The sequence below is a fragment of the Haliotis asinina genome, chromosome 11, assembly GCF_037392515.1.
Source record: "Haliotis asinina isolate JCU_RB_2024 chromosome 11, JCU_Hal_asi_v2, whole genome shotgun sequence".
NCBI classification, from domain to species: Eukaryota; Metazoa; Mollusca; class Gastropoda; order Lepetellida; family Haliotidae; genus Haliotis; species Haliotis asinina.
Genome location: NC_090290.1, coordinates 9081771 through 9153859, shown reverse-complemented (window position 1 = coordinate 9153859; position 72089 = coordinate 9081771). Strand labels below are relative to the sequence as shown.

At 41.0% G+C, this 72089-nt stretch overlaps 2 protein-coding genes across 2 annotated transcripts; both read right to left on the bottom strand.

Annotated features, from left to right (window-relative positions):
- Nucleotides 1–31883: 31883 nt before the first annotated feature.
- On the bottom strand, nt 31884–61403 carry LOC137255728 (breast cancer type 1 susceptibility protein homolog). Its single transcript, XM_067793227.1, has 17 exons — nt 61163–61403; nt 60554–60607; nt 59383–59457; nt 58382–58470; nt 57162–57253; nt 55500–55567; nt 51398–53595; nt 49745–49849; nt 46543–49271; nt 44938–45102; nt 43264–43411; nt 40741–41075; nt 39708–39795; nt 38190–38317; nt 37133–37268; nt 35750–35902; nt 31884–34640 (listed from the first exon to the last, which is right to left on the bottom strand). Exons 1-17 carry the CDS (start codon nt 61228–61230, stop codon nt 34510–34512), a joined length of 6762 nt encoding a protein of 2253 aa, XP_067649328.1. The 5' UTR covers nt 61231–61403; the 3' UTR covers nt 31884–34509.
- Nucleotides 61404–67760: 6357 nt separating this feature from the next.
- Nucleotides 67761–71849, bottom strand: LOC137256024 (E3 ubiquitin-protein ligase TRIM56-like). The gene is made up of 2 exons (XM_067793682.1): nt 71751–71849; nt 67761–70324 (listed from the first exon to the last, which is right to left on the bottom strand). The coding sequence occupies exon 2, from the start codon at nt 70299–70301 to the stop codon at nt 68130–68132; it is 2172 nt and encodes a 723-aa protein (XP_067649783.1). The 5' UTR covers nt 70302–70324; nt 71751–71849; the 3' UTR covers nt 67761–68129.
- Nucleotides 71850–72089: the final 240 nt, after the last annotated feature.

Here is a 72089-nt window from a genome sequence, read left to right as displayed (position 1 = left end):
GCCTCTGATCTTTAATTGACGGCTACATCGCCTTCTTCCTCTCTGTCTATAGCAAGTGTTAAGTAGCCAAAGCAGCGATAACATCAGTTGTCGGGACGCTGGGTGGTGGGAATAGTCCATGGTCGGGACTTCTTCAGTATGAGCTAGAATAGCGACTAAGTACGAAACATCAGCACAGATACCAGCCCGTGAAGCTTGTCATGAGATCCCCGCGAGACTTGACACATCAATGACTTGCTTATCAAGCCAGCGGATCGGACCAAAATATTTAATGGCTACTGCGATTATCCCTCTGTCGCCAGGGTGAGCGTTCTCTCCCTCGTCAAGTGGATGTGAAATGGAAGGGTATACGGGTGGTTCACACCCGGGATTTGCTCTATCGTCACTTCATCACATCCCTACCGCAGTCCAAAGTCATAAATTCACTGCCCTCCCGAAACTGGTCGCTGTCTCTATCCCCGATCAGACAGCTAATTAGCAGAACTGGTTGTAACTGTCCAAGGCGAATGATGTGACTATCATGACTTCACCTAATTCACAGACCCACGAGGATATAGTGAAAAAAATAATCGTAAAAGCACAGAATGAATTAGCGAGTACAACTCAACCAAACTAAGAAATTTTGTTCTTAAATCTGTTTTCGATATGTTATATACCATTGAAAAATAGTGTGGACATTCCATTTTGCAAGCATACCACTGGCGAGTGCCATGCATATGAGAAAAAGCAATGTGTATTCATACAGATGAAATATTACCAGAGGAATGGAATAAATTGTCATATGTTCTCTTATTTTCTCTTCATTATCTCTGTACTCCTTGGCTTCACCATTTGCATTTTATCAGTCTTGTAAATCCCATATCCCCTACAATGTTGATGGTATATAAACATAGTACATTATCCTTTTATATGTATGAATGTTACATTAATCTGGACAGTATACATTCTCGCGTGATTGTGGTGGAATTATACGAATATAATCCTTTCTTGATATCAAACAACAAAGCTTTGGGAAACAATAGTTGTGTTTTATGGTAACCTGGAAGACCTGTCCTTGATACACAGCTTTAGACTATATATATTCGGATTCACCACATTGGCCCAGTGTGTGGCGTACATTTCTGGTGTTTCCAAGCGTGATGTTGCTGAAATTATGCTAAAAGCGTCGTTAAACCATATTCACTTACTCACTATGTTGGATCTCTCGTCATCCATGAAATGAACTGCCGGAAAAATGAACTCAAATTGTGGACTCAAATTAGGATTTGGCGACAGTTGAAGTTCTCAGTGTACTACCACATTTAATAAGGTGGCTTTACCACTGCCAGCATATGGAACGGAGATATCGGAGATGTCCGGAACAGATAAATCCACGTATATTGATTTCTGGGTTGTTTCAGCCACGGTCTAACATAGATGAGTACTTTCTCCTGTACCCGTGAAGCCCATACTTGTCTTAAGAGGTGTCGCAAGAGAATCGAGTGGTCAGGCCAGGTGACCTGATCGACACATGTCATCGGTTCCTACTTTCGCAGATCGATACTCATGTTGTCAATCACTGGATTGTCTGGTCCAGGCTCGGTCATGTACAGACTGTATAGCTGGAATATTGCTGATTGCGGCGGAAAACCAAACTCTCTTTCTCACGTAATTCCTTTTGTCATATGGCCCAGAGGCCGGGGGCTTCGAAAAGGGTATTATTTTATAAATGGTTTATTTAATATTTTGTAAATACTTGTATATATTTAAATATTATAAGTCAATCAAACCCATATTATGTGATGCATGATGAAGGTATGGTGCAAACTGGTGCAAGACTGGTGCAAATTGATATCATCAACTTGGACATAGTTTTATGTTCCATAAAGGATTATACAACGAATGGTCGATTTAGTTAGAACAATTTTAGAATGTATTGCCTTACACTGTGCGTGGATTATGTATTTCTTGTATAAGTAGGATTTGGCTTAAAAGCAATCTTAAGTCTATATTATGTAACCAGTTTTCTCAAAACTGGCCGCAATGCAGTTCAAACTCTTCAACATATTGTAATATGTTTCTGCTATCTCTCTTGAAAGATGTTTATTACACTTCCCATTAAATATATGCATTTCGCTTACATTTGTTAGAAATGGTAACCATACACTCCCAACAGAAATAGGTAGATGGTATAATGTTATTAAAGAAGGGGAAATACTATGTGTAAAAATACAATACGAGATGACTTTAACTTCCTGGTATATTGCCCATATTTAAGGAATGTGAGATTGGATAAATGTATATCCCTAATATCTTGTAGACATAAAGCCCTACTGTTTAAAATAAACAAACATGGGAAACCAGTCTACGTATGCTCTAATAAACAAACCTGTTTATTGTATTTTCTTTCTCACTGTCACTATTATGATCTTGACGAGAATAAACCATTCATTCATTCATTCATTCATTCATTCATTCATTCATTCATTCATTCATTCATTCATTCATTCATTCATTATCAACACAACAGACCCCGAAACAAATACATCCCATTTAAATCCGGCAAGTTATTCGACAAGAATATTCGACAAGAAGAAATAATTTTTATCAGATAATTAAAGACCTGCTTTGACACGAAATTTGTTCATTTCGGCGAGTTCGATTCCGCACGTGGGTACAATGAGTGAAACCATTTCTGGTGTCCCCTGCCTGTAAGTTGCTGGAATATTGCTAAAAGCGACGTAAAACCAAACTCATTCATTTCAGAGACTAGACGTCTACGCTTTTCTCTGCCCGACAGTTTAACGTCCAAACCCTTTCTAATCCTACACAAACCAGAACCTGTCAAATCCTTCATCAAATAATACCCCACCCTAATCTCGACCCTACCCAACTCCGGCACTTACCCTAATCGTAATCCAAACTCTTAGCGGTTTCCTTGCACGATGTACAGATAAAACTATAAGAGTCACTTATTATGACTCTGATAAGTTAGACAGAAGGTATTTTTCTAAACATTAACATGTTCCAAGAAGGGTTCGAATCCTAGTTGATCCATATAAGGATCCTCGGTTTTTGAGCACCACACACGTCCACTGGGGCAACAAAACTGTGTCAAAACGGAATCGTCAAGACATCGAGAAAGTCGAATGACAAACACTTGACCTTAATACGCTACGGAGAATTACCCTTCTACACAAGTTATCAATTGTGTGTCAGTGAGCATGGTTTTATGCCGGCTTTAGCAATATTCCAGCAATATCACAAGTAATGTATTGCATTATGTGGGGAAGCGAACCCGGATTTCCAGCCTGACAAGCAAACGCTTTAACTTCTAAGCTATCAGACGGCCTAGCTCTTATCTGGTGTGAATGAGTGAAGTTTCTCCAGGTCAAATGATGAAGTCAATGACATCAACCAAGTCCTCGAGCCTGACGATTCTGACCCTGTCACATCTCTCACAACAAACGTTGTATCGGTGGTGGTCAGCAGGGGTATGGCCAGCAGTTCGGACATACATGGATTCAAGCAGTTTGGATTGTCCGGAACACTCGATAGACAACTTTAAGCCGACTCACCTCGATATTTCACTAAATTCCATCTCAAGCAACGATCATTGCATACATTCTTTGAACATAAGACTAAATACAACCACTGTGAATGCAGTCGATAATATTTGAAAGTAAACGACTTCTTGCGGTGCGTGCAACATCATCCCATACTCTCCTGGCGTGCGTATATTGATATGCTTTACAGGATTCACGGAGATAAACACATGGTCTTGCCTATTGCTTGCGTCTGATCTCTTAAAGATTGTTCCACCCTTAGTGTATCCATTTACACAATCCAAACGTCTACAACGATTTCATCATTCATAAATATATATATTTATACTGTGTAGTTTCCTGAACTATTCCCGCGATTCGAACGACTCAGTGTGTGACCAACGCTAGCGCTACGTCGCTGTGTGATCCCTCTCGATAGGCGCAGCCCCAGGGTCGTGAACCACGTCCCGATGTGATCACATCTATAGACACAGCCCCAGGGGCGTGAACCACGTCCCGATGTGATCACCTCTATAGACACAGCCCCAGGGTCGTGAACCACGTCCCGATGTGATCCCGTCTATAGACACAGCCCCAGGGTCGTGAACCACGTTCTGGTGTGATCCCCTCTATAGACGCAGCCCCAGGGTCGTGAACCACGTACTGGTGTGATCCCCTCTGTAGACGCAGTCCCAGGGTCGTGAACCACGTACTGGTGTGATTCCCTCTCGATAGACACAGCCCCAGTGTCGTGAACCACATCTTGTTGTGATCTCCTCGACAGACAGAGCCCAAGGGTCGTGAACCACGTCTTGGTGTGATCCCCTTGACAGACGCAGTTCCAGGGTCGTGAACCACATCCTAGTGTGATCCACACATCTTGAACCACATCCTGGTGTGATCCCCTCCATAGACAGGGCCCAGGATCGTGAAGCATATCCTGGTGTGATCCTCCTCGATAAACGCAGACTAGTGTCGTGAACCAAGGCCTCGTGTGATCCCCTCGACAGACACGTTCCCAGTGTCATGATCCCCTCGATAGACAGGGCCCAGGGGTCGTGAACGACATCTTGGTGTGATCCCCTCGATACACGCAGCCCCAGTGTCGTGAACCACGTCCCGCTGTGATCCCCTCTATAGACGCAGCCCCAGGGTCGTGAACCACGTCCTGGTGTGGTCACTTCGACAGACGCAGCCCCAGTGTCGTGAACCACGTCCCGGTGTGAACCCCTCTACAGACGCAGCCCCAGGGTCGTGAACCACGTCCTGATGCAATCCCCTCTATAGACGCAGCCCCAGTGTCGTGAACCACGTCCCGGTGTGAACCCCTCTACAGACGCAGCCCCAGGGTCGTGAACCACGTCCTGATGCAATCCCCTCGATAGACACAGCCCCAGTGTCGTGAACCACATCTTGGTGTGATCTCCTCGACAGACAGAGCCCAAGGGTCGTGAACCACGTCTTGGTGTGATCCCCTTGACAGACGCAGTTCCAGGGTCGTGAACCACATCCTAGTGTGATCCACACATCTTGAACCACATCCTGGTGTGATCCCCTCCATAGACAGGGCCCAGGATCGTGAAGCATATCCTGGTGTGATCCTCCTCGATAAACGCAGACTAGTGTCGTGAACCAAGGCCTCGTGTGATCCCCTCGACAGACACGTTCCCAGTGTCATGATCCCCTCGATAGACAGGGCCCAGGGGTCGTGAACGACATCTTGGTGTGATCCCCTCGATACACGCAGTCCCAGGATCGTGAATTATGTCCGGGTGTGGTCACTTCGACAGACGCAGCCCCAGGGTCGTGAACCACATCTTGGCGTGATTCCCTCTCGGTAGACGCAGCCCCAGTGTCGTGAACCACGTCCCGCTGTGATCCCCTCTATAGACGCAGCCCCAGGGTCGTGAACCACGTCCTGGTGTGGTCACTTCGACAGACGCAGCCCCAGGGTCGTGAACCACGTCCCGGTGTCATCCCCTCGATAGACGCAGCCCCAGTGTCGTGAACCACGTCCTGGTGTGGTCACCTCGATAGACGCAGCCCCAGGGTCGTGAACCTCATTTTGGTGTGATTCCCTGTCGGTAGACGCAGCCCCAGTGTCGTGAACCACGTCCCGGATTGTACCCCTCTACAGACGTAGCCCCAGGGTCGTGAACCACGTCCTGATGCAATCCCCTCTATTGACGCGGTCCCAGGTCGGGAACCACGAGCTCGTGTGATCCCCTCGATAGACGGGGTTCCAGGTCCCGTGAATCTCGTCCCGACATGTTTCCTGCGGTCTGAAGGATCCCTGAGGTAGGACACATCGCGCGGCCAGACAGACTACTGATCGTCAGTTTAGACCCCAGTTTTGCCTGAAGGGTAACGGCTCGCTCCGACAGACGCCGTAGCAAACAGGAACAATGACTCAAGTCCTGCCCCCGGGCGTAAGTGCTATCCTATGAACGGGATATGGCGAGATTTGAGCATTTACCTGGGAGGCAACGACGCCTTTCAATTACAGTGGTTGTGGAAGGAACATGGGAAAGGTTTGTCTCAACGTAGTTAGATGAACCGAAATACTGCACGTCCAGTAGCAGATTTCTGGGTTTGGGACTCAACATTGCAGATCCCCAGCATCCCAACTTTGCCCTGTTTATTGCATTATGTATCATATTATTTTGGTATTAATGGTATTTTTCTTGGCTGCAGTTTGAAGAAACCATGTAACAACCAAAAAACACACATCAGAAATTCAGTTTTGTTTTTGACCATACATATTTACTGTCACTTGGGAATTCTTCCTTAACTTCCGAGCTGCCCTGGGGTGAACTGCCCAACAGCCTTGGTCTGAACTGTCAAACTACCTTGGGGTCAACTATCTAGCTACCCTGGTTTGAACTGTCAAAGTACCTTGGGACAAACTATCGAGCTACCTTGGGGTGAAGTGTCAAACTGATCTGGTCTGAACTGTCAAAGAACCTTGGGACCAACTATCGAGCTACCCTGGGTTGAACTGTCAAACTGCTCTGGTCTGAACTGTCAAAGAACCTTGAGGCCAACTATCGAGCTACCCTGGGGTGAATTGTCAAACTGATCTGGTCTGAACTGTCAAAGAACCTTGGGGCCAACTATCGAGCTACCCTGGGATGAATTGTCCAGCGGCCCTGGTCTGAACTGTCAAAGTGCTTGGGGTCAACTATCGAGCTACCCTGGTTTGAACTGTCAAACTGCTCTGGTCTGAACTGTCACACTATGTTGGGGTCAACTATCGAGCTACCCCGGTGTGAACTGCCCAACAGCCCTGGTCTGAACTGTCAAACTACCTTGGGGTCAACTGTCGAGCTACCCTAGGGTGAACTGTCCAACGACCCCGGTGTGACCTGTGAAAGTACCTTGGGGCCAGCTATCGAGCTACCCTGGGTTGAAATGTGAAACTGCACTGGTCTGAACTGTCAAACTGCTCTGGTCTGAACTGTCAAACTGCCGAGGGGCCAACTATCGAGCTATCCCGGTGTGAACTTTCAAACTGCTCTGATCTGAACTGTCAAACTGCTCTTGTCTGAACTGTCAAACTGCTCTGGTCTGAACTGTCAAACTTCACTTCTCTAAACTGTCGAAATGCTGTGGTCTGAACTGTCAAGCTGCGCCAGCTTTAACTGTCCAATCCACTGGCCGTGGGTTTAACTGAAAATCTGTGCTGGCCAAAAGCTGTCGAGCAGCGTTCATATCAACAGTTGAACTGTGTTACTGGAAACTGTCGAGAACAGAAAACATGTGCTGGTATAAACGGAAAAACATTGTCGGTGTCAACTGTCGAGCTGCCCTAGTGGGAACTGTCGATGTGCACTGGTGGGAACAGTCGAGCTGCCCCGAAGGAACTGTCGAAATGCTCTGGTCGTAACTGAGCAACACTGTTGGTGTCAGCTATCGAACTGTAGGGTAGACACGAATATTGGAACTTACAGTTTCATCATAATGGCGTTATATATGTCACAGTCAGATTGTGAAATCAGTCAATTCGTGATATGACTAGAAATTCTAGTCATTTTATGAAATGACTAAGAGGGTCAGCCATTTCGGGTCATTTTGTGTAACAATTAATATACTTCAGTCATTTCATGAATTTCACTTAATCTACAAAAGTGGATCACAAGTTCAGCATCACTTAGATTCTATTTGAACAATTAAAACTATTCTGGTAGCGACTGTTGCACTTCCGCTTGGCGTTGATGCATTTACACCTGTTTGTTTGACACTGCTGAGCAGAGCTAGAGCAGCGACACCTCACAGACCCCTGTCCCCTACATATAGATGAAATGAAATTTCATGAAATGACTACAGTATATTGATTGTTGTAAGACAAAATGACGCTGACCCTCTTACATATTTCATGAAATGACTGATTTCACAATCTGACTGTAACATATATTTATCAGTTTAATATCAGACAGACAACAAAGTATAGCGTTCAGTTCATTCTCAACCAGTCTGTCTGTTTAAATCTCTTTATATTCCACTAAGTCGAGTCTAGTTCATGACCATCGAGTTGACTTGAACACGAGTATAGATGAGGCAATAATTCTATGTGCTGTAATATCTATTCCGACTTATATATTCAGTTTTTTCGAACACACTTTCCCGCGATTTATATCCCTCGTTTTTGTTAAGTGCAAAGCAAATATAAGCATTTATAAAATTAATACATCAGTTTAAGAGGCACTGCTATATCAGGAGTTTTAACAGTACGTTCAACCGCTTCCTATCCAGCGCAATGACAGGTGGTGCAGTGGCTAGTTACCCCCATACATCCTCTCAAACTTGCTCAGTCATGGTTACAACATGCAATTTAAATTAACTTTTCCATATACTATCTCCTACACTCAGAGGTAAAGATTTTCGGTGCAGCTTCTTTGATCCTGGGTTTTAACTATCTACAGCTTCTGATAAAACATTTTCCAGCCTATGATATTCGTATTCTAAGCAATTACGAATACTATATATGACACTGATTTTTCAAATCCCATTTATATAAGACAGTTTTCTAAATAGCTAACATCAAGCTCAATTTAAATTTTTAAGGCTGCCAATCCCAAAGACGAGACTTGCATACCTCTCAAGCTACGCCCTTGATGTATGACGACTGTAAATAAACTTGACCACACTCGCGGTACTCGAGTGGGCTTTGCTTAATGGCTTCTTAATGCCGAGTACCAATTCGGCTGAGTCGATGTGTTCAACTTTCAGAGCTAATGTAGGGAGCTGGGGGATTTTGTAATCGTCCCTGGCATCTTAGCGAGCTGTATCTCTGGAAACAATACACCAGGCCTCTTACAAGTTCAAGTCAACATGGAAGTGTAAGGGAGATACGTTTCGATTTCGTTTCCCTTTAACATTTGAATAACGCTGTGATTTTTATCTGGGGATAGTCAACACAACTAATTGCTGTTGAGAATTCAGAGTAAATGCACACTCGTAATAAAACATGATTTCCTAATCGATATGTACATACCGACTTTTTAAGAATGCTCCAACCGGAAGGTCTCGCGTCGCCATGTTTGTTTTGCTTTACTTGTTCAGTAAGTATCCTATTTCTGGCATGCCTAGCCGCGTGTAGTGCCATAATGCTATCGTCGTGCAGTACAATTATCCGTATGTGTTTTCAGACATATTGTCTGTCGAAAGGGCAGTGGTCATTGTAGGCGTGCAGGTGCACGTCTTGTCATCGACCTCTGAGGATGCGGCCCAGTTTGGACAGCTGCATCGTGGGAGTTGAAAACGGACTGAGAAAGTCCCATTTAGGAATGATCAATATCATGTTTTTTTATTAACATTGAGTAACTTACTATACCGTTGGCAAATCTGCAAACCTACTTTGTGTACACCTTGCATCTACAAAAGACCTTGCCGGTGTCATAATAGAGAAGTGGGACTGGTTCTGTGTATGACCTGCGCGAAAGTTACTCAACTTAAATACACATGTGTACAGTAGTTAAGTGGAGCCATTTGTTTCTAAATCACTATATGCACCGTGCGTGATGTTTTCCTGTGTCTCTGAGACAGGATGATGGACGATTTGAAGCAGACTACAAACACCGTTAAAGAGGTTATATACGACATTGTTACCTGGTACCATGTATCATTAAAATTATAGTGATCAATGTATTTGTTGCGGTTAAAAGAAGTATACAGTTTGACTTTGAAGGTTCAAAGATCAAACGCCTTGAAATCCCGTTAGCAAAAAGGTTTCAAACGAACCAGCCTGGTTTGGTAATGGAGAGATCGACTAATAAATCAACTCGTTCATTTGAAAAGACAGTACTCTAAAGTAGTCCTTGTACTTTAATCGTCAGGACACGGTTTTCCCTTATGGCCTTTGGTGAGAAAAAACCCCAACCTTTCATGAAGGAGATAGTCTATGGTTTGTGTAATGAAATGTGTTTATTTTAAGCTGATGAAAACATTTCGGATATTTGTTTCTCTAAAAAGGAGAAAGAGAATCACGCTACAAGACATTTTGTGTAAAATGCTTTATTTGCTAAATAACGTTTGATATAGCGGGAATTAAGTAGCACACGACTGAAGCCAGCGAGCCGTAAAAACAAGTGACTTTTAACCCTAGAGCCGCGATGGCGGCGGATCGCAAAAGAGTTTTAACCGAGTGTCACATTTTATGCGTTTTTATGAATTAAGGTGTTTAATACTAATATAAAAACAGGGCTGGCGTCTTGCTAGGTCTTATAATGAAGAATGGTAGTTTTGGACAGGTTAAAGGCACTGCTATTAACAGGCAGCTGTTCGTTTAATCAAAATAATAGCGCACGACTACGGGCGCTCAGCACAGGACGAGCATGTTGATAAATGGCCCCAGGGATAGGATATCGCTTTGGCGCCAAGAGCACAACCATTTTTGCAAATAGCTGTCATATATGAATTATAGCAACACAGAAAAACTGATTTGATTCGGAATATTAATAGTTGCATTTTAATCCCTTAACTGGCAGTGTTTTGTAAAGGGAGAGAATTAGAATTGTTCGGAGCCTTTCTGTGACTTAATTGTGCTCGTTAGCTATACGTTTTGAAAACTGATATTGTGTGATTAATGTTGCCAGCACTTAAAGCGAACAGTATCAGTTAATTATACAGGGGAGAGGATGTAAACGCACCTGATGACAACGTCACCATCGACAGTAGCGGGGGCAACGTGTACAAAAAGAACGATCAGGGCATTGAGGGTAGATCATATCGTTAACGAAGTCGTCATCTTTCATAGTCTCCACGCTCATCAGTTCGATCCATAACGATTCTTCATCAGTGACAGCACTGCGATCAACATACTTCAGTAATGTTAGTGCCTCGTCATCATCGTCGCCAACAGCGCCATCGGCAGAAGGGGAGTCGGAGAACGGACGACGTTCGTCGACGTCAGGACGCCATGAAAACAGTGATGATTAGTGAGTGAGTTTTGTTTTACGCCATATGGCGGCGGTCTGTAAATAATCGAGACAATCCAGTGATCAACAGCATCGATCTGCGCAAATGTGTGAACCAAATCAGCGAGCCTGACGACCCGATCCCGTTAGTCGCCTCTTACGACAAGTATAGTCGCTTTTAATGGCAAGCATGGGTTGCTGAAGGCTTATTCCATCCCGGATCTTCATGGGTCATCGATGATTATGATATGTCCCCAGCACCCCGTGCTTGTCGTGCCAAATGGCTACATAAATGACATGGTAGTGAGTCACTTGAGGACTCAATGCATGCCATCAAACGTTGCTCATGATGTCAGTCACTAGTTTTTCGGGTCCAAACTCGAATATTAATAGAGTTTTATGTTGCTGGAATATATAGCTAATTATGCCGTAGAACATAGAAAGAACTAAACAAACCATCTCATGACCATATAGGTTCTAGACTTTTGGAGCCTTGTTAAAGCGTCCAACGCCACGAGAGAGGCCGGGGTTTGATTCTCCATCAGCGGCGTGAAACAATACTCCTTTACTCGCTCACTCACTCCCCTAAAGTGGAACATGGACGTTATTTGGGCGGTCAGGGTTGCTGAGGATATCCAGACGTTCATCACTTACGATATTAGTATTGTAGGAAGGGCTGGCAGCAGTGTGTGAAATAAGGCCCCTTCGACAGCCCGAGACGGGCCATCTTTCTGACGGACGGTGTAAGTTTACACATGGTCAGCCCAATGGGTGGTAAAAAGTTTAGATGTCCCATATATCTGAGTACATTCACCATGTCTGGTTGATTCCATTTTGAGCTGGTAACATTTTGAAGTTACCAGCTGTATGGGTTTGGGGCTTATTTGATACTCTGCTGGCAGTTGGGACAATAATGTGGCCCACAGACTCCACCACAGGCGTGGGCGCTCATGTCTTCTAAGGCAAAGACAGGTGCTGTAGAGTTGCCTCCCTTGAAACCGATGAATTCGACCTGATTACCTATCTGTCCGTATTTGTGACCAGTCATATTGTGGGTTTCATCCAAGTAGTAAACGTTTATGACCTGCATGGCCTCGATGTTTGACGTGAAGTTGACACCAGAATATAGGTGAAAAATAACATTTGAATGGAGTAGAACCAAAGTCACTCACAGACTCGACTCGTGAACAGCTACCAGTTTAGACTGCAATTCAGCTGGCGTTCAAACTTAACTACTTGCATACTGGATTTGATACAAAACAGTTTGGCAATGAAAACGTTCCTGTTTGAAAAACTATTGTCTAAACACTGGTGAGGTAATATCCAACACGCGTCGGTAAAACGCGGATATATCATATCGAATAATCATTCAAAAGTTTAGCCACCAATGAAAATGGGTAGTTACTTTCTTTTCACGGCCGCTTAGATGCTGTGTCGTTTTATGAGAACCGTGCCGTTTTATGAGAAGACGTATTTTAATCAGTGACATTGTGTTAACGAAGTCAACACAATAGAGTGAGTGAGTGTGGTTCGAGGTCGCTTTTAGCAATATTCCAGTAATATCACGGCGCGGGACACCAGAAATGGGCTTCACCCACTGTCCCATGTGGGGAACCGAACCGGGTCTTCGGTGTGACAAGCGAACGCTTTAACCACTAGGTCAGTCCACCGCCGCTTCAACACATTAGAACACGAGATGAATGTTTTAGTCTTTTGTCTTTCATACGCCTAAGTTAGAGCTGAATTATAACAGGGTAGAGGGTTTTGATATACTATCACCAAATGATCAGTTTTATTTTGTACTTTACAAGCCCTTTGTAACTTGTGACAAGACCTGCAATAACATACTTCTATATGGTGTCATATTTCATGCAAATGATATACATGCATATATATTTGGCATTTTATAAAATTTTAACTTTTTGGCTTTGAAACTTTGAGAGAGACAAAATATAATTATCTGTCTGTCTTCCGACCTTGATCTGCTAACCGAGCCTCACAGACGTCCATGGTCATGCTGTAAGTCAGCAATGGTGATATGGTAAATGACATTTGCGATATTTCAGCTTACTGAACTGTTAACAAATGATATTCCAAATAAAAATCCACATGTGATAATAAAACTCGAAATGGGTGATTTTCGGAGACGACATTTTCCCGACATCTCCGCAAATATGTCATTATGGAATATTCTTTACAGGGCAATGACATTTCTGAAATAGATGAGCTCACAGCAAATAGATATTCCGGCGTGTGTTTGATTTTAACGGCGAAGCTATGAAGACAATGGCCAGATATCAGTTAAGACATTCACCGCTGAGTGGAGGACTTCATTACAATGTCAGAAATCATGTTAACAAACATTTCACCACTGAGTATGAATGTCAGGGGCTTTATTCCACCAAAGTACACTTGAGCCGCACAATAGCGCTGTCCATTTCACATATGACACACGAGCCAAGTAATACAGATATATCTAAATACATGCGACATAACTGTCATATCATCTTCATGGAAAACAAACATTATCCCCCTTGTGGGCGAATATCAGCTGGTTTGCAGTAGCTTCTAAACACAAACCCACTTTCGCGGATTCAAACTCCGCTGGTTGTTAATAGTTAAGTATGAAATCGACGCCAAGTGACAGCGAATCATGTAAATTTCACTCTTGAGATTGGACTCGGCTGACATGGCGAGCGGCGTTGATGCGCAAGGCAAACATTCATTGTCTGGACTCATTTCTCTTGTCACCAAAACCTAACAAACTTACTAAGCGAGCGTTTCCAACTCGGAGACCTAGTACACTGTCTTGTTTGTTTTCGCCGTCACGACAATCCCAGGCGTTCTAGTGAAATGAAAGATTTTGTAAACAATATGTTTGTTTTGTTAGAGTACGCTGAATTGCCCTAGCCTAACGTGGGCACATTCTTTAAACGAAGTGGCCGGACTTTTTTTAACCCGTGTAGATACAGAGGTTTCGATCGGATGCAATGTTTCATCGTGTTGTTAAATACGCTCTCTTACTCGAGACTGGGGTCTACAATATAAGGGAAGTAACTCTTGTGCTGCATTCGGCTTGTGTTGACAGACGGATACAGTTCCTCTCCCGCTAAAGAAGGGGAGGAGTTACGACACGTCAATCATGATTGATTGACAGCTGTTAGGATCAAACCGATAGCCCGTTGAGGCAGCCTACAAGTAGTTTTTCTCGTGTGTCAGTGACTCGACCGTAATTATTTATATAAGTTAGGATAGAGCTCGACAGCTCCGCCAAGTTCATCAAAAACACAGGGTAAACTCGGGCCACTGTGCCAAAACATTATCCTTAAGTCAAAATAAAATCCGGAATGCGAGATGAGTGATGAGAGGGATATAGACATCGGCCACCATTGTCATGAGATAATCTGCAACACGGACATGTTGCAGGGTGGCGGGGCGACCAGATAGATTTATTGCAACACACGGATGTGACGTGCTGTTGGGGAGTAAAACGCATTGTATGTTTTAAAAAAAAACAAATAACCGTCATTTGCATGACATCACAATCCTCACCTTGATTTATGTGGATACATGGATGCGTCCGTGATTAAATAGGGAAATATTTAGGAGACATAATACATTCATTTTGGTTGACATCACCATCAACAACGACAGCAGCAGCGACAGCAAAATGCCATACTTTTATGTATGAATACAAGCATGCTTGAAAGCCGTCTTCTGACATAAAGGCATAGTATGTTTTTCGTCGTTTATGTCATCATGTATGTCACCACCATCGCCATCATCAACGTCGTTGTCATCATCGTCGTCGTCGTCATCAACGATGTCGTCGTCAGCATCATCAGCTCAGTCAGTGACCTCGTGGTCATGTATTTATCATCATCATCATCATCATCATCATCATCATCATCACCACAACCACCACCACCACTACCACCAACACTCAGAATGGTTGCATGTTTTAAACAAAAAAATTAACGGTTTTACCTAAAGATACAATTGGAAAATGCTTTATTAACTTGAAGATAAATAAACATATTTTCTTATTTCATTGTAAATGTCGTCGGCTAAATTAGCCGTAATTTATACATGCATAGTCAATACTTACCACCGGAAGTACACTTTTTTTGTTTTGAGTGTATTTTTTTTTGTTTTGTTTTGTTTTTGTCATGAAACGTATTTTCCCATTTCAGAGAGCAATGCTCGATTTGTCCATAATGACCTGTGTCACCCATATTATCTATCATAAGAAAGCAAATATCAAATCTAATTTCAAAATGTGAAATTCAATTCATTCACAGTATTTCTATTTATGTATTTATAATATGATGTTAATACTGAGCCTACTAATGTACCGATAGGCGAGAGATATGTAGATATTATGTATACAATAATGCCTTTCTTCCTGCACACTAGTAAATCACAATCTACGAGGCTAAATTTTGTTACGGTTTTGCTGACCGGAGCCTCTTACAACAACATTTTATGTTTTATCCGTATTGTCTTCAGTATACCCACCGTTGTCTTCCGTATTGTCCTCAGTATACCCACTGTTGTCTTCCGTATTGTCTTCAGTATACCCACTGTTGTCTTCCGTATTGTCTTCAGTATACCCACTGTTGTCTTCCGTATTGTCCTCAGTATACCCACTGTTGTCTTCCGTATTGTCTTCAGTATACCCACCGTTGTCTTCCGTATTGTCTTCAGTATACCCACCGTTGTCTTCCGTATTGTCCTCAGTATACCCACTGTTGTCTTCCGTATTGTCTTCAGTATACCCACTGTTGTCTTCAGTATCCCAATTGTTGCCTTCAGTATTGTCCTCAGTATACCCATTGTTGTCTTCAGTATTTGCTTCAGTATACTCACTGTTGTCTTCAGTACTACACTGAAGCATATACAACATGATGTAACAATGTGACTGCATGCATTTTCTGTTATTAGCCTTGGCGTAAACGGCTTAACGCTTAACCCTTCCAAACGTTGTACGAATATTATCATACACATTTTGAATCGAGTATGTTTATAATATTCCACACATCTGGAATGCCAGTATCCATGGAATAAACTGAACTGAACTGAATGAAGGAGAATTTCAAGTTTCGTCATTTTAGTTTCGTTCCGTACAAACATGATGACACAAACAATTCCTCATATCACAGCCCAAACCTATTTTCCCGTCCAGTTTTAGAAATTATCAAGACCTTGGAAAAATGTTTTCTTTCTTTTCTTACAGTCCCTGGAGCACATTATTTCATTACTGCCCAGCTCTCACTACAATGCTAAAGCCCTAGATAAAGTAAGTCTAGATTCAATTTCAAATTTGGTCACTGGGGATCCTTTCAAACGTGAATAGGTGTACTTAGTGAATATCAAAATTATTAATTTATATTCAGAGACTGGGTGTTAGTTAGTGTATCTAAAGTTATGTAACTGATGTATACTTTTCCAAAATTTAAAAAGAAATCTGTGACAGTAATTCCAGAGAGGATGTTCTTATCTTCATTATCCCCATTGTTATCTCCAGTATTGTCTTCAGTATCCCTATTTTTGTCTTTAGTATTGTCTACAGTATACCCACTGTCATCACCAGTATCCCCATTGTTGTCTTCAGGATACCCACTGTTGTCTTCCGTATTGTCTTCAGTATCCACATTGTTGTCTTCAGTATTGTCTTCAGTATACCCACTGTTGTCTTCAGTATTGTCTTCAGTATACTCACTGTTGTCTTCAGTATCCCCACTGTTGTCTTCCGTATTGTCTTCAGTATACCAGCTGTTATCACCAGCATCCCCACTGTTGTCTTCAGTATACCCACTGTTGTCTTCAGTATACCCACTGTTATCATCAGCATCCCCACTGTTGTCTTCAGTATTGTCTTCAGTATACCCACTGTTATCATCAGTATCCCCACTGTTGTCTTTAGTATTGTCTTCAGTATACCCGTGACCCACTGTTATCACCAGTATCCCCATTGTTGCCTTATATTTCCGCCTAACGGTTCTTTAATGCTCATGGGGAAGATTTGTCATTGTCAGTTAGTGATTCTTTTATTGTCTCTGTATTCGTTATAAAACCGTTCTTTAGCACTGTGTCAAGAGATCTGACAATCTGGGACAATTCTGCATTATCAACGTTACATCTTCAGATAATGTTTGTGTTCCTGCATTGGTCGATATGAATCGTGTCGTATCAATATCATGTCCGTGTTCTGGCTCTAAGTACCCGGTATAACATTATCGCTAAAATGATCTTTTTATTTTCATGGGCATGGTCACTCTCTACTCACGTTTGCACAAACTTTTCAAGTCAACCATCGATGGGGAAACATTCCAGAGACCATGAATGTCTGTGTAATTTTCGTTGCTTTCAGACATCTGTAAGTGCAAAGCCACATGTGTCATCCTGTCATGATCCTTGAGAGAGGAGTCTACAATATGTAATTGTTACAAGTGAACAATGCAAATATTCATCCAACACGCCTATCATCTCATTAGAACTACAAATGATTAAGTACCTCTCTATATCGCCGTCATTTCCCGCTAGAAAAGAATGAAACGAAATTACCATGGCTCCTGAAAATAGGTCTGAGATCCGTTTGGATATGTTTACTGGAAACATACTTTTTAGAAATAATTTACTTATTTAAAAAAATATACTTTTAAATAAGACAAATTTAGTTTGGGGACTCAATGGCAGGCGACACCACCTGCCGTATTGTTGAGGGACTATCCGAGGAATATGATTTTAGGCCACTTTCATCAAAACCAGAAATGTAATGGGCTTCACCAAGAGGATATAAGTATGGAATCGAACCCGAGCCTTCGACATGACGAGCAAACACTTTAACCACTAACCTAAAGAGCTATCGAAAACGGAAGATGTAACACAGGGGGCGATCTCATCTTGCAGTAAATGTGAGGGGAGACTGAAAGATGTCTGTGGGAGTACGGAGGTAACAGTCTAAGAGGGATTTGGTGTCGACATTGTAGAATTACAATGTGATGTAGATGCACACACACAATCCTGGGCCATGTTTGTATCTTCATTGGGCAAAAGAAAACATCCGAATGACTCACATCGCGGCCATAACAGTCTCGCCTCCATCGCCATGGTTACAGTTTAACGTTTATAAAGACGCACATGAAATAACGAAACTGAGACCGTTTAAGTAGGAACGGATCAAGTATTTGGACTACATTAATCCCAGTAAGTTTAGTCATGGAATTCTTCAGTTGCAGTCAGGAGAGTTTAAACAAACTAGTGTAATAGCCATGATAAATTAATACACATGTTCCTGTGTGTATGGAAATGTGTTTCTTTCTGAGCAGAACACAGTCAAGAATCAAACTTTTCATAACACGGCGGGTATCAAAAACTACCATCAGTAAACGTTTTGAAACTGGGAGATAAGGCATGCCGGTCGCTCGTACGAGTGACGAGATGTTTACGGAAGGCACAAACCGCAAATTACATGCTATTTGCGTAAAGTCCTTGAGAACAATACGATTTAGAACGTTTATCGGCAGAATAAATTGCCCGGTTTCAGCCTGTACTCAATTGAAGCTATCGCACACCTAGCCATCAGATCGCATTCAAGATGGCCGCTGATAAGACGAAGTGTCGTCTGCCTCCACACAATGTGGCTCTGTTTCCCGCGTCATGGAGTCTATGGGTGTGGAGTAGACGGCAGATTTCTAACGCCAGATAATGCTATCTGTAGGCAACAGAATGGCGGGCTCTACACGTCAAAACTCAAAAGAGAGACATTTATGCCAGGGAAAGGCGAGGATGATAAATGTAGCCGGAGTGTGGTGACGTGTCCGTTTCACAGGTTTGAGAACTCAACACTGGGAGCTATGCTTTGTTTCAAACCCGTCGCCAAGTCATAAATCGCGCGTTATTGTAATAACCCGCGGCACATGACCCTTCCGAAACCGTACACCCCATCATTATGTTCACGTCCAAGCATACGATATGCGCTCGCTATTTGCGAGGAGGTAAACATCATGATTAAAATGGGAGACATTTTTATGCTGCAAAACTACACCATGCACACGAGATGGTATGCATGTTAACGCCATGACGTTAACCAAAACGTTATTCTGGGGCCTTTGGTTTGAGTCGCCAATTGTGCTGTTAGAGCGATGATAATGTGTCTAAGTTTAGAAAAGATAAATGTCGGTTTGACGCCTTGAAGACATAAACATGCCATGGTTGGCCTTAAATATACGTTCGGGTCTATCCACAAAGGCCTGTAACGCCAAAATCTGCCATCAAGGTGTATACTGTGGGTATAGCTAGCATTGGCACTGATCGTCTTACTCTGTAACGGTCTTTGGGATTATGGAGCAACTGCTGTAATGTGGACTGTTACGGGTTAGAAATTGCAGTGATAAAGGCTTTAAGTCCCTTTTAAACCTGCAAAATAAAACAGACGAGTCTATAATATTCAGCTGGATATTGAATAAAGAAGGTTACACTGAATGACAGAACAGATTTCTAATACAATACTATTGCATCACAAATCTAAGATATTGAGTCACAAATCTAAACTGAATATTAACTCCCCAAAGTAAAGATATTCCCAGTGAAAACAGATGCACTGATTGAAGATTGTTGACAGGTGTTGAAAACTAAGGAGAGTTAAATGTAGATGAGGCCTTTTGAAACGCCGATGTTGGTAGACAGATGAGCGTAAATTCAAAGTGGTCCCTCTGTCCCAGCAACAACCTCTTTCAGACCTATCATACAGTTCCAGAGAATTCCAGCAAAGGTCACGCCACACCACCAGCATTGAAAGTTGCATTACTCCCTTCGTCTTCCGGAAACAAAACAAAGGGGAGACAACTCCGCAGCCCTCTCAACAGGAGAAACTACAAAACGTAAGTTCAAGGTGTGAGTTCAAATCCACATTCAGTGCTTTAAACGTTTCTGACCCATAACAACTAAATGTTAATCAATGTGATATTTTAATTACCAAAACACGCATCCTCATAACACGACAATGTCAAGGGACAATGGTGTAGTCTAGGACAGCACATAAGTTAGGTGTTATGAAAGTATGAACACAGTAGCATTATTAACGTCAGCGTTATTATTTACCCTTTTCTTTCCTCCAGAATGCAAATAGGTTTAAATTTGTCAGAATGCTAAAAAAACCAAATAATGAAGTTACGTTTAATGTTGACAAATGTGTGTTATGAATGAAAGAAATGAGCATGGATACTTGTAAGCGTATACTATATATACCCTGGATCTTGGACAGTGCCTAATCTCTACAATAATAAAGACTTTTAGTAATAAAAATTTATAGTGAGTACACAATCCTGCCATGTGCTCAAAAGAACTATACTGTCAGTGACATGTATTTATTTTGGTTTTTGACCTAATAGTCTGATAATGAAGATCAAATTAACTTGTCGACATATTTCTGGTTTCATTTCGCCTGCATTCCTTACAGAAACAAATGAAACTAATTAGTATCTTAACACAATATGAAACGCCAGACTACAGATCTGTTTCATTGGGTATGCATATACTTTTCTGCCAGATTACAGATTCCAGCGGGAAGCCGCCAATGATATATATTCAGCAATGATACCGGGTGTCCTTGAAACGCCTTTTGGATGTAAATACTGGTTCATCGTGGGACGGTGGGGTAGCCTAGTGGTTAAAGCGTTCTCACTCGTCACTACGAAGACCCCGGTTCGGTTCCCCACAGGGGCAGAATGTGTAAAACCCATTTCTGGTGTCCCTCTCCGTGATATTGCTGGAATATTGCTAAAAGCGGCTTAAAACTATATTCACCCACTCTAATCTCAAGGAACGTCTGTTCTTATATATGATCGCCTGTATACTTATTCCTTTGCATTTGTATTCGTCGCGGGCAACCGTTTCACACAAACATGTTGCATAGACATTTTGAACTAAGTTGTCCTCGAAATGATTCAAAGTGATCAACTTTCAAATTCAAATTTATATAAAACTCATCAATGCGGTTGGGATTTTCGACGAATGGCGACACAGCTGTATCAGCTGTCCCAAGTTTCAACGACCAGTGAAACAGACCAACACTTCCCTCGCGTTGATTGTACTCCGATCCTAAAATGCATTATGGGTAGTCTGGTGATCACAGCGATATAACAACATTGGTAATTATATAAAAGGTTTTCTTCAATTATTAAACTTATCGCAGATTTCCAGAAAGCTGACCTTGGGTTTTCACACGAACTACAATTAAATGATAAGGGATAATACACAGTAAGTGTGATCAATGTTAAGCCATGCATGAAACCAACGTGTTGTTCTGGGGAGTCGAATGACATCCCGTCAGTCGATAGGCTTTAAGGAGCGTGATATTATCTACAGTGGCGCGGGTGTAATTGATTTAAAATGAACTTGGTCTGCTGCGGTACAGATACCAATGATCAAAGGCTCTCTATAGTTGATTGACTGTACTAAATAATTACCCACATACGGAAATTCACAGCTATTGTGTCTGTGAAACTCTGTTGGTTATTTGAGCCTGTATAAAATCTAATCAAACTCTAAGTGTTCATTACATTAGTAGACTTAATAGCTAGACATGTGCGTCACGATTTGACTATTGAGGGGTAACTAAATTGTCTTTTTGTCTAAATAAAGCAAGCTATGGGGTACAGGGGGAAGAGAATTTTATTTTTGACATAGCACAAAAACGTATTGGACCAAAACGTTATTTAAAACCTTAATCGGCTGAAAACACACGGCCAAGCAAAACGATGATATGCCATTAACACTACAGTCCAGTTACCATTTATTCTGTGTTTTTTATCCTTACAGAGACGTAGGTGTATACTTTCTTTTGTCCTGCACTGTAGAACAAGAACAAGATGGACAGAACATGACGGACATGAATTAGATGTTTAAACAATTCAACGTTTTCCCCTCGTTATTCATTGTTTAAAGATAATGCCACTGTTCACCCAGCTGAAATTACAGTCCAATCAATTTATGAGAATACCCGCTACAAATTGGACCAGAAATGATTTCACCTGTTTTAAGACCCTTAACCATTCCATGTAATATAACAAAGATAGGAAAATATCAGTGACGCCTCAGTGGTTGTGTGAGATAGGGCAGCTTGGGTAGCATCCTTCCAAGGGAGGTGAGAATGAAAATTACGCACAATTGATCCAGTGATGAGTGTGTTAGCGCATTGAGCACGTACCCAGTGGACTGCTGCACTAAGAATACAAACGTCATTTTTATTGCTGTATTACGAACGTAAGATTTGCTAAGATTTAAATAAGTACCTAACTTTTTAAATTGGACATATCAGCGAACAAAACCTGGCACTTATCCAACGGCGTCCGTCACGGGATGTCGCTAATGAATATATGTACATACATGAATAGCAATAAGCAGCCACTTGGAACGCTAATTCGTATTTCATTGTGGACATGTTTACATCCTACTCCAGAGGGAACTAGTAATTCAACATGAATGGTTTGGGCCGATCATTTCTCTGTGGCTGAGATCTTCATCTTGACAGACTTAACTAGTGTATGCGCCGTTTGGAATCACTGACATATATCAAAGCTATATGTAGTGTATGTGTACAAACATGTGTGTATGTACCAGCGTTGGAAATTAACGTCGGTCCTTAGAGCCGTAGCTGAAAACCACATGGACCCACAACTTTTCTTTTCTGAAGGTCCTGTGGCCGAAAGCTTTTCATCCCCCAAACTAAGAGTTTTTTATTAAATAAAATAAATATAGGGGCTACACATTCTGAACTGAACTCCTGTAATGGTTCTGGGTTTTTGCAGGTTTTCATGGTTCAGAACAAAAACTGGATATCAGAGGGTTTCATACCAGAATGAACACCACTAATTTTGTAATGTCGCTTGTGTTATTACGGCTACTGTTTAGCAGTTACCCATATTGATAGTAAACTTTTTATATTGCATCTTAATTAAATAGTTCAAAGGAGACTTGTGCTGGAAATCGATACCGAATGGAATCGCGTTCGTTTGAAAGAAGCGGGGGACGACCAGATGTAGCGCTGCAGGCAAGTACTATTCCTGAGTCATTTGTAAGTACACGAATACAATATTTTAGAGCGGCTCATGTTCAAATTCAAATCACGGATATAAAAGCTGACATAGACAGGAAGCTGAATCGAGTGGATGCAGTAACTCCGGGTTTGCCCTTAACCAGGAAAAGCTGCAGACCCAAAGAATCCAGACCTATAAAAAGTTGTAGGTCCTCGAAAGTATGTGTAGACCCAATATTTGAGCACCCATGATCGAATCGTGGAATTTTGAAAGGGATGGGGTGGGTTCAAGGGGCGTCAAGAGGGGGTTGTGGGGACTGGCGTAGCACATGGTATCTCAAGGACAGGAAGCTATGCATTAATCGGATATGCTTAGAATCTGGTATTCATAGAATGTGATATTCTTTGAGCCTGTTTCACACTGAATTTTATTAAATGTTAATGGATACATAAGGACCCTAGGGTACTGAGTGAGTGAGTGAGTTCAATTTTACGCCGCACTCAGACATACTCCAGCTTTACGGTGGCGGTTTGTAAAAGATGAGTCTGGACCAGACAATCCAGTGATCAACAGCGTGATCATCCGTCGATTCAGTTGGGAGCCTAGGATGGGACAACGTTGTTTTCTACGACTGAAAGAACCATTGCCAGATGAGTGGCCATGTTATCACTGTCGACAAATCATGAAGTAGACATTGGCGTAATGACAAGCTGAAACAGTCAGGAGATCCTGACAATTAAAAGGGACTCGACTCTCCACAATTGTCATCTTTACACGGCAAAGTTTAGCTCTGTTATGAATATCGAGTGAGTGAGTGAGTTGAGTTTTGCGCCGCACTTAGAAATATTCTAGCTATAAGAGGACGATCTGTACATATTCGAATCTGGACCAGTCAATCCAGTAATCAAAAGCAAGAGCATTCGTCTGCTCAAATAGGAACTGATGACACGTGTCAACCAAGTCAGGGAATCTGACCACCCGATCCCGTTAGTCGTCTCTCACGACAAGCATTGTCGGCTTTTGTGGCAAGTATGGGTTGCTGAAGACCTATTCTACCCGGGATCTTCACGTGCCTCCCTTCTGAATATCAAAACAAGACTCGAGATAATGCGATTGGCGATGTTTTCATTTATATATCGTGCACATACGTATTCGTTAAGGGTAGTGACTACCCGAGGATCCTTTCACGAACAATCTTTACTAAAGTTAACCTTAAATCCCATTCTTTAACATTGCACTAAGGTTACCTTACTGACTTACGAAAACCTTAGTGCAATGTTAAAGGAGGCCCTTGTGTGTATGAACCGGTGTAGACTAACAACCACTAACTTCAATGAACGCATTTCACAGAAATAAAAACAGGTCATAGTTTTTCACTTTCCTGGAACTGTGGAAATCTAGACTTGCCAACTATTCTAGACCTGCAGGGTGTTTATTTGATATATTTGTTTCAGGGTCTGCATGACAGACTGGGGTCGGTGTTTCCGGCCTATGTGATTGGTATTTGCGGATCAGTTCATTTCTTACACATAAATACAACTGCCCAAATTGTACGTGTCCTGGGCTTCATCTTTCAAATGTCAGCAGTGTGGAAGTCTTTGTAGAAGTAAACGTTACATCTGGACAACATTTAGCAAGTTTGAGTGCCGAAGGAACGTGAAATTCCAATTCCTGAAAAATGATTTTTGTTGATATTCACGGAATAACCCCCGATGCCTTATATGAACAAATACTGTATCGCTCTTATCTCCGAGGTCGAAGGTCACCTGAATAACTCAACGCACCACGTGGATGCACGCGACCGGAAGTGTAACCAGGGGTTGACATGATGCTCCAGTTTAATTAATCTTCAATGTCAGTGTTACTTGATGACCTAACGCAAAAATATGGCGTGACATTTAGCCTCGATGTCGACAAGCCTATCACGTACCGGATGAAACGAACAGGAGTCTTCAAGGGAGATAACCCCGGCTCTGGTATTTCTCAAGCTGTTACATTCAAACGTTTGTTCTGCCATGGAAAATACAAACAAAGACTTTATATAATTTCTTTGCGGTTATGGGAACTGGTTTATCATGCAATGTTCAGCAAAGTGACGGCTGTTGTGGTGAGATGCTGTACTTAACGACCCAGTATATAACAGCAGGATCTCATCTGAGGCAGTTAATATCAGATTTGTCTTTTCAAGAAACCGACAGGGCACTAAACACTTGTATATTAAATGAACCTTCTACAACAGAAAACACGCGTAATGTCAACAGGTTAGCTCTCCAAATGATCATGAACGTACGTGACCTTTTTACACATTATCACTGCCTGCAAAAATGTTCTGGTGTCTATATGGCGTTAAACGTTGCATTCATGAATATTCCAGCTTTGACGGTACACGATACTTGAGTTACGACCACCATAACGCTGCGACTGTCGTAAGTCTGTGTTAAGGTATTTGAGCTACGACCACCATAACGCTGCGACTGTCGTAAGTCTGTGTTAAGGTATTTGAGTTACGATCACCATAACGCTGCGACTGTCGTAAGTCTGTGTTAAGGTATTTGAGCTACGACCACCATAACGCTGCGACTGTCGTAAGTCTGTGTTAAGGTATTTGAGCTACGACCACCATAACGCTGCGACTGTCGTAAGTCTGTGTTAAGGTATTTGAGTTACGACCACCATAACGCTGCGACTGTCGTAAGTCTGTGTTAAGGTATTTGAGTTACGACCACCATAACGCTGCGACTGTCGTAAGTCTGTGTTAAGGTATTTGAGCTACGACCACCATAACGCTGCGACTGTCGTAAGTCTGTGTTAAGGTATTTGAGCTACGACCACCATAACGCTGCGACTGTCGTAAGTCTGTGTTAAGGTATTTGAGTTACGACCACCATAACGCTGCGACTGTCGTAAGTCTGTGTTAAGGTATTTGAGTTACGACCACCATAACGCTGCGACTGTCGTAAGTCTGTGTTAAGGTATTTGAGTTACGATCACCATAACGCTGCGACTGTCGTAAGTCTGTGTTAAGGTATTTGAGTTACGACCACCATAACGCTGCGACTGTCGTAAGTCTGTGTTAAGGTATTTGAGTTACGACCACCATAACGCTGCGACTGTCGTAAGTCTGTGTTAAGGTATTTGAGTTACGATCACCATAACGCTGCGACTGTCGTAAGTCTGTGTTAAGGTATTTGAGTTACGATCACCATAACGCTGCGACTGTCGTAAGTCTGTGTTAAGGTATTTGAGTTACGACCACCATAACGCTGCGACTGTCGTAAGTCTGTGTTAAGGTATTTGAGTTACGATCACCATAACGCTGCGACTGTCGTAAGTCTGTGTTAAGGTATTTGAGTTACGATCACCATAACGCTGCGACTGTCGTAAGTCTGTGTTAAGGTATTTGAGTTACGACCACCATAACGCTGCGACTGTCGTAAGTCTGTGTTAAGGTACTTGAGTTACGACCACCATAACGCTGCGACTGTCGTAAGTCTGTGTTAAGGTATTTGAGTTACGATCACCATAACGCTGCGACTGTCGTAAGTCTGTGTTAAGGTATTTGAGTTACGACCACCATAACGCTGCGACTGTCGTAAGTCTGTGTTAAGGTATTTGAGTTACGACCACCATAACGCTGCGACTGTCGTAAGTCTGTGTTAAGGTATTTGAGTTACGATCACCATAACGCTGCGACTGTCGTAAGTCTGTGTTAAGGTACTTGAGTTACGACCACCATAACGCTGCGACTGTCGTAAGTCTGTGTTAAGGTATTTGAGTTACGATCACCTTAACGCTGCGACTGTCGTGAATCGATGTTAAGGTATTTGAACTACGATCACATTAACACTCCGACTGTTGTAAGTCTTGGTTGGTTGTTTAACACTGCACTAACCAATAGTTCAACTTTATTGCAGCAGTCTGTAAATAATTGTGTCTAGACCAGGCAAGCCAGTGATCGATGGTATCGGTAGAAATGCATCACCCGCTAAAATGGACTGGTTAAAGATTAGTGGGAATACATCAACAGTTTAACTAGACTGGTTAAGGATCAGTAGAAATTCATCACCCGCTTAACTCGATTGGGTAGAGACCAGTAGAAATGCATCATCATCCTAACTAGGCTGGGTTGTCTGATACCGTCTTCACACGACTTGCGTCATAAACTGTGATAAATCAATGTTGGTAATGTCATTATCAAAGACACATCCAAATCCAACTCATTGTCTGGACTGTCCGAATCATACCTCGGGAACTCCGTTTTGTGATTAGGAATTATGTGTGAGAGTGAATGCTTTTTCGTTACATCAATTTCGTAATCACAAAGTTTCTGTGACACTGGACTAGATCTTTCGAAATTGACATGTGCGGCTGTTTTCGTTGATAAAACTGCGCGTTTTATGGGAAAGAGGATACACACTCTTCGGAACACTTTTTTTTCAATGTTTTGCACTTCTTTATGGGATCATTTGTCATAATATAGCAATTATTTATTTTAAAAATTCCATTAATTGCGTGACAATTATTGGATTTACATAGCTATCAATAGCTTTCTGAACAGCATATATATGCTGGGTACTGATGAAACCTTTTGTAAGTAAAGAATTAAATTTACTCTCTTCAAATATTGATTTTATAGGTATACAGGCCATTTATCATACCTTACCTTTTCTTTGGTGATGCTAAAATCCCAGAGATTCTGTGACATTTCGCAATGTTTTCTTAGGCTGGGTTTACACTACGACCGTTTTTTTTCATGTGTCGCGTTATATTGCGTTGCTTTGAGTTATGAACGGCGATTGTTCATTCACACAACATGCGAAATCGCTTTGCCCAACGCCTACGATTTGTACCAAAATATATGCCAACTGGCTGCTTTCTATTTAATCACTGCATTTGTACTTGCAATTTCAGTTGACTTTGTTGATTGATTCAGAAAGCAATGCAACACAACATGGTTGACAACTTCAAGGCAAGTCCTTTGTTTATCATCGAGGAAGAAGAAGAAGAGGAGGAGGAAATTGAACTTTTACTTTATCATGCTCTTGAAAAAGAGCACGCTAAAGTCAAGAGAAGGTGACTGACAATCGAGCAGCCTATGGTACATACCACCGATTGGTGAAGGAATTAGAACTGGACGATGATATGTTTCAACAGTACTTTTTTCAGAAAGTCCCTGTTGCTCGTGCAAAATGTGACGTCATCGATAGGAATTCCCATGCGATTTCCCTTGCGTTGCGTCATAAATAGGTGCAGCACCTATTTCCAACGCGACGCAACGCAACGCATTGAGAAGTCTGTCGTAGTGTATTGCAATAAATGAAATTACATGATGTGCGTTTTCGTACGCAACGCATGACGCATCGCATCCAAAAACGGATGTAGTGTAAATCCAGCCTTAGCAAAAATCACAACGATTCCACTCGCATTGTAACCAAGTCCCTTTCACTTGTAGTGTACATTCATTTGCTATGGTTAGTTGACCACGTACTTAAGACATTTCTAAATATCGGGAATAAGACACAACGTTCCGCTTTGGGTTTTACACAATCTCAAAAACCATCAAGAGGCACCCTCGCCATCAACGAGGGCTTTAAAACGACCCAACGAACTACATGATCGATCTTGAAAATGGAGGTCTCGAATGGAGAGCCGAGTCATTCCCCAACACGAGAGCTTCGTGTTGGTGTGGGGAAGATTTATGAGACGCTTCATCGAATATCGAAAAGTCGAGCTGCTGCTCAGTGATGCGGGTTTTAACGGAGATACAACATTTTGACCAAACTTCTCTGCCTCGGAACAAAACATAAGTGGTTATCGACAATTAATGTCAGATATTATGTTTTGTTCTAATATATAGTCTGGTTCATAATTATTGAGAATTTTTCTTCTTACTTTGAGCTATCCTAACACCTCAACTGATTCACTGATACTTAAAACTAAGTAATGGTATCAGGGAGGTAACTCATCTTGGCCTACTGAGTATAGTACAATTAGAGTTACCTCCCCTGAATTTGTAGCAGACGTCATTTTCCTCAGCACTGTCAACAATGTCTGCTGAAGATAAAAGAAGGTTGATTTTTGAGTTGTGTAATTAAGGAATTGATGATGTAAATACATTGGCAGAGAGAACAGGAACTCCTCTTTCTACTGTGTATAGGATTAGGAAGAATTGTAAAGAGGGAAAGGATTTTGGGCACCAGAAAGGAGCAGGGAGACACAGAAAATTGGACTTCTCAGATCGCGTCCGGCTGGGAATTTTAGCGTCTAAAAAGCAAAGGGCAAGCATCTCCAACATCAGGTATGAAATGATAGAAAGGGGATCAACAGTTGTATCAAAATCTACAGTTAGAAGAAATTTGATTGATCTTGGATGGGAGAAAAAGACTGGAATTCCTTCTCCTCTCATGAAACAAGAACATAAAGACAGGCGTGTTGAGTGGTGTTTGGCACATGAAAACTTTGACTGGGAAAATGTGATTTTTACTGATGAAAGCTCAATATGGGTATATCCCAATAATGTGAAAATATGGACAAAGTCTGCATCAGCACCGTTGTATCGACGACCTAAATACAGCCCAAAGTTTCATGTATGGGGAGGGATATCCTTATTAGGAACGACCCCGCTGTGTGTGTTTGAGGGAAATCTGACAAGTCAACGCTACACTAACATATTAGATAATTTTCTCCTTCCAAGTGCACATGTGTTTTATGGAAATGACTGGATTTTGCAGCAAGATAATGATCCTAAACACACCGCAAAACATGCCAAGCAGTGGTTTCAGGAGAAAAATGTGACTGCATTACCATTTCCTGCATATAGTCCTGACTTAAATCCCATTGAGAACATTTGGGGGATGATGAAGGAATGTGTGAATCAAAAGGGGTTGACAAAAATTGAAGACATGAAGAGAGAAGTGGTCCGATACTGGGACAGCATAACTCACGAGACACTAACCTCTCTGATAGGAAGTATGCCTACCCGTCTTAGACTGTGCCGTGAAGCTCAAGGAGACTTGATAAAATATTAAATTGTTACCTACACAACATGAAAAGGTCAGTTCACTTTCACAATACATTCAATTTTATCTGATTTGTTCTCGTTTAATAATATGAAATGGTTTAGCTATTCTCAATAATTTTGAACCATACTGTATGTACATATATACGACGAGTTGTATAGCGCCGATATCCATTTCAAATGCTCAAAGGCGCGTTGTTTTCCCTCCGCACATCGTAATTTCAAGCTTAACTCCCTGGATGACCACACAACTCTTGCTGCCTACCAGACGCACCCGGTTAATGTGACTTCTCCATCCTTACGAAGTACCCAATAGCAGGTGCCTACATTTACAGTCACAGTACATTGTCCACGTTTACAGCACGTTGCTGTACCCGTATTCATGTGGCCACTATTTGGTCATATACCAACGTATACGTGGGTTCTCTTAAGTGCACAGGGTTGTGTTCTGTGCACTAGGGGTTGTGACAATACTGAATGAGTCTGCACTCATAATTTTGTTGACTCCAAGGTTTTCATACCCGGTCACAGGTGGGCTCGATCTCGGCACCTCCTTCTCGCTGGATTACTAGTCTAGCGCCTTGGACAGATCGCCCTCCATTCCCCCAGCCATTCATCTACATTCGTCTCCTTTCGACAGGTCTTCGTCAAACCATGTTTTTCGTCAGAGGCGATTAACGGGATGGGGTGGTCAGGTTCGGTAACTTGGTTGACATAGGTCATTGTATCCCGATTGCCTAGTATGAAGCTCATGCTGTTGGCCACTCGACTGTCTGGTCCAGACTTCCCTATTTCCAGACCACAGACTACTTGTGCCAGTGATTACTCGCATCTGAATACTTCTGCCAATGATTAATCTTACAAGATTACTTGTGCCAATGATTACTCTTACCTGGTTACCTGCGCCAATATTTACTCAGATCTAAATTATTATTCGCTGCTTATTACTTCTGCCAGTGAATGCGGTTAGTGGATCCCGGATCACATAGATGGCTGGGTCCTTGTTGATTCTTAAATGTATTGACAGAAACTGGGTCCAGTCTGTGTGTTTACTCAGGCCTTTATTTGGACAGTGGCTGCTTGGCACTGCTTCGGCCTGTGGGGGTTTATGGGATCCTTCTTTATTCTGTCAGTGTTTTCTGGGTGTTAGTTTATTCACAATAGTCCTTACAGGAACTTGGTATGTTGTGTCAGAGAATACCAGAGCTGGTGTTGAGGAGTGAGTTTAGTTTTACGCCACACTCAGCCATATTCCAGCATCAGTGTGGTGGTGTGTAAATAATCGAGTCTGGACCAGACAATCTAGAGATCAACAGCATGACCATGGATCTGCACATTTGGGAACCAATGACGGGTCAACCAAGTCAGCGAGCCTGACCCGCCGATCCAGTTAGTCGCCTTTTACGACAAGCATAGTTGCCTTTCTGGGCAGACATGGGTTGCTGAAGGCACAAATGGGAACCAATGACGGGTCAACCAAGTCAGCGAGCCTGACCACCCGATCCAGTTAGTCGCCTTTTACGACAAGCATAGTTGCCTTTCTGGGCAGACATGGGTTGCTGAAGGCACAAATGGGAACCAATGACGTGTCAACCAAGTCAGCGAGCCTGACCACCCGATCCAGTTAGTCGCCTTTTACAACAAGCGTAGTTGCCTTTCAGGGCAGACATGGGTTGCTGAAGGCATATTCTACCCCAGGACCTTCATGGCTTTTGATGGTATAAATTTAACATCTATTTGTAAAGGACTTTATTAATTAATTGTCAGCGTGTGTTAGAATTCAAGTGTATGTCTCTAGGAGATGTTGCATCAAGGAAAGTCGGTGTATACAGATTGTACTTGACTCCAGGAATCCTAGGAAACACAAATGAACAAAATCTTTAAGTTGAGCAGTTACATGTATTTTACTTCTGAGTAGTATCATCAATTATACATAAGACTGTACAATAACATTGATTCGTATTCAGTAAATGATAGTCACAAAAATATTTATCCTCTGTAGTAATGAGTGAGTCAGTTTTGGTTATACACCATTTTTAGCAATAGCCTAGCAATATCACGGCAGGTGATGCCAGAAATAGGCTTACCGCCACTGGGAAGTAGTGAATCAATATGAAATATTATTCCAGTACAAACATTGTCCTTAAATGAAAAATGTTTCTGATCTTTGTCTCACCTGATAATTACATAACATAATTTTTCAGATTTATTCTCCTTTTCCTTATAACTCTGTCCCTGACGGTTTTGAAACAGAAAGACAAGATTAAACACCACATAACTATTAATAGCTAAAAATGAAAAAAAAAAAAGAGAGTGAAAATGGAAGGTTGGTGGTTGGCTATGTTAGCAACATATCATTTTGTCTTACCTCACGCATAAATGTCATCTTCTGATAATCAATTTCTGATCCAGTGAAAACCTGGTCTGCTCTTGTGGGTACCAAAACAAAGAATTCATATCATTTTGTCTTTATTTGTACTAAATATACTGAAATCAGAAAAAATGCCTTCTTTTATTTCCATGGATATGATTTAGAAAGTCTCTTATATGGGAACAAAACAGTTGAAATGGATATTTTATAAATAAGAGGTAAATATGTTTAAACCATATGGCTTGAAAATAAGAAACCAGAACTACGAAACTACCTGAGTTATATTAATCTGAAGTCAACGTATAATTATATGGATTTGGCTACAGAAACATAGTAAAACTTAACATAACAATCATAAAACAATGCACATGAAGAATGGAAAACAACATAATCTTTGTTCAAGACACATATCTTAACAAGGTAAGTGATGCCCACCCATCCCCATACATTGGCAAATGAAGCCCACTAAAACATATGTACAAAGTGACTCCCTCCATGTCATGTACAAAATCAGTTACTCCCACCGCCCCCAACCCAAAATATTTAAAAATACAAAATTGCTGATCCCTCCCGACAAAGTACATGTGTACAAATTTTATGACCTTCTTCCCCTATTATACCTGCCCAAAACATGAATCACTATCACTTATACCTGCCCAAAACATGAATCACTATCACTTATACCTACCCAAAACATGAATCACTATCACTTATACCTGCCCAAAACATGAATCACTATCACTTATACCTGCCCAAAACATGAATCACTATCACTTATACCTGACCAAAACATGAATCACTATCATTTATACCTGCCCAAAACATGAATCACTATCACTTATACCTGCCCAAAACATGAATCACTATCACTTATACCTGCCCAAAACATGAAACACTATCACTTATACCTGCCCAAAACATGAATCACTATCACTTATACCTGCCAAAAACATGAATCACTATCACTTATACCTGCCCAAAACATGAAACACAATCACTTATACCTGCCCAAAACATGAATCACTATCACTCAGACCAAACAGCCACAAAATATGAACGGTACTTTAATACAAATGATTTCTTTGTACCATTCAGAATTTCTGTATTTCACTGTGTACACAATATCTAAACTATCACTCATCATGATGCTGAAATATTATTCATATGTGATATGGTTACCTCCCATTAATGGCGAGATCTGGGGCAACATCCACCCTCCTGCCTAGCAACCACGTACACACACAGACAAAACAACCACATTGCAAACATTGGTCTCTGAAATGCTTTCAAACAATTTTTAACAATAAGTTACATTATTTTGTTAATTATTGTCGTTATCCATAAACATAAGTTGCTCTTACATTTCTGGACCTTTTCTTATCAGTTAAAAAGTAACATCTTTGGGTCGTTTCACCAGAACAGTAACACAGAAGCTGTGAAAAATGACTGTCTTGTATGTATCTGGTTTCCCATTAGCTGATCATGTACCACCAAATATCCAAATATATATTCAAGCAAAGCCAAGCAAAGCCAAGCAAAGCCAAGTCCATTTCCATATCAGCACAAGATGCCAACAACTATTCTGCATGTTGTATGTCTAAAATATCACATGAGGATGAACAATGTCTGGAGACAGCCATCCATCAGAGAGGGAGGACAATGTTTTTCATGCTGATGACCAATGGAGATTTCGTCTATCAGAATGGAAGGGCAATGTTTTTAATACTGATGATGAATAAAGGTTTCAGTCATCGGAAAAGAAGGATGATGTTTTGGAGGTTGGTGATGAATGAAGATTTCATTTATCAGAAAGGAAGGATGAAGGTTTGGATGTTGATGATGAATGAAGATTTCAGTCATCAGAAAGGAAGGACGATGGTTTTGGTGTTGTTGATGGTAAATGGAGATTTCACCTATCAGAAAGGAAGGACGATGGTTTTGGTGTTGTTGATGGTAAATGGAGATTTCATCTATCCGAAAGGAAGGATGAAGGTTTTGATGCTGCTGATGGTAAATGGAGATTTCATCTATTTGAAAGAAAGGACAAGGTTTCTAATGTTGTTGATGATGAACAAAGGCTTCATCTATCAGAAACTAAGGACAATGTTTTTGATGCTGTCATGAATGATGATTTCCACCATCAGAAAGGAAGGACGATGTTTTTGATAGTGTTGAGGATGTAGTCATCCAATGGCTGGAGTCTCCAGGTGCTGATGCTGTCAAGGACCCATTCTCTGGACACAGTGATCAGTCGGTTGTGTTTGTAGAAGCCTGTAACACACAACACATTTTGTCAGATCTAAGCAGCATGTGACAGCTGGTGTGACAAATGATGTGTTCATAATTGATGTGTTCATTCTACGGATGTCACTATACATAAGTTTTATGAATCAATATGTACTACAATACCCATGTCACAATTTGATACAGATATTGATATCAACGTTTGTAGCATTATTTCGAAAATTTAGTTAAATTTTGAATATTAATATTTCAAATTTTATAACTGACCAAAAAGATCAACATTTTTGTATTCTTAGGGATCAAAATGTTCTAAAGTCCCATCTTTGTGCATGAAAAATAACCATTTATAACTCTCATAGCATCAAAAAAGGAAGGACAATGTCTTTAATGTTGTTGATAGTGAATGGAGATTTCATCTATTGAAAGGAAGGATGATGTTTTTAATGCTGTTGAATGAAGAATGAATGAAGATTTCAGCCATCAGAAAGAAAGGACAATGTTTTACTTTCCCGTCTTTGTGCATGAAAAAAAATCATTTATAACTCTCAGAGTATCAAAGAAAAAAAACCCATGACACGATTGCAAAATGATAATGATACCTACACATATTTAAACAGACACTTTCACAAATAAATATCCACAGTTTTGAATATTTTGATAACTGTATCACCTTAGGAAAAGTATTAATGCATTGATGTATCATACGATGTATATAGTATCTCCAGAAATTATTGAGAATTTTAGGTTGTAAGTTTCTTATCTTTTCTCTCATTACTCATGTATTAAATGTGAATATTCGCAGAACGTAACTCCACATTCAAAGACAGGTGAACAGTTAGTATTTTGTGAAGTCACCATGTGCAGCAATGCAGGCTTCAATCCGGCACGGCATACTATTGATCAAAGAAGTCCATGCCGTCCCAACATGGGACCACCTATTCCTTCATTTTACCCATATTTGTCAAATTTTTCTTATTGCCATTTTAGTTTATAAATCCCCAAACATTTTCTGTTGGATTTAGGGCAGGACTTTAGCTTGGCCAATTTGTACTCTTGGAGCCATTGTCAAGTTTACCACAAATCAGTAACGTTTGGCAACAACAGTGACTTCAATGGAACCTTAAAGAAAGACTTACAGTTGAAGTGCTCCACTTCAGATTTGGTGGGTGCCTCCTCCTCAGTATCCAGGCAACGGATGATCATGGGGATGGCGGCAGCCATCTTGCCCAGCTCCCATGGGTCATCAGCCAGAGTGGCCCCACCCTGTTGTAGCAGCAGACTCATGTCGTCTGAGGTACAAGACACATGTGGTCAGACCAGGAGGATATACAGACAAATCACAGTAACAGAGGGTATGTTATAAGTATCACTGTATACCCGACATCGTCCATTTCCAACAGTTACAATGTGTCCTATGCCACTCCTCAAATATCAAGTTTTTCTCTGAACTTTCTCATTACAATCGAACCCCATTTATCTGGACATTTTGGTTTCACTCGACCAAACAAGCAAAACGTGAAAATTAAGTGAAAGCAAAAGGTGAAAGAATTTCCATGTAATTATATCAATAAATCAACAGTCAATAATAGTAACTGTGAATCATCATAACATATAGGTGTACCGATTAACATGATTAAACTTGGAAGGCAGAACGCAGGTTACAAATTGTCAGGTTGTCTCGGACGTAATCATGTAGCGTGTGAAGCTTCGGGTGGTTAGTTAGAAGAAAAATGTAAATCGATTACAAAAAGTCTCTATTTTGCCAACTGCATATTCTGTTTTTAATTTTACATGCCCTGAAATCGTATGACATTGCGTTGAACTTAATGCTGTCTGCAGAAGGTAAACTTCCGGACAGGATCAAATGACTTGAATCTTGTGACAGGCTATTTTCAACTTGTATCGCAACGGAGAGTAGGGGTTGAGTTATAAGTGTTTACTGTAATCCTACTTAACATGTTTTCGTTACTGATAAGATGTTCTCGCACTCGCCAAATCCTAATTAACAGCCTGAGTGACACGCGTCCCTAATGTTTTAATTAATCAATTCACATCAAATGCCCTCCGATAGATTAAGTATGAAATCGCATAGTTGTGCGGTGAACTGTATTGACATGGCACATACACATACACATGAATTATTTTCATGTTCTGCAAAATTCGATTATTTTCAGATTTAATTACATTTTCAGAATGCTGATTTTGGACTGGTCATAAGTACTGACTGCCTGAGAATGGTATTCAGCTGCTTCATGCAAATTTCAGCAATGTTACGGCGGGGGGAGGGGAGAGGGGGGAGTGAGGACAGATATAGGCTTCACACATTGTAGTGATCGAACCTGGGCCACTGGCTTTAACCACTTAACTACCTCAATACCCCAGGTACATACTGCAATCACAAGAAAATTCATTGAAATTACAAGAAAACTTTAAATCACATAAATAATGTTCATAGATGCACAGTTTGAGTAACCATCACACTAACAATCTAAGTCCTCTCTACGTGATGCATATGATACCTTTAGTCATTTCATCGCTGACTCCAATACAGGTGAGTGTGAACCCAGAAAACAGCTTCTTGTGGGACGTCCTTGACCTTCTGGGGCCATGATGGTCCTCTACAATCACTGTGTCACCAACAATCTCGTACTTCTCCTTTAAACAAAGAAACTCCTGTTAGCAACAGTACATCTGAACAAGAACTGTCTTAACAATGAGTTCATGACACGAAGACACCTCTTAAAACATGTACTATTTACATGACATTCTGGGAGTTTAACTCAACTGACAAAACAAACAAACCCCTACAAATCCAACATGTCCTGCGCTCAGGCCTAAAATAACAAACAGTGGAAGCTGTCAAAACCGGCATCTGTCCAATTGAGCAAGTTACCGAAACCAGCATAATATCTCAGTCCCCTCAGTGGATTGTGCATTTATCATCAGCTCCACAATCCGTCACATTGTCTAAACTGGATTATTTGTTCAGTCCCCATGAGTGCTGGTTTAGACAGCTTCCACTGTAGTCTAACCCAGAATATTAGGAACATTTCCAGAACCATTACAATATACATACAGGGGTGTACTTTTCCCACGGTCATCTCAGAATACAAGAAACTAAGAAGTTGTGAGAAGATTGTATTTCATCCTTACTATTCAACCAAGGCCTATTATCAAATGTGACCACAAATACAGGAAGCTGAATATTATCAACACTGTCTTAATATTATTGTACACAGGTGTGGTATATAATGTCCAGTCACTGGACTGCTAGTCATAACATGGGCAGTTATTTGATGACTGACTGACTGACTGACTGATTCAGATTGGTTTTATGTCACCTTTAGCAATACTCCAGCTATATCACAACAGGGGACACCAGAAATTGTATCAATGTGGGAATCTGAACCTGGGTCTTCGACGGAACAAGCCATTACTTTAACCACTAAGCTACCCTACCCTCCCTTGATGAAGGATGTAGTTTATTGCAATGTCAAAGTTTGTAGAAACTCTGAAAAAGAGAGAACCTTACTCCTACAAAAGTTCATGTAAAAAGTATGTTTCTCTGTAACGTACCTCTGGTAGCGGCTTCTTGGCAAGTAACGAGTCTCGCACCCAGTCGAAGGTCACCACCCAGCATTTGCCCACAATCCCTTGGAAGTACTTGAGTGTCCGGTCACAGATAGGGCGATCTTCACCTGCAGCTGCAACATGTCACAGAGCAACTCAGAGGCATGAAGGAGCCCACCTTAATAGTCAATGAAATTTGTAGTCCCATTTGAGGACACTTCATCCCCTCGAGTCTTGTGAATTTGTCCTGCAGGTCATGACAATTTGTCCCTCATGGTATGCTTGGGTGACTTACACAAAATGTCAGCATACAAAAATTCCCTAAAATGCAACAAGAAGACAAAGTCATCAATATCTCATGCAATGACAAAATACTGTTTTGGTGTGTGCATACATAAGTGAAGGAGCGGATTGAGAGGTTTTAAAGTTCCGCTCCAGAAAGGAGCAATACTACTAACTTCAGTTGAAGCCAACCGTGCTGCCATGGAAACATAAAAAAATATTTTTATCAGAAGTCCAAAAGTACCAAAAGGCACCAATACACCACCAGGCCTATCTATGTGCCAAGTTTGGCCAAGTTTGGCAATGAAACAGTGAATGCTTTTAAAGTTCTGCTCCAGAAAAGAACACCAACATCAATTTGGGTCAAAGTCAAATTTGTTGCCAAGGAAAACCCAAAAATATTAAATTCAGAATTCCAAAACTACCAAGAGGCACCATTACACAACCACACTTATATATGTGCCAAGTTTGGTGAAACAACCTATGTGTATGGGCAGATGGCCATATTTCATTCCCTCTGAAAAATGCGTTGTGGGGGCTAACAAATTTTTTACATCACAGATGCCACAATGTGAACAAATCTGAAAGACATTTGTTGAGATGCTCCATGTATAGTTACAGACATATAAACCAAAAAAGTGTGCTTCTCACTATTTATTGGGTCCTCTCTTGTTTTTCCAGAATAACCGCATTTGAGGGTTTTTTTTAGTTTAGGTTTTACTTTTCGTTAGTAAAACTGCTTCCCAGGGTTTACTTTTCCTAACTTTACATGAACATCAACATTCAAATGATACATGAGTGTTTGAAATCAATTGAAAAATATCACAACACAAAGTTTTTCGAAGCGGGATTGGAACTGCAGTTCTCTCATCTGTATTCAGCCGCTGTACCGCACGGCCACTAGGCCGACGAAGACGGAGGGGTTAAATTATCTATTTATGGTTACTGTCATTAAATTGATTTTACGCGCGCTTCACCTATTGTTATGTAGCTTCATTAAATGATCATCTACATTGTAATTACCCATCATTGATGGTATATATGATAGAAAAAACACTTGTCAGAGGTTTTGGTAGACAATGTAAAACTATCGGGGTCGGGAAATCCCTCCCCTTCTGGTTTTACATTGTCTACCAAAATCTTGGATGTGTGTTTTTTCCTATACTTTTAACTAACAAAGCTACAGTCAACACACTGATGCTTGGACCACAAAATAATCTGATATCAGTTTCTGCGACCAACCTTTCTTGACAACAACGTGGGTGACAGTCTTGTTGAACTTGGGGAAGAAGACGCAGCCGGTGACCTTAGTGAACTCATGGACAGACATCTGTAAACATTGACCACGTTGTTCAACAGTCTTCACCCTCAGCGTACATTTCACGTTAACAACTTGTAGATCATTTCACAATAAATAACATACATTCATTACATCCAACAGCAGTGTTGCATCTAGGAATTTGGGATTGAGGGGGAGACATCCCCTTTATTTGCTACAAAAGAGTGGGGGACCAGACAAGCAGTTGGGGATCACATATTGACTAAAGATAGGTATTTACTGTAATACTGATGCTGTCTCAATAATGATATAGGTCAAGATACTTCTTTGGGTATTTGTCATGACAAGAGACACAATAATGAAACTGGTTAAGATTAACAAGCAAAAGAGTTTATCAACATGACTTGTGGTTTTGTTTAAGACGCATTTGATATGCGGTATGTAAATGTGTCCACAAGACCCACAAGTTACAGAGGTGCATGAGCTGACACAATATCATGTTGTTATTTATATTGTGTGACGGACACACACCAATTTTCATTTTTAAGGGAGATGTACATTAATAGGGGCGAACCCAGAGTCGCACAGCCTTGATGCAACACCGAACAGTCAGCGAAAATTATATTCCAGATACGTAAATAGAAACTAGCCATCATTTTAACTGATTTGTGATGTTCAGTGGTAAACAAAATCCACTTGTACAAAGTCATCTTAACGCTATGGGGGGTTCAGTGGTGGGGTAGTCTAGTGGTTAAAGTGTCCAGTTGTGACACTGGGTTCGATTCCTCACATGGGTACATGCAAGCCCATTTCTGGTGTCCCCTGCCATGCTATTGCTGGAATATTGCTAAAAGTGGCATAAAACCATACTGAATCTCTATGATGATCACAACTCCCAACTAAAACACAGCCTTATGATCATCATAAGCTATGACTGTGTTGTAAAATGGGGTCGTTGCATGTATCACAAAGATCTCATGATGGTAAATTTCTCACCGCCTGTTCTCTACTCAATCCGCTTGTGATGAGGACAATCTTCTTCGACCTAGGGTTTCCCATATTGCTGGTCTGAAGAGGGCTGAGAACTGTCCGACTAGTGGAATACTTGGACTGGGTTGGCGATTTGAACTTCTCAATTATCTCAAAAGCTTTGACTATTTCAGCTGACTTCCGCGGCTTGGGGAGTGTGTCAAAGTCAGGTGGGGGAGAGGGTGACCTGGGGCTGAGAAACAGGTCATGATCACTCAAGTCGTCGTCATCGCTTGAGTTGTCCCCATCTTTTGTTTTGTTGGATGCAGGAATGACACCAGGTGTTGCCATCTTGCAGTTCCCTGAAAATAGATTTTCAACATACATCAAAAGTAAACTTTTATTGAATGGAGCTCTTGCTTGTAGGCTTGTAAAACACCTACTGAGCAATATTTCATCTGTAAGGCAGCAAGCTTGCAAGAGTCAGTCCAGCAAGGGATCTTCCTGATACATTCCAGGCTATTTGGGTATTACTGGAAACATATTATACATCATGCAGGTTTTATTTTCGCATGAAGTGTCTTACAGCAAACATTTATATACAACAAATAAGCCTTTCATTCATTCACTGTATCCACGCTTGCCTCTGAGTTGTTTCCACAACACATCAAGTTTGAAGACAGAAATCTGTGGGAATCTTAATATGACGACTGATAGCAGCATCAAGAATCATTCTGAACTGATCGCTGTCATAGATTTCGCAAATCATGTCCAAAAACAATAAATAATGAGCCAAATCCCATTGCCAAATAAGCGAAAACAGCAATGTGTGTTGTGGCCGCCATTGAAATTGGTCACATGTTCTAATTTGACCAATCTTAGTTCTGGCAGTTACTGTCAATAGCATGAAATTTGCACTAAGGGAAAAAATTCTGTTTATAGTAACTGGACCTGTGCACACAGCTCAGGTACCAAATTAGTTGAAGTCCTTGGATGGGTGACCGCATTTGCCAGCTTGACTCCTGAGAGTTCAATCCTGAAGTCAACAAAGCACATGTGATATATGTGGTCTGACGTTAGTGCCTTTGCCTCTGTTCACCTAGCAGAAAATGGGTACCCGTGGAGATGTCATGTGACTATACCCTCCTAGTACCTCAGTCTCCGGGGTAATAATAACCAGATTCTGATAGCAGCATCCTGTGAGCAACTAGTCTGATGGATACAAGCCACTGCTTAAATGAAATATTGTCATTATCTTGTAACTTTTAAGTAGACACTTATTAAGATGGTTCTGATGTTTCAGGCAACACCTGCAAAATATCATAGGTTTCTGTGTGTGCTTCCGAAGTGACAATCAGCAAGATGTTATCATGGCTATGTATCTCCGCATTATTCACTATATGGGAACTCATGCACATGTTGGGTGGTGGGGTATCTTTGTGGATGAAGCGTTTGATTCCCAACATGGGTACAGTGTGTGAAGCTCATTTCTGATGCAACCCACTGTGATATTGCTGGAATATTGCTAAAAGCGATATAAAACCCAACTCACTCACTCATGCACATGTGATGCCTACATTCAGTTAATAAGATTTATAACCATCCAGTGATGTAACTGTATTGTCTAGTTAGGTTTTCCTTTTACAGAGGAAAACCTCTACAGGCAGTTCCGTGGACTTTCTCCATGGCAGTTTTTTGATACAGAAGGATAACAGATTGAGTGTGGGACGCACTATCTTGATGATCATCTAGTGCTGATTTTCTCAAATTGATACTGCCACCCGTAAATATATTTTTCACTGTTGCTTCCACTCATATCCTACAATACATTTTTCCATCCTCAAAACTGAGCCATGGAAACACCTTAAACCAGTCATCCTTTACGTGCCGAGTAACTGTACAAGATGAAGGTGTTTAACTTTGACATTGTGTTTTCAATTGAGATTTGTCGCACGTGTTGGATGGTTGTGATGTCTGGGGAACTGTATCAGATGAAGGTCTAGATTTACTACTAGTCTCAGATCCAGTGTTCTTAACGTTTTTGTTGTTAGAAACATCAGAATGTGTACCTGTCTCCTTGTCACACTTTCATTTTCTACTGTCAGCAAGGGTACTACCTTTCCCCCTGAAATAGCTTGAAAGATTCGTCTGCTTCTTCATTTTTATTCAAAGTAGCCATGTATTTGAAATCAGCAGGGATTCGTAATTATTGAGCATTTCCCTATGTAGTTAAAAATAACCACTGGAACTGAGATATGTAAAATCAACCTCAGATTTCTGAATGCTTTAATATCTCGCGATCATTGAACGTTATGTTGCATTCTATTATAAGCAAACTGGGGTTTTCCAATCTTTTTTTAGAAGTGCTATGCTTCTCACATCTTTTCGATTAACTATTAGATTAATAATTTAAGGATTTGGTGATTTTTTAAAATTGATAACTTCATATTTTATTGGACATGATGTCCGGCAATGTTTTCAAATATCAGACAATGATCATTTTTATCGGACTATGTCCGGTATTTATCGGATAACGAAAACACTGCTCACCGTCAGCAACGTCATCCACCTCTGCTTCCTTCGCAACTTCTACCATGGTCACATCCTTATCCTCTCTCTCGACAACATCTTTCATGGCTTCAAGACGTTTAATCTCCTCTCTCATATTCTCAAGGTCTTTTTCCAGTTTTCCTTGTTGCTGGAAATATGTTAGAGAAGAGATTAGTTTCAGGAAAGTATTTACTTTAAGGTGAAATTGAAATCACTCTGAGTTATTGCATGTTGTTACATGCCACAGGCGGTGCAACTATCTGTGCAGGATGAAGTGGCCATCAACTATGTTCCTATATGATGCATATCTGTGTTTTGTCATGGAGCTGAACACATAGTCTGATGTAGGACTCTAGGGGACGATGAGAATCAACAGCAAACACAAAGTCAAACAGCCACATGTCTCACCATAGAGGATGAGAGAGATTGGTGGATGGTGAAAGGATTTAGCAACTGAGTGAGCAGTTTAGTGATAGAATCAGCGGTGTAGCGATTTAGTGAATTGTTTAGTGATTGTGTGAATGGTTTAGTGGTTGAGTGAATGGTTTAGTGCTTGAGTGAATGGTTTAGTGCTTGAGCAAATGGTTTTAGTGATTGATTCAGAGGTTTAGTGGTTGAGTGAATGGTTTAGTGCTTGAGCAAATGGTTTTAGTGATTGATTCAGAGGTTTAGTGGTTGAGTGAATGGTTTAGTGGCTGAGTGAATGGTTTAGTGGCTGAGTGAATTGGTTAGTGCTTGAGCGAACAGTCTTAGTGATTGATTCAGAGGTTTAGTGATTGAGTGAATGGTTATAGTGCTTGAGTGAAAGGTTTAGTGCTTGAGTGAAAGGTTTAGTGTTTGAGTGAAGGGCTTAGTGATTGAGCAAACATTTTCAGAGATTGATTCAGAGGTTTAGTGATTGAGTGAATGGTTATAGTGCTTGAGTGAAAGGTTTAGTGATTGAGTGAATGGTTTAGTGCTTGAGTGAATAGTTTAGTGATTGAGTAAATGGTTTAATAATTCAGTGACTATGAGTGTAGTACATCAAATACGAATTCAGGCAATATAAATATCTGTCAATGAAGTCCAGTAAAATATCTATATTATCAGAGATGAGAACTTAAAACTAACAAGTATTCATAATTTGTAATGTAATTTCTGCAGAGCAATACAGTATAAAAATGGGCTTTTAGATTGCCAACAATTGAAGGTAGATCACCATACAAGGAACTATGGAGTTCCTTGGCTACCTGAACAGACCCTAGCTGGATTTACACCATCCCTTTAGTTGATGGCAATATGGAGGAATTGTAGCCAAAATTAAAATGACGAATATTCTACATTTGAAACTAGTCGTAAATAAAATATACAGACTGGTCTCGAGATTGAGGGAGGGAGTGACTGAGAGTAGTGTAGTGATTGAGAGAGGGAGTGACTGAGAGGGGTGTAATGATTGAGTGAGGGAGTAACTGAGAGTGGTCTCGAGATTGAGTGAGGGAGTGACTGAGTAAGTGGTCTTGTGATTGAGTGAGGGAGTGATTGAGTGAGAAGCCTCTTGATTCGGAGAGGGAGAGACTGTGTGAGTGGTGTCTTGATTGAGTGAGGGAGTGATTGACTAAACAACTTAGTGACTGGATGTTTGAATGATTAAGTGACTGAGAGAATGGTTCCGTAAGTGATATCCACAGGGCCTACCTGTGTTGTGAGGACATCACTCTGACTGGAAAAGGCACTGGACGATGTAAAGTTCATCTGTTGGTCACTCAGACAAGACTCATCATCATCATCATCATTGCTGTCACTGTCTGTAATGACAGCCCGTCGAGACGTCTTTCTCACACCAATAGGAGCTTCATCACTCTGTCGTATATAAATGACAAAGTCGTACTAAACAAAATAATTTTTGTTACAAACTGGAAATAGTAACCCCAGTGGCACCTGACTAGCACCATCACCTAACCCAATAAGTTGTAAAGTGCTCTGAAAAAACTGGCGCGTTCACTGGTCTTTCTTACTCAGAGAACATGTGTTGCATCACAAGCAGCTATGAGAGTATTTACACCGCAGTTTAAAACAGCATTGACAGAACTGATAAAGCAACAGAAGAGCATTGTTTTGCAGCAACAGCACTGATAACACAGCATTGCTACATCAATAACCTATTACCGCTACAGCAATGAAACAGCATATTTTGCAGCAGCAATACCACACAGCAGTACCACAGCATCACTACAGCAGTACCACAGCATCACTACAGCAGTACCACAGCATTGCTACAGCAGTACAACAGCACCACTACAGCAGTACCACAGCATCACTACAGCAGTACAACAGCATCACTACAGCAGTACCACAGCATCACTACAGCAGTACCACAGCATCACTACAGCAGTACCACAGCACCACTACAGGAGTACCACAGCATCACTATAGCAATAGCATTACTACTACCGCAATTACCGCTACAGAAATACCACATTGTTGCTACAGCAATAACACATCACTACAGTAATAACACAGCATCACTACAGCCATAACATATTATTGTTACAGCAATAAAACAACATTGCTATTGCAATATCACATTACCGCTACAGCAATAACACAACATCACAGCATGGCTACAGCAGGAAGATATTACCTCTGCAGCAATAACATTATCCCTACAGCAATAACACAGCACCGAAGCAGGGATAGTACACTATCGCTACTGCATAACAGTATCACTACAGCAATAACACAGAATCTCTACAGCAATAACACAGAATCTCTACAGAAATAACACAGCATCACCACAGCATCCCTGTTACAGCAATGCCATTGGTGAAGAAGCCGTGACAGAATAATGATAAAACCAGCATAAAGCTATTACAATGAAATGGTGTTATCTTATAACGGTGCAGCTGAATATGAAACAAATATGGCAGACTGAACATTGCTGATCTCTGTTTTATTACACACATTTTGTCTTTTCACTCTGGAACTTTTATTAGGTTTATTACCCCCCAGGAAGCCAGTGTCAATGTACACTTGTCATAACAGGACACAAAGTCTGTGATCTACACTACCAGTTGTCCAATGTCTTTTTATTGAGGCAACACTGTTATAGCGGGGTTAGATCACAGATTTTATGTGCTGGCCCGCTCAGCCACTGCGACTTCCAGCAGTGGCTGAGCGGGTTAGGCAGCTGACTTTGTGTGCTGGCGATTAGGTGCCTGACTCTGAGCATGCGGGTTCAAATACCGGATTGGCCTCAACTAAAAGTACTAGAATTTGTGTATTGTGTATTCAACCACCAACCTCATCTCCTGGGGCTTGTACAGGGCTACTGGCATGGACAGGAGAGCTTGTCTGGGGCAGATCTGCAAACATTGCATCCTCTTCTGGCATGTCTGCTTTCCTTATCACTTCATCATCATCCCGGAGCACAAACTCTTCATCAGAACTGGAACCCTCTGTCCTGGCTGTGGGCTCCTCAAAGTCATCCAGTACTACAACGTCATCATCAGCCTCACCCTCAGCAGAGGACTGAACTGTGGACAGGTTCATCTTACCTCTGTGTCTTTGTTTCCGTCCAGTCCTTTCTTCTCTGGACCTTCCTGAGTGTTCATAACTTGAAGACTCAACTGTTGTTGCAGCATCTTCATCATCACTTGACAACACATGTTTAGTCCTTCTTTTGGATTTAGTCTTACAGTCAGTAGATGACTGAACTTGAGCCACAGTAAACCCTGAAGCACAATCTCCTTTTCGTGTCTGTTTCAGTTTATTCCTTTCCCTATTATATCTTCTGGAGAATTTATAGTCTGAAGAATCAACCGACGCACCATCCTCAGTGTCGCTTGACAGCACATGCTTATTCATCACTACGGAATCGTTCATCTGAGCTTCATTTCGGGATTCTTGTTCAGTGCGTGGTACATCAGTGGGAGTAGGACCGACACATTCAGAATCTGTCAAAGACAGCTGCTGCTTTGTATTTGGACATCTTGCCTGTACTTTGGACAACTGAGACTTCACTCTAATGTCTTCATCCCCAAACTCAGCCACCTTCCCTGATGAATACTTTGATGAGGAAATCACAATAGGACTGTCAGCATTATCTTCCCTTGACTGTTTCTTCTTCAGAGAAGCTAACCCTCTTGCAGCTTTAACACCCTTTTTCATAGACCTTGGTGTCTTGGAAGCGTCTGAGTCACTTGAATCTGAGTTCGAGGAGTGTGATTTCTTCACAACAGTTTGTTTGGGGCAAGGTGAGGATCTGTCCACTTCAACGTCACTGTCATCGCAGTTTTGCGCCAGTGTGTCCTGTGATGCATTGTCTGCAGTCAGTGACTGCTCAGTGTTTCTGTTAAAAATGTCTGTCATTGACTCTTGGACTTGGCTGCTGTCCGACAAAGTATTCATAAGCTGTGGACTATCATTAACACATTGTGGATCTTGCTGCTTTGCTACAAAGTTAGACTCTTTGGAAATTGTATCACGGACAGAATTTGTATCAAAACCATGTCCTTCACAATCTCTGTTGCCCTCAGTAGCGCTACACATGCCAGTGTCCATTGGTTTGTAATCCACATTTTCACAAGATCCTTTAACATCCAGACTCTTTTTAGCAGATGGCTTTGCTCTCCTGCTTAATTTCACCCTAGATTCTTTGGCCCGAGTTTGTAGAGGACTTCCATCAAGAGAGAAACACTTCCTCTTCGGTCTGTGAATGACAAGAGGCTCATCATCTGAATCATCCAGTGTGATTGTAATAGGTGCACTGCTGACTTCAGGGATACTTGGTGTCTCAGCTATGTCCAGCAGTTCTGGAAGCACTGAAGTCTCCTTTCTACTCTCAATTCGCTTTCTTTTCTGAGACTTATTTCTTTTACCAGCAGCCTGCATATCTTGTTGTTTTCCTTGTCCAACTGAACCCTTCTGTTGATTTTTCTTGCTCCCTGCACTGAATTTTTTTACATCAGTGTCAGAAGTCTTAAGAATGGAGACACTTTCTAAAGTGGAGGCATCTTCCGACCTGCTAGAAGCAACATCCTGTTCATCATGCTGTTCCAGTAAACTCAAGGATTCAGTCACAGTTTCAGGAACATCCACAGATGCTTCTGTAGCTCCATCATCAGTCTCCACAACACCAGCAGCCTCCTCGTCATCACTGACACCAACATCTGGAGGCAATGTCTGTTCATCACTTCCCAGAGTTACAGAGGTTGGGAGGGTTGAAGCTTGACTGTGTACAAGGGAGACTGATTGTAGTTCTTCTTTTGACTTTTGTGTCTCCTTTTGAGAGTCTCCTTCACCAAAAGCTACAGGTTCCTCCACATCTGAACATGCCACTTCAATAACAGGGTCATTTTTTCTGCTTGAACTCCTTCGAGAAGGCCTAGATTTGCTATCTGCCTGGTGCCTACCTGCTCTAGTTCTCAGTGACCTTGTGGATCTCTCACTGCTGGTCTCAACAGTATCTTCTATCAAGTTCACTGACTCTTCTTCAATACTTTCAGGAATAACATCTCCACTCTGACTTTTACCATTCTGGACTGCCCCTTCAATATCAGCAGCCATAATATTATCCTTAAAACTATCTCCATCTTTTGTTATCACAGACCCTGAGTTTGGACCTCCCAATTTCTCTGCACCAGTCACAGACTGTGAGTTCTGTGGAACATTACAGATGGTGCTCACAGAATCTAGAACTATTGCCACGAGCTTGTCCTCTGCACCCTGGTCATCTGGAGAACATCCTAGGTTGTCAGATGCCACAGTCTGTCCATCCCCTGCTTGACTCTCGCTCACAACAGACATTCCACATTGTAAAGGTTCATGATTCTGGTTCACAGACTGTCTGTCCTCTGCATTGATCTGCTTGCTGGAAAAGAAGGATGGTCCATCTTGGTGAGGTGCTTTGTCAACATCAGCATCATTTACAGAGCTTCCACGATCTAGATGCCCAGTATTTCCTTCAGCCGAGGACAAGTTATTGTTTGACATCTGAGAGAGTTGCTTCTTGATTTCATCAGGCTGAATGTCTGAAACATACGTCGAATAGTGAAAAGGATTGGTCATATAATATAGGAGCCAGGTGGGCAAGTGAGGAATGGGGGTACATGAAAACTCCTAACAGATCAAGTTTTGTAAATGCTAGTGTCGGACATTTCATGAGATGTAGACATTCATAATGTTTTAGTTGTCTGTTACTCAACACAACACTAAACAGTGTTACAGCCTTATGTTTACCTGGAAACAGTATATGTCATGCAACAAACCCCCCATAAGCCTTCAAAATCAACGATAATTTACATACCCCATTTGGACCTGACAATCCAGTGATTCATTACCATTATGGTACATATATATGACACATGCTACCAGCAAAGTCACCACGCCTCACCCTTTGATATATTTGGTCAAACTAGAATAGAAACGCCATATGGAGCAGGGTGTCCAACTGATGTGAGTGCTATGAGGCAGATGGAGGAAGTGGACTGTTTGTCAGACATACCTAGATCAGCTTCTTCAAACTGGGTATTGTCCAGAGAAATGTTGAGATCCTCTGTGGATGAGCTGTTTCCTGAAGATGGCTGATCATCCTGGGTAACGTCTTCATCTACAGAAATCATACGCTCAGTCTTATTTACATCTTCTTGTGACAGTGTATGCTGAAGCTTGTGAACAAAGATAACAAGGGTCATGTATATTTGGGTGGAACTGAGAGTCTGAAGTGAGAGAGCACTCACTGGTTAAATTGAGTAAGTGAGTGAGTGAATGAGTGGGTGAGTGAGTGAACAAGTGAGTGGGTGAGTGAGTGAGCTTTTAGCAATAGTCCATCAATGTCACTGTGGGGGAAACCAGAAACGGGTTTCACACATTGTACCCTTGTCTCTTTGTACAAAACCTAGGTCTTCAGCAAGACTTTTAAGAGTCTCATGTTAATTCATTTAGTGTCACTGCCATCAGAAAAGGACATCATTCATTGGATGAAAGCATTCTCTAGACCAGTCACATTTAGTGTTAGATAAATGGTTAGGTTGATCTGTGGAAGTTACAGTTTGATTGATCATATACTTATACAGACATCATCTAGTTACCACAGTTGTAAATGATTTTCGAAATATTTCTCGCAGTCAATGACATGGTCAAATATTTGCCCTTGGAAAATGTATTGGCACACAAATAAAGCTGTAAGCCTGTCGTGTAACTAGCAAGCAGCGGGCCACCGGGCAGACACTATTTCAGACACTGTTATTTCTGCTTAAAATTTCAAACTGTACAAAATGTAGCTATTCAATTTCACAGTTATAAACAAAGCTGAGTTATCTTTCTTTGCTATTTATCACTTACCAATAAATAGTCCACTAAACATAACATCAAGTGCCATGTTTACTTATTCTTTCCCTATTACATTATCATTATTATGTCGTAACATCTGGGCAAGCGGAAAATTAGTCAGGAGAAGTCACATTGTAAAATAAACAAATTGAAACCCTGTTCAATATGCAAACCAGCTCACTTGGAACACATAAATCATGATTATACTTTTCTTTCTCCCTCTTATTTAACACCATACTATGTAACATTCACACTGACTGACTTTTGTCTGTAAAATAATTATCAGGTCTGGACCAGACAATCCAGTGCATCAACCACAGATCCCACTTGCTGTCTTCAGCTTACGGCAATCGTTAAATTACCATGAAGCTTGAAACCGAAGACAAAATACCACTGTTCTACTGATACCACAGTATGCCGTTTCACCCCTATTGATTATATCCTCTGTGTTTGTTAAAATGGCAAGCAGAAAGCAGGAGGCGCGCTCCAATGTTTTTTTGTAAATGTACGTTTTCAGCTACTGAGGATGACGAAACAAACAACAGCAGCAAGCAGCAAAATAATGATTCAAGTTCCACTTGCAAGCGATATTCAACGCCTACTCAATTACAGATAGAACTGGATTATCTGAACTTAAAAGGCTCAAATATGAGGACAACAGAAATATCATATTTTGGGAAAACCAGACTTTGTGCAGGACCAGTAAATTAGGTGATAGTTGCAGATTGCAATTGGCTCTTAAAGAAACAGAGCCAATTTATGTCAGTGAACAGTTCGAAAATGGGCAACAAATACAAAGCAGAAAGCGATATTACAGTCTTCTCACCTTGTCTGGCCATATTTTCATCCTGCTTTTTGACAAGCTCCACACTGGGTGTTGGTGAAATGTGAGACTGTCCCGAGTTTTCTAACTGTAATGGTACATCTAGCAGATCCAGGTTAAGAGCTCTGTTCTCTGTCTTCATCCCAGGAGATGTTGGTTTCTTGCGAGGGATAGGAAGAGGCATCTGGCTACGTGAATCTGAATCTGGCAGGTGTGCCTCATCTTTTCGGTGATCAGCGGTCACCTTGCTGATCTGTACAAGATTATTTACAGGTGATGGCAGAGCCCTTGTAACTGATTTGTCTGTGGTGAGAGACAACATTGGTGTTGGTGGTACTATTGACGTCATCTGTGACTTCTCATTTTCCAAGTTGGAGAGATTAGAGTTGGTCGTCAGTGACGTTATACTATCTGTCTGTCTCTTTCCACACCTGACCCCATCTTTGTCACTGTCGTCGATCATTTCAATATCTTCATTTATCACATCATCAAACCCTTCTTCCAACTGAGCACCATCTCCTTCCTGTCCAGCCATATTGGATACAGCATCCTGGGTACAGAATGCAAAATCATGGTCCTCAGCATCAACGATCTTCTCAATGAGGCTGCTCATTTCCTGTTCAGGACTCTTCACATCAAAATGGACGTGTTTCGCTTTCCTGTCCTTCTTTGAGGTCCTATTAACTTCAGCCTGTTCCAGGTCTACACCTCCTCCCACTTCAGACACACTAGTCTCTGTGGACAAGACATCAGCCAGTCTTCCTTTGTTCCCTTTTCTTCCTCTTTTCTTCTTAATTTTCTGTGTGGGTTGCGTCGTCTGACTGCTCTTGAACTCGTAAGGGTCTGACGATGGCAGCTGGGACTCAGTAGTTTTCTGCCCAGTTGACACGACTTCTTGCTCCTTTGTTGCTTTAGTCTTAAACATCCTCTTCCTGTTGGCTGCAGGTGCTTGTGTTGACTGTCTCACCTCTTGAATTTCCCCAAACTGTTTAGAGGCACTCGGTCTTGATTCACTAACTGAATCTCTCTCAGTAACCCCAAAGCCAAAGTTTTCAAATTCACTGTGCAGATTTGTCCTGGTTGGTTCAGGGTCCCCTGTATTTGTCAACATGGTGTTGCCACGGTTACTAGCCAGACAATCTGTCTGGGAGAAGCATCCTTTGTCTGTGGTATGCTGTGCTTCCTCTATCCACTGTTTCACCATACTGGACTTGTGATGCTGTCTGACACTAGCCTTGCTGTAAGTCTTCATTGGACCAGCACTATGGAAGTCCTTTGTCAAGTTGGGCACGTCCAAACTGCTGACAGGGCTACCATCTTGGAAGTCTGTCTCATACAGTGTTGAGTCCTTGTTCTTCCCTCTTCTGGTTCCACCTGCCGCCTGCCTGGTATAGATACTGAGTTTCAACTTGGCTGGTTTTGTCTTTTTCTTAACTTCTTGAGACTGAAATAACAGTCCCCCATCACCGCTAATCTCCGATCCACATCCTTCACCCTCGTATTCACTTTCAGGTGTCAGTTGAAGACCACATTCCATCCGGGAAATACATTCATTGGATGTTTTAGTTGAACCTTCACAAACAGGACTTAAATCACTCTTTCCAACACTGATGTTACTTCCTATAGATTTTGTTTCAGTTTTGAAAGACTCATTAACATCAATGTCCTTTGTTTCTATACAGGAGGTGTCTTCCTTTCTCTCAGCTATGTCCCTGTTTACTAGTGTCTTAGCACTGTCCACTGATTTTGTTTCACGATTAAACGATTCATCAACATCAGTGCCTATTGTTCCATCACAAGAGTTATCCCCCTTTCTGACTTCTCTGGCTCTCGCTTCTCTCTGACCAGTTGAACTCTCTCTCAATGTGTCACCTGCCCCATGAACACCAGAAAAAAACTGGGTGGACATGTCTGTACCAACACTGTAACCAGCTACATCCACATTTGTGTCTTGTCCATATGATCCTTCAGCAATGTACTTTAACAGTGCTGCCTCTTGCTCTGAAACCGAAACTTGTCTCTTGTCCGATTCCTGTCTGGTTCCATCTGTCATTCCTTCCTCTTCAACATGGAGTGGGATGTTGCCTTGTCGACATCGTCGCATTTTTCTGACAGCAGTACAGTTTGTGTTTCTTGGCTGGGACACTGGTTTGTGAAGTCGAGTCTCAAGGCTTGTTGCAGTTTCTTCATCTGCTTCATGGCTGAGAATATTAGAGAGGAAATTAACACTGACAAAGGTCTCCAAGGAGAACGCAGACTAAGGTACCATTCACAACTTATGACTGATGGCTAGGGGAGGAGTTGAACTGAACTGGGCTTTACGTCACATCGGCAATATTCTAGCCACTAATCATGTTTGCATTTATTACTGTTCTACATCCATGATCCAAATGCTGGGCTATCCATTTTTTCTGGGATGGTGGAGGGGTCAGCAAATTTTGTGCACTTACATGTGTCCTTTGATGGTTGTACATGGTGTTATTGATTTTGTCCATGACGTGCAGGAGGGGTCACTAACTTTGTACATAAATATTTTGGCGGGGTGGGGGATCACTCACATTGTACATGCTTCTCCATAAAAATCATCTGAAAATTATCATCACATCCCCACTACTAGCCATAAACTATGAACGGCCCCAAAGTGTTTGTTTTGAGTTCTCATTTTGTTCCACTATCTTTATCTTTTGGACTCAAACAAGAATATTGTGTAAACAAAATAAAATACCCATACTGACTTTGCAAGTCTTTTAACTTTTAAAAAATAAAAGCTTTACAACCTAACATCAGCAAGAAGATTTTTTTGCAGCCATGGCTGCAATTTTGCTTCACAATAACTGTCTAATATGTTCTTTCATCAGAGATTCCAGTCCTGAATCTAATGAAAGTGGTGTACCGAAGTTGCAAGTAGGGATTAGAAGTAGCGCAAAATAAATTGGATAAGCATGTTCACGTTTTTCTTTTGGTTGGTTCCACCATTTTGTTTCACATACGTACAGGCTATTACATGTATGCAGTAAAACTTCATGAAACTTCATCGTTGCTAACATGCACTGTACACAATCAAGAACCCAAAGATCACATTCTAAGCTTCTCAATACATCTACCTGTGTCAACTGACAGAAATCATCGGTTACTTATGAAATTGTATACTGTAAAGAACATTTCAGAATTGTTTCACAAAAGTATTTTCAAGACAAATCAGAGGGCACATTTCTAATTGCAAATAGGATTAACTCAGCTGAAATCGGGAGTGGTTGCAGGGGTGGGAATAACTTTAAATTACTAATATACTCTGGTACGTACAGTAGCACATCTAAAATGGTAATTATCCCAATATACCGGCTGATCTTGATTCTTTAAATAAGCAACATAATTAACACTGGAGAGTCCACTGGCCACTGGTATAGCGGGATATATGTCGAGCATTGGGTTATTTCCACCTTTGGGGTGCCATCTCTGTTTCATACAAAGAGTTTGATTTAGCTCTTTGCTTCTTGCACTGGTGCAAGCCAATATTACAGGGGTTCAAAAATCCCATCGCCCTTTGTCTGGGACAAGTCAGTTTTTATCTCGGGCAATCAAATAATGGTATCTTACTTGTCCATGGATTACTAAATAATTTACACTATGGTTTCAAACTGCAAATAATCTTGGATTTAATTTCATATTTGCTCATAATGAATCTATTAAAGTTCACAATAATAATAATAATAATAATAAATTAGAGCTAGTAGAGAGTGAAATTATCACTCTTCCAGTAAGCACTAACATCGGTTGCCATAAAATTGGGGCAAGTGGAATGCTAGTCAGGACAAGTTACTCTCTTGAAGTCACTTGCCCTGTAGCATGTGGCTTTTCAACACATTTTTGAACCCCTGTATTACCAAGTGCAAACTACTTAGTCTAACTTGCACCAGGTGCAAGACAGTTTTTGAGTGGGTAAACTTCTGAAAAAACACCTAAATCATCCACTGCAGAAAAAGCAGTGCATCTGGAATTTGGTGCAACATAGGTTTTTATCTTAGGTTGCACCTGGTGCAAGTGGGTTAACATTTCTTAAATCAAGCCCTTACATATAAGTACATAGTATATATCTTCTTCTCACCTCCTTGCAAGTGCCCCATCTCCTGGACTGTCGACACATTTCGTGGCCTGCTTCACATTTTTCCTGATCTAACAATGAACAGAACTGACTAGAGTGACTGTTTCAAAACACAAGGAGTAATGCTATTTATTCAAATTAGGGCTTCAGTCCACTTTCATGGATTCATGTACTAGAGAGGTCAGACTCAACTCAGCCCCCGAGAACACAAAATTCATACCTGTCAAGCAAACCATAGTGTACCTGGTATGACATTACACATTCCAATGATTGTTTGATCAATATTAAAGTTGGTAACTTGTTAATACACATACATCTTGTTAGATCATTACAGTTTTAGGCATAAAATGTGTTCTAATTACGCCAGTTAACACTTCATTCTGACTTGATATCGTCATGTACTCGAGTCCTGTTTAACCTGACTCGTTTTTGAGTACTCAAGTACTCTTGAAAGCCCTAATCTAGATAAACAGAGATGAGTAGGAGAGCGTTTCTGTATTCATATGGTTAAAATATGGCTCGGAGCCTCTGGATAAAAACACAAAACCTTGAAAGCTTTTCCATGACTGAGATTTTAAGCTTCAACTTTAACAGGGAAACAGTAACTTTTGAGTAAGCAGGGGTGCATTTACAGCCCTATCAGCAATATCCAAGCAATATGATGGCCGCGGACACCAGAAATGGGGTTCATACATTGTACCCATTAGGGAATCAAACCTCCGTCTTTGGCATGATGAGCGAATGCTTTAACCAAGAGGTTGTCCCACCATCTCACCTATCGAACTATCAAGATGGAGTGAGTGAGTGAGTGAGTTTAGTTTTACGCCATACTCAGCAATATTCCAACTACATGGCGGCAGTCTGTAAATGATCGTGTCTGGAACAGACAATGTAATCCCAAACAGTGTTTCGAAATTAATGTATTTTTTAGCAAGTACTAAGTACTTGCTACCAGGTTTTAAAATAGACAGCAAGATGCTGTACCAGGTAGAAGCATTCTTTCGAATTGCTGTTGATTCCTCCCTCCCAGTCCCTTTACTGTCTTTGGCTATATGGAACTCTCTCTTTGGTCTCTCTGTACTTGCAGATGGCGTTTATTGTCTTTACACAAGAAATGACAAATGTACATTATCAAACATCGGAAACAGTAATGTTATAGTTAAGTGCATGCTCACTGAGTTGAGTGGTTATCTGCCACACTTATTACTGACCATCAAAAGCTGCGATTAGCATTTGGGGGAAAAGTAAAATACCAATATCGGTAAGTTTACGAGTGAAAGTGCACAAGTGCAGATCTATCCTTTGAAAATGTTGACTAACTGATGAATGTAAGGAGTATCACCGAAAAATACCAGGCAGTAAGTTGTTGCTACCTTGTTTTTATTCAGGTAGCAAATTTGCTACCTCAAAGTGTTAATTTCGAACGCTGCTAAACATGAGATATGTCACTCTTCACCCATGTTAGCCCAAATACCAGCGAAATAACATTCACCTCTTCAGAGCTTTAACAGTGATCATTATGACAACAAAGAGGACTTGTACATGTTGAGCCCTAAATTGGGGAATGCTACTCACATTTGTTGGCGATTTGGAGTTGGCCATTTGCAAAAGACCACTGAAACTGACCAGCAAAATGGTTTCTTACATATTTTGTTTTATCCCCACCTGTCTTTTTCTGCCAGTTGTCTCCCTTGGGAAGATAGGCTCCGGCGTACAGGGGAAGAACTCTGTACCCTGGACATGTCGGGATGGACTGACTGGAGGGAGAGAAACAGATCATCACGTAAATGACCTGGACGAGGGGGTTCTGGATTGGGGTTCGGGACTGTAGTGGAACAAGACATCAGCAGACAGATTCAGTACAGGGGAAAACATGAGTAACTGGAGATTGACAGACAAAATGAAAATGATTCACTGGAGATTGACAGACAAAATATAAACCTGACACATGTGGCTTCATCACTAACAATCCAGTTGAAAACTAATTGACAGATAATTTACTAAAGACTATAAGGGCCTGTCCATATTTGAAACTGCTGGCCTGACACAATAACAATCTGGGTGCTGTGCCTCCGGGCCAGCGGTTATTTCGAATGCTGCCTGAGACATGTGCATAAACAGCAGTGTTTCAGTGGCATAGCTAATCAAAGATCATAAGAGAAAAGAGTTGACACACTTAGGTTTATGTTAGATTTATTGTTGATTGATTTCTCACATGCACTTGCACATGGTGCATGTTAGACTTATAACTAGGTTGCACTTTGTAATTTTGGGTTGCACCAGTGGCAGTAACAAACTGAGCCCTGAACTGGGTCTGCTGTGTGTTGGGAATCGGTTGAAATCTCACAACTAATGATTCATGCATTCCCAATGAACAATCACTGAAAAAATTGGTAAGAAGTCATTTTTCAGATTTTTCCTATCCAGGATGCTATTTCAGATATCTTAGTACATGATGCACCGTGCTACTGAAGTGATGACTAACATATCATGAACATAAACATCTTGAAGTCCTCAAGAAATATTCAATATTGAGTTTTCAGTTACTGAAGTGAGCTTTCTCGGAAATATATATGTTATCAGGCCCCGACAACATGAAGGATATGTTCCATCATCAATCTAAAACAGTAGATCCGAAATCATTTGTGTTTGAGTATGACAAAATTTGATCGATTGCTTGGTTGTTTGGTCACTGCGACCAATCTTCTACTGCAATTAATCAGAACACCACTAGCAGTCACCAGCTCTCAGCAGGGCCTAGTAGTCACACTACACCCACCATCCTTTATTGTGCAGTCTCTTGACTAGCAGGAACTACGTGTGGCAAATTCAAAAGTGTTTAGTCTTTCTTGATGAGTTCCCCAAACAAAAGCAGCTCTACTCACAAAACTCCCCAGTGTCATCCTGGTAGGCTGTGATCAGGTCCCGGACATGCTCCACGATGTTGGACAGTCTCTCTTGCTCCTGTAGACTCCTGGAAAACAGACAAGCAAATGTTGTTTTATGCCACTGTCAGCATTCTTCTGGAACTGTAAGAACTAGTGTTGAGATTTAGTTGAAATCTCACAAGTGATAACTGGTTCATTACTGACGAGCAATCATTGAAACAAATTGGTAAGTGTCAGTTGTAGATTTTGATATTCAGCTTATTACTGAAGGTAGATATGACCTAGTTCTCTTCTGTTGAGTTTTTTTTTCTATAGAAACTGAGCTAAGCTATATGACTAATATATCATGAAAATAAACTTCCTGGAGTCTTAAAGAAAATTCAGACAATACTTTTCAGTGAATGAAGTGAGTTTTATGACAACTTCTAATTGTCAAGGGTTTCAAACACAAAAAAAGTGGGTCCAAAATCGTTTGTGTTCGATAATAAGAAAAGGTGATCGATTGCGCGATCAGTTGGTCACTGCGACCAATCTTTGATTGTAAGTGAGTGATTTCTCTCTACATGATTACACAATGCCATTTACTTACGATTTAGATGATTTAGAAAGTGGTCAAATGTAACACATTATACTTGGGATTACACTTTTCTTAGTAAAGTAAAAATTTTACTTCTTTTTTTTTTGAGGTGAGTTGAGGATGGGACTCAACTAAAAACATACTAGCCTTTGTATTTTACTCAAAAAGCTTAACCCAAATATAACACATACATATCACTGCATGTCATAGACAAAATCAGCGACATAAACCCCCTCCCTTCAGATAATTTAAGCATAATTTTTTCATATATCATTATGTCATGTACAAACTGCTGACCCCATAGTGCGTGTACGAAAGTGCTGTCTCCACCCCTACACACACCTCACACCCCCGATCCCGGTGGGAAGACAAGTATGGTCAGGGTACTGTTTAGAGAGAGACAGCCATGGTTACATCTCACCTTCTAGTTACTGGTTCCTTGCACAATGGGCATGGCACCGACGTTTTGGTTTTCAGAAACTCTGTGATGCAGAATCTAGAAGCAGAAACAACACACACGCCTGATAATTTTTGGGGAGACAACTACAAGATGGCAACAAGGAACTTTGAGGTTGTTGCAGAATGTCAGAACACATGGACCTATGCTGGTTGATTGTCTGAACTCCTATACATTGTATTTTGCAATTGCTTTATGTATTTAAACTTGTCAGACTAGTAGTAAGACTGGTGATTTGACATTCTTGCAAAGGTTAAAAGTGGAAAGAAGAAAGTCGTGTAGTATATTTTAAGAAAAGTTTGCCTTGAAGATTTACTGACTCGATGTCCCAACACTTGTGACAAAAACATAATAAACTTTTTTATCCTTCCTCTGACAGAAAATGAGTGTCTTCAAGCCATCTCCAAATAATATTCAGCCTGAAACATTAGTCAGTATGGTTCCCCATTCTTCTGGAACATTTTCACACCTAGAAAAATAATTAACCACAGACTGTTAGGAAGTGTGATGTTTCACTGCATACTAATGATCTAATTATGCAGAAACATTCAGGCAGAATACAACACATTCACTTGTTCAAAAGATCACATTTTCATATCTACGATTTACCCTGAGAATATCTGTAAATTTAAAGCGAAGCCCCTGCTACTCTGTCAAACATCTGTAAACAGGAAGAGGAGTCTGGATGTTATTATGCTCAATAATCTAAAGTCAGCAATCTCACAGTTAGACAGTTACAAAGACAGACTTACTGAAATCGGTCACATGCAGTCCCTATACCTAATGTCAAGCATAAGTTACTTGATCATGGCCTGTTCTGTTGTGGAGACAAAAAGCAGGCTTAATTTTAGAGATGTTCACCAACTTGCACCAGGTGCAACATGAGATGAAAATCTAGCTGCACCAACTAAATTCCAGTTGCACTGCTTTTCTAGCAATATGTAAAGAATGAAATATGCTGTTGAATTATATAGGGGTTTTATTCAGATGTTTCCTCACTCAAACATTGACTTTCACCTGGTGCAAGTTAGACTGACTAGGTTGCACCTTTGCAGGTAACAAAGTACTAAAGTGAGCCCTGAAAAGTCAATGTAGTAACCGAACGTTTTACAACAAGTATAACATGATTACTTGCCTGCAGAAATGGTGATGACATCGTGTTGCAATAGGGTTCTTCAGCAAATCAAGACTGAAATACAACCATTATCATGAAAACAACTTTCCTGATTAAATGTTGAAAACAATAATCTCACTGTCAGTTAATCTCCACTAAACAAATTCACTGAAGTAGAAGATTGTGGTTTACATTGATAACTTAATTGTGATGGACCCAAATGGGCTGATTACTCATTCAGAATATAAAATAATAACCCTTTCAAATTAGTAACAAATTTGGGTTACACTGATTCAGTCTACTATCCAGCATAGCAGCTGAACGCCTGAACTTGTCAGAAGGGCTGTCATCTTTAACACCCCTGTCTACTGGCTCCAAAAGAACATGATGAGTTTTCTTTGCTTGTCAAATCGTCAGGTACATTTACCATATTTCAGTTTCACTGGTCGATTAATACGAATACACATTTCGTCCTGTCTACTGGGGTGATATTTTTCAGTTAACATTCCGACTGTCATATTGACAGGATCGATGGAAATCTCACAATATCTATTTTTATGACTTACGTAAACAACTAACAGACTCAAGTCACAATGAAATCTGATCGATTAGTTTGTGATAACGTCTCACCATATTGCACATTCCAGTGACTTTGACATTGATCCCAAAACTTTTTGAACTTGATTGCTTGTCATCATGAGTTCTTGCAATAAACGTTCTTCGTTCTTGTTTATTTTCCGTTCGCCATGATGTTCTAACAGTAAGTTCCCTCCTTCTTGCTCCAAACTGTATCTCCCGCCGACATCACACTGTAGTACAGTGTCTCTGCGCTCTTTACCAGTATCTTCCACCGTAGGGCGAACCCTTCTAACGCTGTGCGGATAATGCGAGGCGGAGTTTACCTTCTTTAAAGAAGAGTTCATTTCGGCCTGCTTTCAGAATCCTACTAAATACGGGCACGTGAAATCAAACATTTCAGAATCCCACCAAATAAGCGCACGTGACATCAAAAATATTTGTATCTTTTTGTAACATTTTTTACCAAACTATCCGTCCCAAGGCGTTGCTGTTATACTTATGTATTACACCGCCTCCCTCCAGACCATATCAGATTACTTGTTTCAAAGGCATTTCGAAGTTGGAGGAGTCAAACTAAAATGCTTTGTGGTTCAACTTCTTTATTATACAAGGTCACAACGTTTCGAGACAGATCCTAGTCTCTTCTTCAGGTGAAGTGAAGGTCAAATTATCTCTTGCTATAACAGTAGTCTGTCCCATATATTTTACGATACTTCATTTCTAACAAGCCTTGTGGTTTTATCAAAAATTAATATGCTTGCAAAAACATTATTCAAATAGTTATACACATCTACGAAATCACCGTCCACGAACCAGCCTGGGTTGCGAATCCCGCTTCGTATGCTCCATCCAAGTAAACACCCACCACGCGTACATGTACCTACTGCGCACATGTATGTACTCACACAGCGCACGCGCACGCACACACTGACACTAAGCTATGCAAATACACGCGCGCACACATACACGTACGAACGCACGAACAAATACATGCACGCACATAAACACGTAATCGTATACCCACATGCAAATGCAAACGCGCACCAGCAGACACACACGAACGCACAAATATTCAAACACGACTTCTCAGAAACACAGTGAATAAAATGTCCAAATGAGCTAAAATCGTTTATTGCAGAGCAAATAAGTCAAATAAGAATGCATGCATACTTATGCCAAGCCGTTTTTTCCCTTTATTAAGAAATAAAAGATATCTCCATTTGTGTTTTAAATTTTAAGTTTAGTCTTGAATGGAACTGAAGACACCTTGAGTGAATGTGAAGATAGCTTGAAGATATCCGAAATTGAGTGGAAGTGAAGATATCCGGAATTGAGATAATTATAGATATTTCCAATAAAATTCATGATATCGCTAATTGAATTAAGGACATGTTGAATCATATTAATGATATCTTTAATATAATTGCTGATATCTTGAATTAGAGATATCTTGAAATAAATTAAAGATAACCCAAATAGAGAAAATGTATTGAAGAATTACTGATAAAGTACTGTCGAAAATGATTTTAAAAATGTCTTTTAGTCTTAATATCTTTATAATGGTGATAAATGTACTATGTTGCCAATATATGAACTCGCCCATAGTGAAACTAATTTACTTCAGTCGATTAAGTATTCCCGTGCAATTAAAGGGCAGTTTCCAGGAGGGAATTTGGTACCAAAACAACAACTCGTAATGTTTTTTCTGAGTTTTACAAGAGACATCTGAAATAATCTTTGCATTTATGCAAAGATTACACGTTTTTCATGAACAGTTGTTGAATGTTTGTGTTGCTTTAATTCATTATCGTCTCTCTATTGAAGAAGTATTAATATAAATGTTGTCATAACAAACACTTACCCGTCAAGCATGGACAGCTTGATCGCAACGTTCACTGTGGCCATTGATTTGCAGTCGATTGTTGCTAAGATTTATAATTTTATTGTGCTTGAAAAAGACAGACGTAAACCTTTCATTAGTTTAGAGAGGGTTTATGACAGAACTTGTAGAGCAGTTGGTATGGCTTACTAACAGGTTTACAGTATTGTAAACAGAACACACAACGACAGGGGCCGTCTCAAAAGCATAACCGGAATGTTAAACCATCCTTGACAACTTTGACAAGGGAGCGATTAAACAAATTTCTGAGAAGAATATTCCGTCCACTTGTAGGAGAATCAGAGAGGAAATTAAGGACAGTATCAACGTTAGATAAGTTAGATGGGGTTCAAGTACCCAGCCTGTGGTGATAACAGAGCTGTCTTCGGGGAGAAGATGTGCCGGAGCTGACGTCAGTGTTGTGACACCTAGTGTCATCCCAATGCACGAGGACACGCATTCTGACTCGTTCCACTAGTCTTCATTCCAGTGTCTATTATAATTGAATAAAATTTGTACTTGCATTAAGTTTATGTGTATTTCACACGGTTGTATACACATCGAGCCATCAATTACTTTGATTAAGTTATTAGTTTCATACAGTGAATCTTGAGCAAACAAACAACATAAAGAATTATCATTGCTCATCCGTTTAAACTTCGACATAGCCAGATCTCATCATTGAAAATACATCTGTTGGCCATTGTTCACTACTAGATTGGTTTCATCAAAATATGATTATATTTTAATGGATATTCGGCTTAGATGCAAAACATGTACTTACCCGTTGCACATTTCTACAATCAATCGATAAAATACGCAAATGTTGGAATTCTTTCTAATGCACAATAATTCATATGTTTACCCTCAAAACAAACACACAGACACATATATATCAATATATATCTATAGTTGTTGTTGTGCGAAATGGATATATCCTGCTGTGGATATCACATGACCCCTTACATGACCAGTATACATGTATATGCTATACGTACACATTTTCAATATTATCAAGACAAGAATCTGTTGAGATGACACCTCACCCGAGCGTGAGCACAGGTGTCAGGCCGTGTTAATAGAAGCAGTTAACGTTTGTTGTATCAAATAACGTTCCACTACTCGCAGTTATTTTATACTTTCATGTGTAAAAACGCATTCCCTCGGTCTACATTAGGTAGATATTTCTCAACTGGTATTCGTTTTTTAAGTAATTGTAATATCATTGAATTTTAAATAAAAGTCAAAATGGATTTTTTTAGCATTTCCGACAGTAATTTATATTAATCGTTTTAAAGATTTCTTGAATTTATATTAAGATATCTTTAGTTTAATTCAGGATACCTTGAGCTGAATTAAAGATATCTTGAATTAGTTTCTAATGCAGTTATGTACACAATGATCGCAATTGTTTTACACACATCTTTATCAGCGATATCTCGAAATACGTTCTTGATATTTCTATAACATTTTGAGACATCAGTAATAAAAAAATATTCTATTTTGGATCTGTGAAAATACTTAATGATATCATCAAGTATTTACGGATAGCGTCATTGATATTTAATGTAATATACACATTTCTAAAACAATTCAATTAATTAAAACAATTTAATTAATATCTTTAATGGCACGGGACGTCAAAGTCGGAGACGTCCATGCTGACATATTGGGATTTTACGTGCGCATCGAAAGGAACGCGAGGATTACTAATGCAACGACTTTGGAACAAGGTAAGCTGCTAACATTTTTATTGCAAATACTAGAAACAAGTTTGGAAATTATGCAAAAGATCACAAGCAGTATGTCTCTGACAAAGTACACTGGAAGCAGGTGTCCCACAATGGTATAGATTCTTAGACCGTTGCCATGGATAACTTGAGTACAGAATACATCCAACAGTGATTAGCAAAGACAACATGATGATTTGCATGAAATGGACAACAACAACAACAACAACAACAACAACAACAACAACATCATCATCATCAACAACAAGCGATATTGCAACATAAGTTCAGGATTTCACTTTCTCAGTCAACTACATATTCTAGAATGTTTGTTGCTCATATTCCCAGTGTACGGCACCTGGACCCCGTTCCACAAAATGACCCTAGCGCTAAGGTGATCGTAACTCTCATTCTTTAACACAGACTTACGACAGTCGTGACTTCCATACTTTAACATAGACTTACGACAGTCGTGACTTCCATACTTTAACATAGACTTACGACAGTCGTGACTTCCATACTTTAACATAGACTTACGACAGTCGTGACTTCCATACTTTAACATGGACTTACGACAGTCGTGACTTCCATACTTTAACGTAGACTTACGACAGTCGTGACTTCCATACTTTAACACAGACTTACGACAGTCGTGACTTTCATACTTTAACACAGACTTACGACAACGTGACTTCCATACTTTAACACAGACTTACGACAGTAGTGACTCCCATACTTTAACATAGACTTACGACAGTCGTGACTTCCATACTTTAACATAGACTTACGACAGTCGTGACTTCCATACTTTAACATAGACTTACGACAGTCGTGACTTCCATACTTTAACATAGACATACGACAGTCGTGACTTCCATACTTTAACATAGACTTACGACAGTCGTGACTCCCATACTTTAACATAGACGTACGACAGTCGTGACTCCCATACTGTAACATTGACCTACGACAGTCGTGACTCCCATACTTTAACACAGACTTACGACAGTCGTGACTCCCATACTTTAACATCGACGTACGACAGTCGTGACTTCCATACTTTAACATAGACTTACGACAGTCGTGACTTCCATACTTTAACATAGACTTACGACAGTCGTGACTTCCATACTTTAACATAGACTTACGACAGTCGTGACTCCCATACTTTAACATAGACTTACGACAGTCGTGACTTCCATACTTTAACATAGACTTACGACAGTCGTGACTTCCATACTTTAACATAGACTTACGACAGTCGTGACTCCCATACTTTAACATAGACTTACGACAGTCGTGACTTCCATACTTTAACATAGACCTACGACAGTCGTGACTTCCATACTTTAATATAGACTTACGACAGCCGTGACTCCCATACTTTAACATAGACTTACGACAGTCGTGACTTCCATACTTTAACATAGACTTACGACAGTCGTGACTCCCATACTTTAACATAGACGTACGACAGTCGTGACTCCCATACTATAACATAGGCTTACGACAGGCGTGACTCCCATACTTTAACATAGACTTACGACAGTCGTAGCGCTACAATCGATTTGAGGAAAGGGGCCCAGGCCCTAGATTTGCGAAGCTCTCTTAGTGCTAAGATAGTCGTAAGTTAGTGTTAACGTATGCCACTTACGACTATTTTGCCGCTAAGGGAGCTTCGAATATCTAGGCCCTGGTCGCCTGCCCTTATGCTACAAATGACACCTTTCTGAAAGGCATTGTGTATTCTGAACAATGGATATTGGTAATTAATGCAACAAATTGAGGAAACCAACTGTTCTATCAAACCATCTTTCAATCTTGACTAGCAGCAACACACATACATACACATGAGCGAAATATTCTTAAACTCCATTACACTTCAACTCACCTACGTCTCAATAAACATATTCACGTACGAGTATATATGTGAGTGGGTGAGTTTAGTCCTACGTAGCACTCATCAATACTGCAGCTGTATGGCAGCGGTCTGTAAATAATCGACTCTGGACTACACAATTAATCCAGTGATCAAAAGCATGAGCATCGATCTTCGCAAATGTTGATACGATGACATGTGTCAACCAGATCAGGGAGCCTGACCACCCGATCCCGTTAGTCGCTTCTTACGACAGGCATGGGTTGCCTACCCGGGTGTTACAGACTGTCAGTCCTTTGATCCAGGCCATGTCTGTTTATGATAGATGGAATGGTCTACGAAGCGAGGACAGAAATTCACAGGCTTACGGAGATACCAACACCAGTTTCTCGACCGACTGTGAGTGTTAACGAGCTGACGCAACAGGAATCCAGGTGCAGAATGTCACGTGAACAGTAAGGTGTATTTTTGTTGTTGTTGTTGTTGTTGTTCAAAATGTAAACTGACGGTTATTGAAGTTCCACACAAGTGTGTTGTTATTTTTCAAATATGAGCTAACGGCCATGACATAAAGAACTTACAGGGACCCTGATGACCTAACGCAGTCAAATGAGTGATCACAAGAAATTCTGTCACCGAAGTTGTGACGCAAAGTATTCCTACGCGCGTGCAATTGTGACGTCACAGATGTGCATAAATTTCACGAAGTACAGTTGAAAAGACATTTTCAAATCATAAAGTAAGAACGACACTGGCTGATAAAGAGGTTACCTTACTTGTGTCTTTTGGGATGGTTAATATCTTGCATTAGGAATACAAGGCTCACTAAACACGATGTCAGTTCCTAATGCAGGATATTAAATATCCCAAAACACACGAATATGATAACACATATCCCAAATATAACGAGTGTTACGATGTGTGATTACGTTATCTTATCCAGGCAATATGTCCCGTGGAAGCACGTTTGGGATGCTAAACGTCCGTTGTATCACCAGTGATAACGTATGATCACGTGTACCGATTCTCAGGCTATGATGTCTTGTGGAGCTGTGATCCAAGTAGTGATCCATATTGGTCATGCGCCAGAATACAAATCGATAACACACACACACCCATACACACACATGCACACACACACACACAAAAAAAAATATCCCAGCGCTTACACGACGTATATTGCGAAGAGATATAGATACCAACAGATCCCACCCTGTCCATACGCTGTGATCACCGTGTCTCCACCTCTACTAATATGATTGATGAATAAATTTCAGCATTATAAAGGAAAACAGAGCTTAAATAAATTCAGTTGACGAAACTTTGACACATTTAAATGTTATTGCCATCATAGCAGCCTTGCTGTTAAAGGGTTCACTCGTCACGCTCAAGACCTGGGTTCATTTCCCCACATTGGCACAATGTGTGAAAACCCATTTCTGGGGTCCCCTGATCTGATTTTGCTGGAATATTGCTAAAAGCGGAGTAAAAATATACTCGCTCACTGAATCACATCATTGAGTGCTGTGATTACAGTGAATGTACTTTGCAATGTCCCCCGATCTCAGCCACGAACAGGTGACCACTGGGGTAAAAACAGATGGCCTGACAAGAGAAGACATTAACAACATCACCAGAGTAATCTCCCTTTGAAGTCACTTTAACAACGCCGCCATCTTGAACAATGTAAACATTCCCTAGTAAATCGCAAGCTAGGTCAGACACGACTCTACGTTTAATACATTCGACAGTAGCTTGGCATGTGGTGTTTCCGGTCCTAGATTTCCAAATTAGATTTGAGTTAGAGGAATCCAATATCACGAAGCCCTGATTTTTATCAACACTGAAGGGGATATCCACACGCCGACTGTCGAACACGTTGAAGGTCTTCATGACCTTTCCCTGAAGACTCAGTATGTCTAAACTGGACGTGTCTGTGTGCAGCGCTGCCGTCATTCCAGGGCGGTAATGCTTGAGACGAGAGTACGATTTGGTTGACTGAATAGTGCTAATAACCTTCAGTTCCTTTCCAACTGAAATAACTACAATTTTCCTTTGGTCTGGGAAACTGACAAGTGCTCGATCCTCCGAAGCTGCGGCTAATCCGTGTGGTTTATATTGGAACGATACGCTCGAACAGAGGCCGTCCTTGTTAAATATCTTCACCGATTTATTTGCCTCGTCAGCAACCATGAATAGTTCCCCCGATAACACAACAATGCTTGTGACTACAGGCAAGGACTCATCGTCAGAAGTACTCAACTGATATGTTTGCATCACACTGGACGGGATGAGCTTCTTTTGTGCAAATGCGCTTTCGCCTGAATCAGTATTCAGGTCAACTGCAAGTTTACACCCGTTGTAGCTATTTCTTGAGCTGGACACGTTCTCGGGAACCTCAGGTGTCATCACAGGCTGGGCTAGTTCTGCATCACTCTCTCCACTAGGGAGGAAAACAGGGGCTGAGTGCCGGATCCGTGAGGCGGATTCCCGGTGCTGTGTACAGTTACCTCCTACTGTCGAGTCTGGGTGACCCCTCTCTACACCTGGAATCCGGGTTACTGAACTCGTCTGTTCATTGACTCTCCCCAGTTCCTCTCTCCTCCAACTTTCGTCAAAACAGGGAACGGAAGTCGATCTTAGCACTGAAGTTGTGTGTTGTCGAAGCGCAACTGGCTCCTCTTGACACGATGACATGCAATCAGATGACCTTGACCTTGGCACAGTTGCTGTAACTCCAGCAGAGGCAGGAACCCTGGAGTTGTAAAATCTGACAGAACCAAGGCTAAAGTCTTTATCGAGACAGGAGAAATCGGGACTGAACGATATCCTCATCCTTTGAAGTTTTTCTGCTGAGCTGACAGACGCCAGTGTATTCTCTATCCTCCTCGCCATCTGTCGAATGGTGTCAGGATCCTGAGTCAGTGTCTCTGCAGCAGCAGAGATTAAATTCTTGAGTTGTGCCAAGTGATCCTTGGCTTTATGCTGCTCACTCGCAAGCCCCTTTGTCAGATTTTGATATTCCGTATCCATTCTAAAAAGAAGTTTCCTCTTTTCTTCTTCTAACATTGTATAAAACCTTGTAATGTGCTCGTGGATTCGTGTCCTCACTTTCTCCGCTTGACCTTCAAAATAAGCGAGTTCATCTTGTATGCATCTTTCTCGATCCTGAACTGACTTAATTTCACTTTTCAGCCTTTCCACAAAAATGCCAATGTCTTCTGTTGGCGACTTTCCTTGTGATACGAGCTTGACTACCGAACAGTTGATATGTTTGGAAAGCATACATTTTCCACAAGAGGTAGCTTCGCAGGAAACACAGAACATGTTGAGTGGACAGTTGGGGTGTTCCAAGCACCAAACGTCTCGGGCAACTGCCTGAAGATCCCCTGAAGCAGCTGCTGGTGACGCACTTTGTGATCCTGAAGCTCTCCTCGCCATGAGGTCCTTCATGAGGAAGTTCCCGGGAAAGCAGTCCGCCCACGTTGAGGGTGGTGCTCTTTGTGAAGGGACTAAAACCAGCCCTCGACATACTGGACACAGGAAGGACGGCGGGGAGAAAGTTGCGGAGTAGTTGATGTGCTGTTGTAGACACTGATGGCAGAAGCTGTGGAGGCAGGGTAGTGACCTCGGGTCACTGAAGCTGTCGTTGCAGATGCTGCAGACAAAGAAGTCATCGTCCAGTTGGATCGTGGCGGACATGACTGTCTCTTGGGTGTCCACATCTGAAATCAATGGGTGAGTATAGTTGCATGTTTTAGTAGCATCATCACACGGAAAGACACCAAACGCACTTTCACTTTGCAAGCATTTTGAATGGAAACAAGCGTGACAAGCGAACGCTTCAGTTACCCCGCCTCATTTTCTGAACTTTCCAATGACATTCCTGAACAGGAAAATACGACTCATTATCCGCAATTGTTCTAACCACTAGGATAACGAAAACAAGAGCACGAAAGCTATTAAAAATCAAGTTCATTTCTAATACGTCTATTTATGGAAGCTGCGCTGGCTGAATTGGGTTAGATCGCTGACTTCCTGTGCTGACGGCTCGGTGCCTGTCTGTGAGAGTGTGGGTTCCAGTCCCAGATGGGACTAAATCCTTAACGTTGTATAACGTTGTAAACACCCCAATAAAAGTACAAACATCTGACATGTTGATAAATGAATTATGCCAGAAGCTATAATTAGTGAGATAAAATATGCTGTCGTGCCACTGTAACAGCACATCACACATTTGAGGAAAAAACCGTCGACCAGGCATATAAACAGACTTCTCATTTTATGGCAATGATCTTGCGACCAAGCATTGCTTTAGTACTGCAAAGGTCTTTCTCTTTGAATTGTCTTATTTGAAGTCATTTCCCTAATAAATATGAAATAGTAACAAGTTGAAGTAGTTTCAGCCTCTTATAGCAATTGACAAGAAATTGGAAACCCAAATTCAACTAAACGACTAAACTTTCCTGACTATCCGTAGACTGTGAGTCTGTACCTAAACGAGGGTAGGACAAAATGCCACCTGACAAAATCCCACACAGGGCAAAGTGACTGATCCCCTTGGACAGCGTGAAAAATGACATACGGTTTAATTCTTTGGATAGTTCTATTTTGTCTCTCACAAATAAGCAGTATTTGTCATAAGCACTAATAACCTGATTCAGCGCAGTCTTATGACATCATGCACCGTGCTTGTTTATCGTGGTATAGATTGGTATATCCTGGTATTGATCATAAGTACATAAGCACTAATAACCTGGTTCAACTCAATCTCATAACATAAATCAACATAATCTGATGTTGTGGTCAGTGTCAGACAAAAGGGTAGCAATAACAAGTAAAGTGGGGCTTTGTCCCATGTTAGCCATTTTGGTGTGGGGTTATGTCCAAAGAAAGTTTGTCCTGTGTGATTTTGTCTCCGCCTCCTAACCAAACAGTCCGCACTTTGTGCTGCTCGTTTGTTGACGGAAGTCAATTACTTAATTATAGATAGTCACACATACAATGCGTCGATAGTTTTTAGTTTCTACTGTTAATTGCCATCGGAGACGCAACAGTAATAATCAATCGATAGTTCGATGCATCCTCAAATCCCAATAATGACCTAGTGTAATCGGCATGGGTAGCACAGGCGATATGGGGGTTTCTTACCTACTGACTATTTGAGAACTCTGTCCAAGTCAGAACAGCCTCACTTCACAACAACATTCCTTTTGATACATGCACACCTTGTAGGTAATGATACTCATTGTGTGACGCTGCTCTTTGAACTGTTGGGTATCAGGTGTGTTGAATCTGACCTAGATGTAGCTGTCATATCGGTATTAATCTAATTACAGTATGAAGCTTATCGTGCGGAGTGAGGCGTGTGGCTTGTACGCAAGTATGCTTAATATATAGTGCGTGGCGCATGATCTTGTGCACAGAACTCAAATCACAATGAGGTGAAGTTAAGCAACGACGGGCGCGAACAGTGCTTGGATCGGCGAC

Coding starts and splice junctions, on each gene's coding strand:
- LOC137255728 (XM_067793227.1), bottom strand. CDS start 61,230: ATGATGACAAGCAATCAAGTTCAAAAAGTTTTGGGATCAATGTCAAAG. Junction 59,458..60,553: donor TGTCATCACCATTTCTGCAG/GCAAGTAATCAT, acceptor TTCTGCTTCTAG/ATTCTGCATCACAGAGTTTC. Junction 39,796..40,740: donor GATTGAGTAGAGAACAGGCG/GTGAGAAATTTA, acceptor CAATGTTTACAG/ATGTCTGTCCATGAGTTCAC.
- LOC137256024 (XM_067793682.1), bottom strand. CDS start 70,301: ATGTCCGCCACGATCCAACTGGACGATGACTTCTTTGTCTGCAGCATC.